This window comes from Denticeps clupeoides, chromosome 6, assembly GCF_900700375.1.
Source record: "Denticeps clupeoides chromosome 6, fDenClu1.1, whole genome shotgun sequence".
NCBI lineage: Eukaryota > Metazoa > Chordata > Actinopteri > Clupeiformes > Denticipitidae > Denticeps > Denticeps clupeoides.
Window position 1 is genome coordinate 1,348,031 of NC_041712.1, and position 61,666 is coordinate 1,409,696.

Consider the following 61,666-nt stretch of genomic DNA (forward strand, 5'->3'; position numbering starts at 1 on the left):
GAGACTGTCCCTGTAACTACTGATTGTAAGTCGCTCTGGATAAGGGCGTCTGATAAATGCTGTAAATGTAAATTTTATTTTATTTTATTATTATTTTTTTTTTTTTTCTAACTTTTTGTGACTGATGCTTGAACACATAATTTCATTCTGAATCCCTCCTTCCCACAGTTTGGTATAATATAGATTTTGGTATAATATAGAGAACAATATTACATATTAAGTTGTCAGGTAGTTGGAATAGAGGGTAGAGAGCACTTGTGGCTAGTACCTGTCAGGAATTATTATATTTATAAGCCCAGCATTATGCTGGGCTAGGGGTACCACAAGCTACTGGACTAAAGTGACCGTTACACTCAAAAATATCACAATCAAGGTCAGTTTTTCTAACATCATATTGTTCTGTCAGGCATATTCATATCAACAAAAATTTATGTCATTTTAGGGTCACAATCTGGAGGAGCTTGACCTGGTCTCCCTACAACTAAAATGTTATTACCTTGTATTAACATGAACCTTATATGTCACTGTCAGGTGTGCTACAGTTAATGGAAACTGGTGATCTTCAAAGAAAAGATCTCATCGAGCATCCAGAAAGCTATGTCTTACTTTCCACTTTGGATGAGGGTAGGTTTGTTTTGTTTTTGGGGTTTTTTTTTTTCAGAAAAAGTCAGTGTATGTAAACCTAAAAAAGGTATATTGCAGCCAACGATTGTGCAAGTTGTTCCACTGAAAAAGTCTCAAATTTTCGTCATAGGTAGCCACTGTGCATAGACACATTGATACAATTTCTTTTTCAGGTCATCTTTGCACGTCTGCTGTTAATCCTCTAAAGGTGCAGACTGTGACCCCATGTGATGATTTGTTGTCTTCCAAACATCCAGAATTTACTAGGGGTGTTGAAATTAATCGTATAATCAATACATTGCAATGCATATTTGGAAGATATTACATTGATGCAGTGCAGAACAAAATCGACTACATCATAATGATGTTGCTTTGTGATTTTCTTGTACCGGTATAAACATTTTCGTAAAAAAAAGTGGGGCAAGTAAGGACTGTGGCGATCTGATTGGAGTACAGCGGTGCTCCGGGTCCGACACCTGGTAGCCTTGTTCTCACATCGCGGTCAAGGTTGAAATTTGTTGCACGTCGTAACATATTTTCGCACAACTGATAGAATCAAAGTAGGCAAGTGTTCTTTCTGTCACTTCGAAACACACACTCGAAGCTGGAGTGAAGAAAAAGCTGTGAAAAAGTGTGTCCAGAGATCTACAACACAACATTATTGTCTTACTGGGAGTAACACTGAGCCTCGTAGCACGCTGCGGCGTTTTGTCTGAAAGTGGCTTTAGATTTTCTACAATGAGCAGAAAAACGGTACCTGCTGGCCAATCAGGCGAAGCCCCACCCACACGACTGAGAAGCCAGCAGTGAAACTGTAAAAACAAGTAGCATAACTGAAAGTCTCATAACAACAACAACAACATTTATTTCTTATATAGCCCAAAATCACATACAGTATGTCTCAATGGGCTTTGACAAGCCCTACAGTAGATACCCCCCACACTTGACCCTTCTGCACACAAGGAAAAACTCCACACAAAAAAAACTCTAGGAGAGAGACAAAAAGAAAGGAAGAAACCTTGGGATGGAGTGATACAGAGAAGATCCCTGAAGCTGTAGTTGTTACGGTGGTGGTGGCTGTGGTGACCCTCTGGTTCGTTTCATGCTTAGTCCTCGTTTAGCAGTTGTCAGGAACCAGGATTTATCTGCTGTCTCTTCACTGGAGTCTGCCGGTGGTCTGTATGCTTGATTCCGTGCCACGAGGCTCAGTGCAAAAAGTATGTGTTTTTCCAAACTCCCAGTAAGACGATAATGTTGTGTTGTAGATCTCTGGACACTCTTTTTCACAGCTTTTTCTTCATTCCAGCTTCGAGTGTGTGTTTCGAAGTGACAGAAAGAACACTTGCCTGCTTTGATTCTATCAGTTGTGTGAAAATACGTTACGACGCACAACAAATTTCAACCTTGACCGCGATGCGAGAACAAGGCTGCCAGGTGTCGGACCCGGAGCATCGCTGTACTCCGATCAGGTCGCCACAGTCCTTACTTGCCCTACTATTTTTTACGAAAATGTTTATACCGGCACAAGAAAATTATTAATTCCATCCACCAACAATATACAATATTGTCACAGCCAACATACCACGTCCAGCCCCCCAGAGGGAGCAACCAGGGAGACAGCAACCCGGAAGCGGAGCAGGGTCTGCATTCAGAATAAAAGCCACTGCCCACTCTTTGGTGAATTTAGTTCTCAGAGACGCTAGCCTTATCCAACAATGATTGAGAAACATTGATCACACTCACTCATGGAGTACATAACTCCACATGTGTTCATTCATAGTTTTGCCTTCAGTGAGAATCTACCAATGTAAATGATCATGAAAATAAAGAAAACACATTGAATGAGAAGGTGTGTCCAAACTTTTGGCCTGTACTGTATGTAGGAACAGCTTCAATCAAAATAAAGGCTTCATTATGTGACAGTTTACAGTAGAAAAACAAGCCACTGTTATATTGAAAAGCATATTGTGTGGTCAGAGAGAACATAGACATAGAGAGAAAGTTGTAGTCTTTCTCTCTCACTCAGTATCATGTCATCTCACACTGCCAATAGATCAGTGGTGGTGGCAGTGGAGGCACTGCTCCAACCTGACATGGCTGCCCACTGCTCACCAAGGGTGATGGGTTAAATGCAGAGGACCAATTTCACTGTGTGCACCATGTGCTGTGCTGCTGTGTATCACAATGAAAATCACTTCACTTTCAATAGATCAACACTTACCATCCCAAGGCAATGGGAATTTCCATCTTCCATCTGTCACTGCATATGCACCACATAAAGTTTAATTTAGAAATTATCAAATGGCAGATTTTAACAGATTAGTTCAGCATTAGAAGATAAATAAAAAATATGAAATTATGTAAATAAATCAATTTGGGGTGCATTGGTATTACATTAATTATTATTGAGGTGCACTTTTGGTATTGATCAAATACTTATTTTCTGCCCCATTAAACAAATAATTAAAAAAAAAAAGATTTCCTGGACTTTTCTATCTCACACAGTTGAATGTACCTATGAGAAAAATTACAGATTCTCTCTCATTTTGTAAGTGGGATAAACCCCACTGTAGTGGTAGATGACAGCATGGGCTATTTAGCACTTTCAGTCACCTCTGTGTCATAAAAAAATATTTCCCTTATAGAAGGCAAAACGTAAAATGTTGTAGTGTTCTAAATTTGTGTTTCTGTGTTTTTTAAAGAGACTTGGAAAAAATTCAAAGATGATGAGGACAAACAAAAGGACTCACCCAAGAGCTGTGACAATGGTATAAAAGAGGTAGTGAAATACTTAAGTCCCGAGCAGCTGGACAACATGTGTGCATTGTAGCGCTTGTCTTACTGTTCCTCTCATCCTCCACATAGAAGTATGACTTTCTGGTACACCGACCTATTTTGTTGGACATTTGGACAAATTGCCTCTATTTGTTCAGTAGCAGAGGTCTGACCTTTGTAGCCTAGGGCAAAAATGCATTTATATCTGTAAAACAGCTTAATTAATAGTCAGAACAGAATAGATGACTTGTTGGCCAGGACAATTAAGTAATTGAATATAGACCATGTATTATTTTTCACATGACAGAAATTAGTGTTTAAAATTATATTCTTTGTACCATGCATCACACAATATTGATAAGATGACTTTTTGCATTGATGAGTATGTAAAATACAATATGTACATTCATGAACATGTACCATAATAATGCGAATATAGTATTCTGAATGTAAATGCAGTTCTTTCTGAATGTGGGGACATGGATGCATTCTGTTTCCTCTCAGTAGCTACAGCATTTATCTGTACACTTGATTGATTGTGCCTACTGGACTAATGCAGATGACTGAAGACTTTGGCTGATGGTAATGATTCTTTATTCTATGTAGAGTATAATGTCTATTATATAAAAAAAGTCAAATAAAGCAGCTGTCCCACAGTCACATTTGTGTCTCAAGACAGCAGGCCTGTGAAAGGCCATCAGCAGTGAGGCCTGGACAACAGGCAGGGAATAATTGTCTTTTATTCCCTTGCCATGTTCATCAGGGTGAAGTGAGACTGCGATGGAACAGTTCAGAGGGTTGCGACTAATATCCCTTTTCTGTGAAGCTCAAAGGGTCATTCTCACTCTCTCTCTCCACAGCTACAATGAGCCATTGTATTGTCCTCACATATAGTGCCAGGCCGTGCTGCCCATCTTACACTGCAGGCCTGACAAAATATTTTGAAACAGAAGCCAATCAATTGTAGACCCTAACAGTCACACTATGAAGCTGTGAATTATTTCAGCTTGACTCTGAATTGTTATCAGAGTCTTAGACAGTTTTTTTATTTAGTACTCCCAAGTGTGTGTAAGAGGTAATGTTGGACACTTTATAAATAGTACAGTTACAGTGTTACAGTTTGTTACACATTCCCAAGTTTCTGAGAATGTCAAGTTTATGAGCTAAATATCTTCAAGAACTATGTAATGATAAAAACTATTATCATTTGTGGGATGTTTAGTCCTTGTTTAAATTCAGCATTTGACCGCTTCTGCTATGCATGCCTAGTTTGGGCTCCGGCAAGATGAACAGCTGGGGGCAGTCAGTGGGTATTAATCAGAAGTGTACTTCTCACTGAGCACACAGATCCGTTACTGTTGTACATTTCATGGTGAGGTCTCAGAGTTCAAAGGTGTGACGTTCTAGATAGAGGAACATGATAATGTGTTGTGAACTTGCTGAGCATGAGCGTTGAGTTTCTGGATTTGGATCATGTGCTTTTGACTTGTGTTCTTCCCTGTAAAGTGAATGAATCCAAAACATCCGTTCTAGAGCTGTGGCACCATATGGTGCCTCACAGATACAGAATCCTTGAGGAACTGAAGCATTTAAAATCAGTTTGATTCAAAGGGAGCCAAACTGGGTTAAGTTAATTAACTGTGATAGTGATGTGTTCAAGTAATCCCCAAATTAATGGTCAACAAAATGCTTCCTAATTCTATAATGGGCATATTGTGCCTTCTCCTCATCCCCATTAATTAAGTCCGAACTGTTTTGCTGCCCAGCATTGTGCTACAAATACAAACATTACAAAATGCCTCATTATATATTTTTGCTTGGTCCTAAGAATAATAATAAAAAAAAGACAGTAAATCACATGATGTGAAAGCTCACACAGACTCACAGACTCTTAAATGCTGAATACGCCAAAAATCAAAAGAGCTTTGCCATTTGAAATTTTGAGACTCATAGTTTTCCTTCAGTCAAATTGAATTATATAAGTCTGTTAGAACACAGCATATGAAACATGTTTTCAATTGAAAGAAAGTCTAATAATGAATGGTTTTCCTGAAGGTATTCTGTCGTTAATTGCTGATCCTGGAGTTTATTACAAAGATGAAATATTACAAATCTTAAATATATTTACTGTTTTGACTATAAACTGACGCTTGGATTAAACAGAAGTTATATTCACTAGTATCTTCAGAGAATAGCGCTGTGGTATTTCAGTGATATAGCACATATGCCTGCAAACAGTTATTGTCAATAAACACTTCTCATTTAGAATAGAAGCATGTTAAGATAATCTTGCTTTATGTTCTTGATCTTGATCTCTTCTGCACTTCTGTCTCTTTGAGGTCATTTGGAAATGTTATGTTGTTTTCAACTAATGTTGAGACTGCTGGTTCAATTAAGTTGTGAAAATTTCTGACAGCAATGTATTTATGTGAAAAAATGCAGTGTCTCATGGACAACTTCATATTTAATGGATTTCCAGTCTACAAGTCTAAATGTAATAAAATGGATTTACTTGGAAAATGCCTATTGATTTATTCCACCTGGGCTGAAAACAGCATTCCACATCTGTGTGTCTTTGCCAGAGGAATTTAATTGAAATCGTATGGCAGACAAGACCATGAAATCAAGATCAGAAACAAGAACAATAAATGAAGAAAAATAAAGAATGGAATTTTGGGTTTCTGGAATGGAACAAAAATATTATCATTCAAGTCTGCACATTAAATAACCAAAAGCTTGAAGTTCTGAATGTTATCATGGCCAAAGAAAAAATTATTGCTATTAGCATTCTATATTATATTAGCATTCTTATAATAACATTCAAGACTGACTTGGTCCACATTGGGAAAAAAAAAACGGTTGAAATATAATGGATGAAATCCTACAGCATAAAAAATACTTCAATTTATTCCCACTTAACAGTGCCTCTTTAACAGGTGATTCAAAGTGTCTGCAGAGGAGCTGGGGATAGCCTTTATGTGCTTGGGTACTTTTCAAGTGATCAGTGTAGTTTAATTCATCACACTCAGCACTGGAGCACCCCAGGGCTGTGTTTTGAGCCCCCTGCTGTACTCTCTGTACACCCACAACTGTGCAGCCACTACAAACTCCACCACCATCATTTGTTGACGACACTGTCATGGTGGCCCTGATCTCTGACGACGAGACAATCTGGAGAATTGCTGAGACTACCAACTTCAAGAAACATTTGAAAAAGTATTGTTTTATTTGTAAATTATGGTGGAAATTTAGTATTTGGTCACTAACAAAAGTTCATCCCAATACCCTTTGTTGGCAATGATGGAGGTCAAACATTTTCTGTAAGCCTTCAGAAGGTTTTCACACACTGTTGCTGGTATTTTGGCCCATTCTTCCATGCAGATCTCCTCTAGAGCAGTGATGTTTTGGGGCTGTCGCTGGGTAACATGGACTTTCAACTCCCGCCAAAGATTCTCTATTGGGTTGAGATCTGGAGACTGGCTAGGCCACTCCAGAACCTTGAAATGCTTCTTACGAAGCCACTCCTTCATTGGCCGGGCAATGTGTTTGGAATCATTGTCATGCTGAAAGACCCAGCCACATTGAAGAATGCCCTTGCTGATGGAAGGAAGTTTTCACTCAAAATCTCACGATACATGGCCCCATTCATTCTTTCCTTTACACGGATCAGTCGTCCGGGTCCCTTTGCAGAAAAACACCCACAAAGCATGATGTTTCCACCCCCATACTTCACAGTAGGTATGGTGTTCTTTGGATGCAACTCAGCATTCTTTTTCCTCCAAATACAACAAGTAGAGTTTTTACCAAAAAGTTCTAGTTTGGTTTCATCGGACCATATGACATTCTCCCAATCCTCTTCTGGATCATCCAGATGCTCTCAAGCAAACTTCAGACAGACCCGGACATGTACTGGCTTAAGCAGGGGGAACACGTCTGGCACTGCAGGATTTGAGTCCCTGGCGGCGTAGTGTGTTACTGATGGTAGCCTTTGTTTCTTTGGTCCAAGCTCTCTGCAGGTCATTCACTAGGTCCCCTCATGTGGTTCTGGGATTTTTAAATTACCGTTCTTGTAATCATTTTGACCCCACGGGGTGAGATCTTGCGTGGAGCCCCAGATCGAGGGAGATTAACAGTGCTCTTGTATGTCTTCCATTTTCTAATAATTGCTCCCACAGTTGATTTCTTCACACCATTTGCAGATTCAGTCTTCCCAGCCTTGTGCAGATCTACAATTTTGTTTCTTTTGTCAAAGCTCTTTGGTCTTGGCCATAGTGGAGTTTGGAGTGTGACTGGAGGTTGTGGACAGGTGTCTTTTATACTGATAATGAGTTCAAACAGGTGCCATAATACAGGTAATGAGAGCCTTTTACAGAAGAAGTTATAGGTCTGTGAGAGTCAGAAATCTTGCTTGTTTGTTAGTGACCAAATACTAATTTGCAAATAAATTCTTTAAAAATCAGAGGATGTGATTTTCTGGATTGTTTTTCTAATTTTGTCTCTCATAGTTGAGGTATACCTATGATGAAAATTACAGGCCTCTCTCATCTTTTTAAGTGGTAGAACTTGCAAAATTGGGCGCTGACTAAATACTTTTTTTGCCCCACTGTATGTGTGTGTGTGTGTGTGTGTGTGTGTGTGTGTATATATATATATATATATATATATATATATATATTCCCTAGCATGTTCTATTCTTGACAAGTTAGGCCTTACCAGGGCTCTCATTTTTGTAACTAAAATCTATAGAAACCAAATAAGAATGGCTGGTGTCTTCCTCTTGTAATTCACTTTAGATAAAAAAAAAAAAAAAAAGTCCTACGGCATACAAAAATAATTTATTCACACTTAACAGTACTTCTTTTATAGGTCATCCAAAGTGTCTGCAGAGGAGCTTGGGCAAGGCTTTATGTGTTTGGGTACTTTTCAAGTATTATTAACTATTAATTTGTAGAGAAAGATCTGATAGTGCCAGGAAAGCACCATTAAACAAATTGAAACAAGTGGTAGATTTACAGCAAAATGACTACTTTAATATACTGTTTTTTTTTTTACTAAGCATAAACCATACAACCTGTACACTGAAAGGATCTACATCTGATGCAAATTCTTTCTGACATGAGCACTAGTCAGGCAAGCTAAATATGGCCATCTAGAGGCTGACTTTATACATGCAATTTGTTCTACTCACACTGCCTCACTGATCAAATCCTTCATTTCTTCTGAAAGAATCCCATGATCGAGGCCTGTTTTGCTACTTTGTTTGACACAATCATAGCTTTCTTTTGACATTTATGTTGATCTTCCTTCTTCCCAACAGATGGTTTGATTGCAGTTTTCTTTTGGTTGGCCTTTGTGTTATCATCACTTTCAGAGTAAGACTCACTTTGATATCCTTTCTCAGTCACTGCAATAAAAATGCACATTGTGAGACAAGCTGAACATTACAAATATACAACGTCCTAAATACACTCATGAGACAAATTCCATGTAAAATATGTCACTCTGTTTCAGAAGACTGGCCTGCATCAAAAAAAACTACTATGAACAAACAAGAGATGACTAAAAGTGGTTTATCCCTTTTGGCCACTGTTAGTATAAGCCTGTGGTGGCCATGTTATGATCTGAGCTTGCTTCACCTGGTCAGGTGTGGGGTCTGAAGACACAGAACTACCTGAAAAGACTAAGTTATAGTCTTATTCCAAAATTGATTATATACATTTAGTCCTCAGAATTTCACACACAAAACCTCATAACGACAATGTGAAAAACTTTCAAATTTATTATAAATAAAACACTGAGAAACCACATGTACATAATTCTGTCTCGGAGGTCTACAGACAATTCCTTTGACTTCCTGCTTGGTTTGTGCTCTGACATGAACGGTCAACTGTGGGACTTTATATAGACAGGTGCATGCCTTTCCAAATTATGTCCAATTAACAGTTTGGACTCCAGGTGGACTCCAATTAAGCTGCAGAAACATCAAGGATGATCAGGGGAAATAGTTGGCAAATTAGCTTCATGGCAAAGGCTGTAAATACTGTTTATGTGATTTCTCTTTTGCCAAAATCTCACATTGTAATTATGGAGAGTTGTGTGTAGAATTCTGAGGAACACATTAATTCAATCCAATTTGTAAAAAATCTGTAACATAAAAAAATGTGGGAAAAGTAGTAGCTGGGTTCCTGCTACTGTAATTGATTGCAGATTACAGATCTGTGTACAATATTTTATTGCAAATCAATGCATTCTGTTTTTAGCATTTTAAAATTAAATCATTTAAACCCACAACCCTCTGATTAAGGGTCCGCTTCCTTACCCACTAGGTCAAAAAACACATTTGCTGTAAAATACATTTATTTACACAATAAAACAGCATAAATTCCATACGTACAATGCTGTTTGTATGTATAAATAAATAAATCAACTACTACGTCAGGTGTGTAGGAAGAAAATCAACAAGCTATTAATGAAAGATATTTAATATATTTATTATTGTGATTATATTGGCCCCACACCTGCTCTAGATCTCTACACTATCAAAAGCAGACATTATTCATACAGTTGTTACTACAGAGGGAATAAACAGAACATCAGTGACCACAGCGGCACTGTAAGGGCAGTGGTGGCCTAGCAGTTAAGGAAGCGGCCCCCTAATCAGAAGGTTGCCGGTTTGAATCCCAATCTGCCAAGGTGCCACTGGGCAAAGCACCGTTCCCACACACTGCTCCCTGGGCGCCTGTTATGGCTGCCCACTGGGGACACATTGTGTTGTGTGCAGTATATCACAATGACAATCATTTCACTTTCAATTCTTTCACAAATGTCTGATCTAAAAATATCTTAATTATCGTACCCATGCAGCCTTCATCATCTACAAAGGTGTGTGACTTCAAAACCCGTCTTCGTTTCCTCCTCTTGTCTTCTGAAAAGGTCTGAAAGATAAGATGTGAATGGCACATTACCTTCATACAAATGGTGGTAGTAGTAAGGTGGTAGTAGCCTAGTGGGTAACACACTCGCCTGTGAACCAGAAGACCCGGGTTCAAATCCCACTAACCATTGTGTCCCTGAGCAAGGCACTTAACCTTAAGTTGCTCCAGGGAGACGGTCCCTGTAACTACTGATTGTAAGTCGCTCTGGATAAGGGTGTCTGATAAATGCTGTAAATGTAAATGAAAAAACACACACACACACACACACACAACCAGGCACTCTTAAGTGTCATAATTTAAATAAACAAATAAATAAATAAAGTTGTGTGATTTTGCCATTGTTCTGGAATTTTGCCCTTTCTATTAGAATACAAATGGCTTTCAAAAAAAGTCCTTAAGTGTTCAAATTGGGTCTCTGCTAGATTGGGTCCGAAAATGATTTAAGAGAGCCGGACAGATCTCCACAACCAGTCAGGAGTTGCAAGATGACATACAGGCTTAAATCCCATACAGGGAGATATATATACATCATAGCAAAATATTCTCATTTATATGTTATGGTCTTGTATTGTGGACTAAATATGAATAGTGTTACATTTCAAACGCATACAGAGCCTTTAAACATATAGCTGAGAATATCAGATCGATTGACTGATACTTCACTGTACAATAGTTCTTCCATCTAACACTGCTTTTACCATGATTACCAGGGCTTTTTGATTGGAAGTTCTCCACCCCACTAGAACCTGTGCTGCCGGACTGCTTTTCAGGGCTTTTGAGTGATTTTGTTCTTTCCCATAGATCTGTATACACTTTAACTACAGTTAAAACACTTAAACAATATTCTTACTTCTGAGCATGAAAGCAGTTCTGTTTTGACAGGACAGTCAGGCAAAGTAGGAGAGTCTTGCACACCTGCAATGAAAATCAAATAAATGAATCATGTAACCTACACACACACACAAACCTCAGCCAAAAGTTGACACACCTGCTCATCTGGCTCATTCTTTTTCTAAAGACTCAAAAATATGGATAATAAAAAAAATAAAATAATAATTAATAATAAAATCGTGTTTATGCAATAAACAAACTTCTTCAAAGCACCTTTTACAGTGGTGACAGCATTTGACACTTGCTGAAATGGTTATAGTCCAGAAAGAAGTTAATCAAGTTGACTTGTTGGCTGCTTTTTGCACACTTTATCTTGTGAAGTTGGTTAGGATTATGCTGAAGTGAACAGAGGTTACTCTAAAGAATGTGATTAATGAAAATAAACGGCCTACATCATTGATGCTATAGAGTTGGTGAGTCCAAACCATTGACTGCTAATGTCAACACAACACACACCATCATCACCACTGCTGCTGTGTGTCTGTGGCTTTATTCTGCGTCTTCTCTTTTTCTGATTCTCAATTGTCTCATTGTCGCTGTCAGAGTAGTCGTCTCGCTTAGTCTTACTAGACAAAACAAAGCAGAGTATTAATGTAAGTGTTTTACGTTATTAAAAAAGCAGCAAGTTGGATAATATGATTAACCCCCCCCCATAGATAAATAACACATTTTCAAAAGAGCATGCACATACCTCCGCACATCTTTTTTTTTTTCATTGAAGGCCTTTGAATCAGCAGGTTCTTCTTTCTTTATACAGGTTGGAGAATTAGGTGACTTTGAACACTCTACATCCACTGACGTTTGTACTTTATCCGCTCCTTTTTCCTGAATCTCTACACATAAAGACCAAAAATATTTAATGACAAATTATTCAGTGTCAAAGTTAATCATTTGTAATTTTACAAAAGGTTATAATCTTACTTGTGTTCTTCCCAAAGCGGTTAACTATGGTAGTCGTACCATCCTCTTTCTTCTTTGCTGGCTCTATCTATAATATTAGAAAGACATATGGTTTAGACAAGAAATATGGATTAGACTAAATAAATGTAAAGTTTACAGCACGTACTAAAGGAGGAATCAACTTTACCGTAGATGCAGTCTCCTTCTGTTCCAGTTTTATATCTTTGTTTGAGTCCTGATTCTTAGGTGGATTTTTGATTGCAAACATCCCTATGATGCCTTTCTTTACTTTGGTGTTAGGTTTAGAAGCCACTGCATTAGAATAATGTGATGTGGATTTACTGCCTACTTCTTCTGATGCCGTCTCCTGGACATGCTGTGATTCTGCCACAGACAAGGGGACAGCAGCAGCATAGCGAACAGCACTGTACCTGCACACACAGTTCAAATCACTTGCATCGCTCATTCTCTGATATTTTCCACTGTACAAATATCAGAGCCCAAACATTCCTTTAGAATGTTCAGATGAAATCATTTTGAAAGCAGTGTACACAAAAAGTAGCATAGACATACTTGTTACAGTTTTTCAGGTTCTCTTTCACAGCATCATAGTCTGTGCTGTACAGAGGGCTGCTGTCCTTCAGCTCAGCTTTCTGCACACTGTAAACGTGAATGCTAATGGCGGGATCCATCTTAGACTTCACATCTGCAAAATCAACCAATATTCAAAGGTTTCAATACCCACAGAATAAAAACGGGGTAACCAGGGTGATCATCACCACTGAGAGCTCAGTGATCAATGAAACTTGCCTTCCAGTTTGTCTTCACGAACTATAGCCACCTTATGATACTAAAAAGGACAAAGAAGGTATGAAAAAAATAACACACCTACTGAAAGAATTCAGTCTAGGTCTCGACAAAAACACACTTACCGGGCTGCCATTATCTACACGTTTACCAGAAACTAGATAGGTAGCATGGAGAGGAATTGCCGACCTGTCCTGGCGTCTCTGCTCGAGGTAATGGTACAACATCCTACACGTTCATAAAACGGGAAAGAAACAATGAAAAAGCACGAAGAAGCCAGTAACTACCCTAGAGCCATTCGGATTTCGCCGCATAGTAGCCGCCATGAAATAAATAAATACCACTCACTGTTTGGCCACATTAACATGGACTCCCAAGGTAAGACTGAGCCATTTGTAAGTGACCTGTAAGTGACAATCAAATACGTGTTTAATTATGCGTGTTTTCGTATCAATACCCACCATGTCGTATACACATGCATTCGAGATAAAGAGAATATTCGCCCTAAAGAACATTATAAAGCCTAACTTACTATTTTATTGTGATCGTTGACAAACTCGTCTATATTGTCGAGATAGAGCTCATCCATTTCCACCTTCAACTGGTCCGACCAACAGTTGTTCTCGCGCGGGAAGAGAACTCTTTACACACTTCCGGTCACGTGTAAAAACCAAGCAGGGGCGTGTTCACCCTTGTCATGCTAAACCGGCGCCAGATAACGTGTTATTATGAAATGTTATTTATTTTATTCAATGTAAACTGTGACATCGTATTAATTTAATTCATGCTACAATTTTCTTTCAAACTGGTCATTCATAGAGGGACGCACGGTTCTAAACAAATTCATTTCTGTTAACCTTTGCTTAACTCTGCACTGTCCTTTTTCAGGTTAGATGGCAGGTTAGATTAATTATATCATCTTAGCATTACATCCATTAAAATTGTACTATCTGGAAAGCATCCTTTAACGCAGTGTTTCCCAACTCTGGTTCAAGAGGACCATCTTTTTTTCCAGATCCACATATCTGTACATTTACATATATCAGACACCCTTATCCAGAGCGACTTACAATCAGTAATTACAGGGACAGTCCCCCCCTGGAGCAACTTAGGGTTAAGTGTCTTGCTCAGGGACACAATTGTAGTATGTGGGGTTGGAACCTGGGTCTTCTGGTTGATAGGCGAGTGTGTTACCCACTAGGCTACTACCACCCTAAACGACCTGCCCCACTCATTATTATGCCATTGAGTAACACCTGAGCTTAATTAAGGGCGTGAAGACTCTTTTTTTCAGACAGTAGGGCTGTTGTGGAAAAATTACAAAAAGCTTCTGGACATTAGCAAGCTAAAGCTTAGCAAGATTTAATCAACAAAAAACTTAAGGGTCACACACAGATACTAAGGCATGAGAGCACATCCTGAGTTTTTTTTTATCAACAAGTGCATTACTAGATGTTACTAGCTGTTCTCCAAAGGTTGAGGTACATCCACATCCAGATGAGAAGGGCTAGATGTACGATTTAAACCGAAGTGTATTCACACTGCAATGCACACTAAAACTCTCATTTTAGGAGCACACAGAATCTATGCAGTACATTGTGTTCAGATAATCACATATTTTGAAAAAGCACAAACTTCCTTCGCCTGTGACATGAAAGTGCAAGCGGAAGTTTGAGGATATTCACAGATTCCCTGGGTGCAACAGACAGCATGATGGATTCCGTTTAAGTGAGAAAAGAGTAAGGGAATTGCAATAATAAGTGAAGAGCAGTAATAGCATATTAACACAGAAGTGCTGTGTTACTGCAACAGGCAGACCATAATATTCCGCCCTAAATAGTTCAAGAATAACAGAGAGAGGGGAAACTTCTATAATCTCATTCAAAGATGTAAAGATTCTTGCTGCTATTCCTGACAGTAAAACACCCCAAAAATACAGTATTGAAATTATTAAAGTATTTGACATCAGTAGTCTGAAATACATTTTATTTGATTAATTTTTGTATATTCCAACTTACTGATAAGCCATGTTTTCCACATCTTATGAAAGTCATCCATTTCTGTGTCTTTTTTTGTGTGTGTGTCATGCAAAGTTGGTGGATGGATGAGGCACAGAAGCATGACATTATGACATAAGTAATTATTTAATAACTGAAACAGGGCACTATGGTCAGAAACAAACAAAAGAAAGCAAAATAATCAACATAACATAAAGGCAGTGCAGGACACTGGGACGTGGGAAAGATGAACTTTTAAACCTCAGTAAAGTTAGCAGTGAGTTCTGTATTTTCTTTGCTGGATTTATTCATACTTATTAAACAAAAACCTAGAAATCTCCACTTTCATTCATGTCATTCATGTCTGTGAAATTAAACACACACATTGGATTTTCAATTGCTGCAGATGACAAATTGTGAAAATGCAAAATAATTCAGCATTGCCGATAACAACCTGAATTTTACTTGGTATCAGATTGATAAGGAAATCAAATGTATAGCACTGTCAATGCCCAATCCACACTGCCTCTGTTATATTTTATATAAATGCATGTGTGCACCTTAGTTGGACACTAAGCAGCAGAGGCTCTCAATAAACGTTTTTCTCACCGAGTTGGGTTATTGGAATCTTTATCTTCCACGACATCCAACTTTAAACCATCTTTCACAGTATTGGTTTTGGTTGTAAATGTATGGTTCTTTGCACATTAAAAGGGCTTGTGATGGTATGTATCTTAGCTAATAGTCTCTGTTAAACAGCAGTTTTTGGTTTAATTTTATATCTACACGACTACAAAGCACTGATGTAAATTATATCTGCTAAATGCATAAAATGTGCTGTAAATGTACAAATGAATTCTGTAAATGTATAAATGTATACATAACCCCCATACTCCATACTTCAAAAAAGAGGATACTAAAACCCTGGATGTACATAACATGTTGAATATTTTGGGATAACGTTTGGTTTCTATTCATCCTATTTTAGCTTTTCTTATAATTATACATAATTATTTTGTTTAATATCAGAGATCAGCTAAGATTTACATTTTTGTGAAGCAAAAACCCAATTTCAAGTTAAAAAACTATTCCGACATGTACTCGGAAAATGACTGCTCGAGTAAACTCCAGTCAAACAGTAAAAAAAGGAAGGCATCAAAACTATGAATGAACACATGTGGAGTTATGTACTTAACAAAAAAGGTGAAATAACTGAAAACATGTTATATATTCTAGTTTCTTCAAAATAGCCACCCTTTGCTCTGATTATTGCTTTGCACACTCTTTGCATTCTCTCAATGAGCTTCAAGAGGTCGTCACCTGAAATGGTTTTCCAATTTCCAAGGAGATCCCAGAGGTGTTTAGCACTTATTGGCCCCTTTGCCTTAAGTCTGCGGTCCAGCTCACCCCAAACCATCTCGATTGGTTTCAGGTCTGGTGACTGTGGAGGCCAGGTCTCCACTTTTTGTTAAGTACATAACTCCACATGTGTTCATTCATAGTTTTGATGCCTTCAGTGAGAATCTACCAATGGTCATGAAAATAAAGAAAACACATTAAATGAGAAGGTGTGTCCAAACTTTTGTCCTGTACTGTATAATATACTTTATTCCAGACAGTAATATTCTACAGTATTACACATCATTTAATTATTTAATAATGCTTATCAGTTTTGGTTAGAAAGCATATTACAGGTTAGTGCTAAACCAAGCCTGGATAAGGTGTAAAAATGAACAAGTATAAATCACAAACTTTGTTCCCATGCAGGTTACTACATTCACATCATGGCCTTCACTTCCAAGGAAAGCTTTGAGTGAATCATCATGCAGTTTTCAACCATCATAGGAAATGTGAAACACAGCATCTGTCAAAAACAAAGTAAAGCTTGACGTAGGACACAAATTTAAACATTGTCACAAAATGATTCGACTGTTAACATCAACTCACAGGAATCCTTTCCCACAACCTAATGGACCAAAATAAAGTTCGGATGGCAGACACACTCCTTGACGACAAAGTCCGTTGAGGCTGGCACAGCTCCATGGGAATGAAATAGCCTCACCTAGAACCCCCAGAGTAAATATTTACTTTAATTAGCATCTGCATTATTCAAATCCCATGTGCAATTAATACTTAACTTAATACTTAATACATACATTCCATTGCAAATGTATATTATCACTGATAAAGTTTCTGAGCAAATGCACTTACTGTTAAGTAGGAAGACTGCCAGAAGCACAAATAGGACAATGGACAGAGATTTCATGACTACCTCTGCAGATGTGATACACCAAGTGTGTTTCTTCAGTGGTTTGACCATAGTCATGAGTGATGATACTTCAGTAGGTGGAGTCATTTAAAATGAGGTCAGTCCAGTTAAGACATCACGTTCAAAATTCACTTAGTTAGTTTTATGAATAGCTGTATTGTACATAATTGCATTTGGTTAAGTTGGAATGTGGCACACTGCATTGTGCATTCACTGCGATTAACCATGTGACAAACACACACACACACACACGTATATATATACACATACGTCTGCAAGTCATTTGTGTGTGGACAACACTATTGTAATACTAGGGTTGTAGTAGCCTAGTGGGTAACACCTCACCTATGAACCAGAAAATCCAGGTTCAAATCCCACTTGCTACCATTGTGTCCCTGAGCAAGACACTTAATCCTAAATTGCTCCAGTGGGACTGTCCCTGTTACTACTGACTGTAAATTGCTCTGGATAAGGGCATCTGATAAATGCCGTAAATGTAATATGAGAACATTCCGCTCTTGCATTTTCAAGGATTGAGACAGCATATTTGTCCAACAGACATAACATTAGCCTGATATTTAGTTCTTCCTCTGCCACCAACAGCCCTGCCCCATCAAAGCATGAACTCTACTAGACCTCTGAAACTATTTGGTTCAATTAAATCTCTAGGTCTGTATATACACTAATAAAACTCAGTGGGATGTGATGACTAAAAATTCTTGACACATCTGGTCAATGTGGTACTGTGTAAATTTAAATATTTCAATCTGGAGGGTGGTAGCAGCCTAGTGCGTAACAAACTCGCCTATTAACAAGAAGACCACATTTCACTAGTTTAGCACTGACTGTCTCATTGTTGTCTACATGTTTTTGTTAAATGTTACTCTTGCACTGCCTTGTGCCGTTTGCACATTTTGTCTGTGTTGCACATGTGCACTGTAACTTTGTTTAATTGTGCAAATGTTACGTGCAGCACCAGGTTCCGGAGAAATTGTGTTTTGTTTCACTATGTACACGTATATAGCTGAAATGACAATAAAGCTTAACTTCAACTTTGACAGACCCATATAGCTGACACTCCCCAAACGTAGACCCTTAGACCGTGAACACACCAAACAAAAAAATGAACATGGGTAAAATATTACACTATATTGTGGATCAGACATTTTCTAGTGCTGTCCACACCCTCCTTGAAAAATCAAATTCACTACACATGCAGAATCTGCACAATAAATTGCTTGATGTTGACCCTCGTGTACTGCAGTCTGTACAGTGCTGAATGCCCTGTTAAGGATCTGGGAGGAGATCATCCATCATCTCTTAAGTACAGCTGGCCCAACGTGTCGACATCATTGATTTCGTACTCAAAATATGCGTGCCGATGTGTTGGATCCAAAACAAAGATGGCAGTACCGGTGAGTAGGAGCAACACTATTGAGGTGCAATAACTGTTGTGGAATATTACACACTCTACTGTATATATACCCGGTACAACTGTCATCATCTTAACTGCACTTTAACTCACTGCATTATTTATATTGGAAATATTCTAGACCTGTATCTTTAATTAATATCACTTATATTTTCATTTATCTTTGTCAGACGTTGTTTTAATGTGCATCTGCTGGTTTGCTTCAAATGTTATCTCACTGTATTTTTTTATCTATCTTTCGAGCTATCTTAATTGAGGCACACCACACAATCTGAATTATCACTACATATTATTATTTATTACTAATGTTACCTTACTTTGTGTGATGTGCATGTTATCTGTTGTTATCTGTTGTTGATACAGTTGTTATCTGTTATGCCACAGTGGAGTAGGCAAAGAAGTAGATATTATTGGTCATGACTGGATATATGATTTGAATATGGTAATAGTTTGGTTGTTTCCTTTATCTTTATGATAGTCATTTGATCACCCGTTCCACCTGGACAGGGGTTTGTGTTCTACATATGAATGTTTTGTACTTTATTCAGTAAAATAAAGTGCAATTATTATCATTGGAGGAAGTATGGTTTTGACCCTCTGTTGTTCACTCTCCATCCTGGAATGCATTCTGGACAGGGAATCAGCCTTGATATTCTTTGGCCCTGTAAGGTAATAGATAGTGAAATTGAATTGATTACTGATTACTTTATGAGAAATGATCACAGGTTTTACATGTATGACCTGTTATTTTGCATTTTACAATGGCATTAATGTACACAAACACCTACCAAAAAAGAAACAAAAAAACATAAAAATAAAGAATTTCTAACAAAATAAAGAGACCTCTATTCTGTAAACACATATCAGTAACCCTTTCTGATAAAACCTGCATAGTCTCTCTCTCTCAATATAATTAAATAATTCAGCATTTTTCTGTTTGTTCATTCTACCAAAATATTCATAAAAAATAAACAATGAAAATGGTAGCTATCTTTTGAGAGTTATTTCATAATATACATAATATAATAATATATTACATTGAAAATAAAAGAAAGTTGGTGTCTTCTGTCACCTGGTGACCACATAATGCATACAAGAATGTTCAAGGATGTTGAGCACTACCTGCTTCTTTTGGAGCTTGTGTTTTCTGCTTTCAGATTCAAACCCTTACACCTATGTTCATGTTTTCCTTAATTTCTGTGATATGCTCTGCCATGTGGCGTTATATCTCAAGATATAGTGGACATTGTCAATGAAGTGGACTGTAAAGCTTATCAATGGTTCTCCAGCTCCACCAGTGCTGGTCCACAGATCTGTGGTTTCAGCAGCCATTCCTCCACACTTTCCTGGTACATGACAAGAAGCAGTTTTGTGGAGAAGTAGTTGGTTCATCAAACTGAGAAACAGATTGCTGTTTCGTGACATTATGTCAGTATTTTACACCTGCCTGTCACATTAACCTAGAAAGCATGATGTTTACATAGCAGACAGGAGGAGGCAAACAGGTGTAGCATTCAAGTTCATCAGGTAAAAGGACTGAACTAAAGCATTTCACTGTATATCATACCGTGTATGACTGTGTATGTGACAAATAAAATTTGATTTTTAAGAGGAGTAGGCAAATGTGTTTAAAAAGCAATAATGTACAATTTCCATTAAAGCCTGGTGTCTTGCTGCATAACTAGGGAATTAACACAATTACATTTTTTTTTTAACTCAAACTACTTTAGACACCCAAAATGAAATCCATAACACTTCCATAGCTTATTTAGCATTTGGAAGTTCACTTTCTTTTACATTCACTGTAGCTGTATTACTCGTTTTGTCCACACCTTCATTTATTTGCAGGGCTTTTCACAGAGAGGGAAACTCTCATCTTCTTCAGGCAGTTCAAATGAACATGATCACAGAAAGACCAAAGAGCATACTGATAAAAAGAAATATTAACACCAGGTGCACTGCAGGACACTCGCACACGTACCTACTGCCAATCCACCGGCCTGCTGCCTTTACGGACAACATGGCCAGTTTGTGGATTTCAACTGTGGCACTGCAACTTAATCTTTCAGATGAATCTCTTCAAGCATAAAATATTTTCCTAATTGTATGCATTTTTAGAAGCGCGTGGTCAGGTGTATATATACACAATATCCATTTTCTCAAGCAGCAGTAGTTTGTGCTCATCCTGTGTAAAGTCCTGTGTGTCTAAACATGTTGGATGTTTTCTTGAATTATTTCACAATCCCTGGTGTGATTCAGCAGTTTGTGTTGAGTTAAGAGGTGGAGCTTGTGTGCTCGACGTGCTTTTATTACGACTGGACGGTAGGATCATTCATTTAGCCAAGTTCACGAAGAACAATGACTTCAAAAGTGGCCGTGGTTACTGGAGCTAATAAAGGAATCGGTCTGGCCATAGTGAAAGGGCTGAGCAGAGCTGGCTTCCCAGGAGACATTATTCTCTGTGCCCGTAACGAGAAACTTGGCCAGGGCGCCGTGGAGACGCTTAAATCCGAGGGGCTTCACAACGTGAAATTTCAGAGGCTGGACGTGTGCGACCAGAGGAGCGCCGTGGAGCTCAAACTCTTCCTGGAAAAAAATTACGGCGGGCTGGACGTTCTCATCAACAACGCAGGAATCGCTTATACAAGTGTGTGAACATTTTGTTTAAGATTCGATTTGTATCTGGATGTATACCACAAATATTAATAAACCATTTCGAATTTGTTGTAAAGACTGTGGTTTCGGTGAAGGATAACTAGCCTTTCGGTTTTTTTTTGGTGTAGAAGATGCAAGCGAACCGTTTGGAGAGCAGGCTGAGGTGACCATGCGCACCAACTTCTGGGGTATGCTGTGGGTGAGCCACGCCCTGTTTCCTCTGCTGCGCGCCGGCGCTCGAGTGGTTAACGTGTCCAGCTTTGTAAGCAAGCAGGTCCTCAACCAGTGCAGCCCGGAACTGCAGGCCAGGTAGGACTACAGCTTCCCCAAACATCACGTTAGCTATAATGATATAATATTTTAATTGTTTTTTCATATAAAACTTGCAGGCTTCGAAATGCAAATATTTCAGAAGAGGAATTATGTGAATTAATGGGTGAATTTGTAATTGGAGCTCAGCAGGGTGACCAAGAGGCCCAGGGGTGGCCGAACAGTGCATATGGTACAACAAAGGTATGTCCAACCTTTTGAGACCCAGAATAAGTAAAATTCCAATTCTATCAGCGTCCTTTGTTTAATTGCAGTTTAGCAGGGGTTTAGTGGTGACCTAACAGGTAAGGAAACAGACCGTAAGGTTGCTGTTTCAAATCCCAAACCGCCAAAGGTGCACTGAGCAAAGTACCATCCTCACACACTGATTACTGCTCACCAAGGGTGATGGTTAAAAGCAAATTTCATTGTGTGCTGTGCCTTGTTTCACGATGACAATCACTTCACTTTCAGATTGGAGTAACTGTGCTCTCAAGAATCCAGGCACGAATTCTGAGCCAGACTCGACCTTCTGATGGTATCTTGGTGAATGCCTGTTGTCCAGGCTGGGTTAGAACAGATATGGCCGGGCCGAACGCCCCCAAGACCCCGGAACAGGGAGCAGAGACGCCTGTTTATCTTGCAACTTTACCTGTGGGAACCAGAGATCCTCATGGACAGCTGGTGTGGGACAAAACCATACAAGAATGGTGAAATTATTTTACATTCAGCACATACAGCTTTTCTGAAAAACCCACATACAGCCTGATTTTTTTTCATATGTCCCATAATATCTTTGATTATTTAATCTTAAAATGTTTCATAATATAAAGACTTTGGCTGTACTGTAAGTGGCCTGTGTTCACTATGAGTTTCAGTGATGTGATTAAAAAAGTGATCATTTCAATTGGTATTAGTCAATTTTCATATTTTAATAGCTTTTGACAATATCACAAATTTCACCCATCAGCTCACCAAACCAAAATCACAGGAGGAACAAATCTTTATACACACTTTACTTTTTTGTTTTAGAGTTAGTGGCAAAAGTGATCCATGATAGGAAAACTGGCAATTGTGTCATTGTCAACCAAGGCCTACAAATTCATGCGGGTATTGATGGCTGGTCCAAAAGAGGACCTTCTCAATTCACTGAAAAAAGGTGGAAAAAACACTTAGCATAAGATGTTCCATAGCTATTGGCCGGTCAGCATGCCCATGCCCACCTACAAATGTACCTGCAATGGTCATATGAACATGTAGACCACAGAGGTAGAAGGTGGTAATATACATCCTACTGCCTTAAAAGAAGTTTGTGTAAAATATTTAATATATTAATGTATTTAAAAATCAAGACCCAGGTGTATACAAATTAACACATGCAAAGAACATTTATATAGAAGTTCAAAGATGTACATGGAACATGATTAGTGACCAGAATAAGGCAAATGCTATAATGTGGTTCAGTCACACTCCAGATTGTTACAGCAATATCGTAACCAGGTCAATACTGACTTTTACTTCCCATCTACATTTGATGATATATCCTCACCTGAACTGTGGCAGCAGGATCTTGAAGCATTGAAGCACACCATTATATTCAACATCCATACTACGCCGCAGTACATCTATCAAGTTATTTCTTCATTATAAATGACTGAGTTGGAATTCAGTTGCAGGATGCACCTTTTCAACTGAGGTTAATGTTCAACATTAACATTGGAAATAAGGCAGTTTGGTCTTGTGTAATCTTAATGGAAGCTAAGTTCATTGACTAAATTCAGCTGAAAATCTGAGAGAAATCATTCAGCACTCGACACCATGTCGATCAAAATGTCTTAAAATGACAGTGAGTTCCAGCTCAACCATGCCCATTGCTACAGTCTGCAGTCGATAGCGGTCTGCACCGCTGTAAATGAGGTCCGGGGACCGCAGCTGGGGACCACCTCCGACAAAACTCTGCGTCAGCTGCTCCTGCCAGGAGCCCTCAGGACACCACGTCACACACTGCAAACGATGGTGTCCTGCACTGGAAGGGATGTGGCAGTAACCATAACCATAAAGCTGGCAGCGACCAAAGGAATCCTGATGCAACACCTGCAGGTGAAGCTTGGGCCAGCCTCAAATAAGATGAGAGAGCACATTTAGATACATACTGTACTTGTCAATGTACAGAAAAGTTTAATTGGATTCCAGCACTGTATTAGTCCTTTATTAGATCAACAACACATAAAAATGTCACCTTGAAGTCCTTTGGTGGTGTAATGAAGGTCGATGGGGTGACTCCAGTATGCCATTTCTCCTGCCTGGGGTGCGTCTATTTGGGTCTGCCCTTCTCTCGAACCTGACAAAAGTCTCCATGCACCACCTGCAGACAAGATGAAGTGGAGATTAGTCGTTGGCTTTTCAAAACTCTGCCTCCTCTCTCATGCACCAGTACCTGCATGGATTCCCCACTTGCAGAAGACGCTGTTCTGAGGAAAGCCGCGGGCGCCGAGAATCTGGCCGATAATGTGCAACTCTGCCATAATACTTCAACAGAAATACGAAAGGAGCTGAATTAACAACCACGGGCGCTGTTCAGTATTTTTTTATGTTTTTATCAATAAGTAACATGTTAGATTTCAGTTGCAGTCCTGCTTTTATCTTATACAGAGCATTCTCCATAAACGGTACGTTACCGAGAGAATGACAATCCAGTTACCCATATAAACAGTGGATTTATCACCACGAGCAACCAGCTCCTCTACTTGTTTCTTCTTCTTCAGCTAAAAGAGAAGGTGTGTAAAAAAACATTCAGCGCCCCCTACTGAAAAACCCATTCTTTAACATCCCATTTATAGCACCATAATTCCCGGACAAGTTCAGTTCGACTCTAGTCGTTTATGCTGCGCCGTTATATGGGCTGTTGTTAAAGTTGAAGCCTTGTGAATGGATTATAAAGCATACATTGATGCTCGCATAGACATAGATAAACGCCTCGTGATCAGCAGCATCGTAAATTGACGTCACAGCCATATTGCGAGGGACTTTTGTGTGAAAGAGGCACTAGTGCCAGATCGGAAAATGTTATCTTAGTATCTTAACAGGACCATAATTTGCTTTATTATCATAGTCTGGCCGTACTATAGTGTATAATGCAACTTTCACCTACAGAACGGATCGCGTTCAGCAAGGTAACTGAAGCAATGCATTGTGGGATCTGTAGTTATCAATGAATCATATCACCAGGCTATTATAAAAGGTCTAAATTAAATGATCATCGGGCGGGATGAGCCCACGGGTCGCGAGTTTGACGCCTGAGTGTTACATCGTGCTTTGATTGGCTGTATAGGCAAGTGAGACGACTGCGCATAAACAAGCCTAGTATGCCTGCACAGCCAGATGTGGTTAGTCATAAAATGAATGGGTAAAATTATCGTACATTATGGGATTTTTGGAATTATTGATCGTACTGAGTTTAAAATGATTTAATTAATTTACATGTTAACAGCCCTCTGAGATAATAGTAGATGATAATACAGTACATGCTTGTAATCTAAAATATACAGCAATGCAGTGTTATCTTAGATTGCATCTGATGAGAGAATGTTCATTTCAGTCATTTGTGACTTGACATTAGAAACCTGTACACTTTTCTTTTCTATTTACTTTTTAAGGGCATTGTAAAAAAGTGGGAGCACTTTTTAACTATGTGGAGAGTGTTTTAAATGTATTATGTGCTTATGTTATGTTTGTTTTCTGCACTTATACTGAATACACATTGTCGTCGTTAGCTTAGCTTTCCCCAAATAAACAATATACCGTATGTTAGTAGTTTCATAAATGTATTTATTGTTAACTATTTTAGCGAACAGTGAGGTACTCATTGCTTCAGGTCCATTATTCATCCATAGTTTCACACAGTTATGCATACACACCGTTTACGCTTTCACCTTAGTTTTCCTGGTCCGGCAGCATGGAAATTTGCACCCTGGGTGAACGGTTTACATTTAAGGTATTTGGCAGAGAGACTTACAATGTGCTTTCATGTTACCATCAATGAAGAGATCAATTGTGGTTCACTCGGACCCCCAACTATGTATTCATAGTCACTTTCTGTTGTAGTTTCTATACATAAGTCAGACAATAAGCAGGTTACAAGTTAATCTAAATATTCTGACCAGTATAGTTATGACCAGTTCTGACCTCAAATGGAAGTTCATTCCACCACCGAGGGGCCAAGACAGAGAAGAGTCTAGATGAGTGTCTTCCTTTTACCTTCAGAGATGGAGGGACCAAAATGTGGCAGCCCGTCTAATCTTCTACCAGCCGAAACACACCCATGTCACGCCTCTTCTCACCTCTCTCCACTGGCTCCCGTAGCTGCTCACATTGAGTTCAAATCCTTGATGCTTGCCTACAGGGCTGTAAATGGAACTGCACCCTCCTATATCAATACACTACAGCTAGCTACACTCCTGCATGCCCTCTCAGATCTGTAAATGAAATGAGACTGAAAATTCCCTCTTCACAAGGTCAGATTCCAATCAACTCTGTTCTCCTTTGTTGTCCCTGGCTGGTGGAACAACTTGCCCTGCTCCATTCGACTAGCCGAGACTACCACCACCTTTAAGAAGCAGTTGAAAACCCACTTATTCAAAAAGAATTTCAGACAAATCTAACATGCACATACATACACACTGTCTAGCACTTAACAATTTCCGAGCATGTTCTTTTTCTAACAAGTTAGGTCTTATCAGGGCTCTTAGTTTTGTTAACTCAAATCTATAGAAATTGAAAAAGAATTGCTGGTGTCTTCCTGGTGTAGGCCAGCTTGGGATAGGAGAAAAGTGTGTTTGATGTAGGGGGGTAAGTATTTGTCTGCTGTGTTCATTTTGTTAATGTATAAGTGTTCCCTGTATGGTGAATTGTGAGTGAATTGTGAATATGTATGGGTATATATTGAGATCTAGATTTGACCGTATTGATGACCTCCTGCTTTTTCCATTACATTCCATAGATGTGGGGCGGCCACTGCAAAGGCCCTGTCGCCTCTATACTTGTAATGTGACCTAGGAACAGACAATAGTCTCTGGTCTGAAGATCTGAGAGAATGGGATGGAGTGTAAGAACCAAGTAGGTCTGCCAAATAGGCTGAAGCTGAGCCATTCAGTGATTTAAAAACAAATAAAATAATTTTAAAACAGACAGGGAACCAGTATAGTGAGGCTAAGACCGGGGTTATGTGATCTCGCTGTTTGTACCAATGAAAAAACTTGCAGTTGCATTTTGTATTAATTGTAGACGAGCTAGAGATGTCTGGCTGATCCCAAAAAATAATGAATTACAGAAGTCAAAGCGTGAATTACTGTTACCAGATTTCATTTGGAAAGGACTGGCTTGAATTTGGTCAGGTGCCTTAGCTGAAAAAGGCACGATTTTACAATATTGATAACCTGTTCATCCATTTTCAGAGTTGAGTCCATTTTAACACCTAAGTTTGTAATAAATTATTTTTCACAAGGGGCTAGGTAAGTGAGGTCAATATGGGGGTCACCACTACCAAAAAGCAGACATTCAGTCTTACTCTCAGTTAGGTCCAGAACATTTAGCGAAGTAAAAGTGAAAGTAAAGTGATCAGAATCAGAATCGTATTTAGTGGCCAAGTAAGTGCAAGCACATACAAGGAATTTGATTCCGGTAGATGGTGTCTCTCAAGTACAATGTAGGAAAAAACAACATCAACAAAAAACAAAAACAACAATGTGCAAGGATGTTGTAATTGTGGATTTGTTTGTGATTTATAAATAACTATATCTACTTTTTATTAAATAAATAGGCAATAAACGAAATCCTATATACAAGTGTACGTAAAGTGCATTGTGCAATGATGGAGGTGATTTGCAGTATCAGCTCATTGTCATTGTGATACACTGCAGGACAGCACACAGTGCACACAACAAAATGTGTCCTCTGCTTTTAACCCTTTGTAACACCGTCACGGTCATCTGCATAGAAATTAAAAGAAACATTGTGTTTTTCGAAAAATAGCTCCAAGAGGAAGTAAGTTCTGTGGTACCCCCCACAGAAGTGCCTTTGAAGATGAGAAGGAGTCCTTAATAGAGACGTAGAGGCTTCTATCACACAGATATGATTTGAAATAAGTAGAAATAAGAAAAACGTTGCTCTACATATGAGAGAGAGGCCAGCTCAAATTGGTCAAAAACCAATCAACCAATCAGTGGTGCAATCGATGGGTGGCCAAGAGGTGGCATGATCTGGGCCCTAATTCGTTCCACTTTTTCCATAAAAAATGTTTAAAATTTTCACAGGAAAAAGCAGAGGCCTTTAACGGCTCAGGTTCCTGAGAGTTAAGAATGTAAGTTAGTGTGTTAAAAAGGAGTTATTAGATATTAGGTTAGAATAGAATTTATTTCTAGCCAGTTACACCGCCCTCTGATAATGCCAGCAGTGCTGTTAGACCATTTCAAGCAGCACAAATTTTAAGCATCCTGATCATGTACTTAACTTCTTTACTTGAATCTTTACTCAAAACATGTATACACTAGATGTCACCTCAAATAGGGCAGTCCATAGGAGCGAATGCTGGTTGGTGCATGGTGTTGATGATGTCATTTTTCATGATGCTATAGGCCGCTCTCCTCCTCGTCCTGCTGCACACACCGAAACAGCACATCCTGGAGAAATCTTATTGTGGGACTGGCTCAAAGTGCCTGTAATTCTGCAGCAAGACTGAAGATTCAAACTGATGTCCTAATGCAACACCTGCAGGTGAAGCTTGGGCCAGCCTCAAATAAGATGAGAGAGCACATTTAGATCTCACCTTGAAGTCCTGTGGTGGTGGTCAATGGGGTGAGTCCAGGATGCCATTTTTCCTCCCTGGGGTGCGTCTATTTGGGTCTGCCCTTCTCTCAAACCTGACAAAAGTCTCCATGCACCACCTACAGATGAGATGCAGCTTAGGTTAGTTGTTGGCTTTTCAAAACTCGGCCTGGCTTCCTCTCTCAGGCACCAGTACCTGCATGGATTCCCCACTTGCAGAAGGCGCTGTTGTGAGGAAAGCCGCAAGTGGCAAGAATCTGGCCGATAATGTGCAACTCTGCCATAACGCTTCAACAGAAAATAGAAACAAGCTGAAGTAACAACCACTGGCACTGTTCAGTATTTTTTATGCACATGCAACATCTTACATTTCAGTTGGGGTCCAGCTTTTATCTTTGTTCTACAGAAACTTTTAGAGAGAATAACAATGCAAACTGGATGCATCTTAAATGTGCCCTGCTCTGTTTACATCCACCTATCCATATAAACAGTGGATTTATCACCACAAGCAACCAGCTCCTCTTCTTGTTTCTTCTTATTCAGCTACAAGTGAAGGTGTGTTAAAAACCAAACTACACTCCTACTACATGCAGAACAAAGTAAATACAAACCCTACAAAGAAAGGCCAGCAATATTAGCTTAACATTGAGAACATTGATGACAAGCCCTGTAGCCTTTACCATTCAAACATTTATATTTCTGTTTTTATCCAAAGCAAAATGCATTGGTATGTATTTGTAGAGAATGATAGACAATTAATTGTACACAATGCATTTTTCAGACAAAGAAAATACTTTATTTTTTATATTTTATGAAAATCCATTTCCCTGCCTATTTGGAAAATATAACTATGGACATGGCAGGTCCATGGATGCTCTGGTCTGTAACATGAACAACGTTATTGTCGTTATATTTCCTACATAAAATCCTAAAAAAATACTAAATAAAATCTAACTTATGAAATGTTATGCCTTGATCCTTGGTCCTATCCAAATATGGCAGCGTTATTGACGCATTCTTAAATATATTATAATTATAAAGTATATTATTTATTTGTCCTGTCCATTGTGTTTATGTAGCAATATGCAAAATTTAGAATCACTTCTGCGTTGACATACACGAGCACTCTGGGTGGCATTTAAGCATTATGAATGCTTCAGCACACCATTGTGATAAACAAGAAAATGATGGTTACGTACAGAAGAATGTTTTTTTAGCCCTTGGAGGGGGGGGGCTCTGTCAGGATTGGCTCCCGACTCCTTCCCCCGTCAGCTCCTTTTAAAAGTCATGTAAACAGCTGATGATCTATGACAAAACCTGATTGAGCCCAAGTCTGACTTTTTGTCATTTATTTATTATTAACAGAAATTTCAGCCAATGTATGGTCATGAAAAGTTGCCTTACACTATGTAATCAGACAGAGAACTGCAAGCATTATAAAGCAAAGTGGATGAATGCCATCAACATCTGTGAATTAGCAACAGAGGCAGCTAGTAATGCAGGTGTGTGCCTTTCATTTTCCATAAGTGAAACATAAATGTGAATATGCTTTGTACTGATCAGTTTATTAAATAAATGAAAGTGAAATGGATACGTTGTCACAGCGCAGCACCCTGTGCACTCAGTACAATGTGGTCTCTGCATTTAACCCATCCCGCGAGAGAGCAGTGTGTGGGGACAGCACTTTAGTGGTTTAGAATTTGAACCAGCAATCTTCTGATTACAAGTCTATTTCCTTACCCGCTAGGCCACTTGTTCTGCACCTCCTGCATACATGCCAAATATAATTACTTAAGAAAATTGGTTTGTTCTATTTTCAAATCACACATTACTTGTATTTAAATTTAATTAATTATAATTCAGTGTAATTCATATTTGGTTTGGATACATTACATTTGATTTGGCAGATGCTTTTATTGGAAGCAATTTACAGTCAACTACAGCTATTAAAAACAGGTTGATCCGGAGTGCCAGCTCTGTTCTAGGATGTCCTCTGGACTCAGTGGAGGTGGGGAGTGACAGGAGAATCATCCCTGTGGGACAATATCTCCCACCCCATGCAGGAGAACCTGGCAATACTTAGCAGTTACTTCAGTGGCAGAGATTCAGGTTTATGCCAACCGCTGTCAGGCTCTACAACAGCTGACCACACACATCCAATACACCATTTCCATTTTCACTTATGTGCAATATGTGTATATTTACCTGCTCTGTACATATGTAAAATTTCACAAATATATGTTTTATGTTATTACTTGAATTATTTATTTTTTATTTTTACAACTCACATTACAACTCACAACAACTCACTGTTTTTTTTCTAGGACTATCTATTTGCTTGTTTGTACATTGAACTCGTATATTAAACAGTTGTTTGTTTGTTTGTTTTTTGCTGCTCTATATTTTACCATCTTATCTTTTGTTTATATCTTAAAACTTTGTTTAATGTTACAAATAGCACATAGTTCTGGAGAAACGTTTTTTAATTTCACAATGTACTGGTTAACATGTATGTAACTGATATGACAATAAAGCTTACTTCAACGTGAAATATCACGTTGGTGTAGGTCATACTGGTTGTGCCTGTCACCCCTGTTGGTAAAGCTGAAGTGGTAGCCCCCAACTGTGTCTGTAGCGCAGCGATTCTCAAATTCTGGGGCACGACCCTAGGGAACATATTTATGCCTGAGTAAAGTTGGCCATGAGTTCTGTATTTCAGAGACATTAATCGCTGTGTTTTATCTTACTCGTTAAACAAAAACCTAGAAATGTCCGCTTGACATCTCAGTTCCTGTTAAGAAGTACTGCTATATCGTGAGGAGGTGGCGTAACTGTTGGTGTTCAGACTCCCCTGTTGAATGAGCAGCAGTGGTAGCGCCCACCTGTCTGTATATCATGAGATGTAACTGGTGGTGCCCTGACTCCCCTATTTTATGATTAGCAGTGGTATCGCCCACCCGTCTCTATGGAGTTGTTGCTGAGGAGGATTGTTAGTTTGAGGGGACGAAGCATCAGGGCCTTCAGCATGTCCGCACGATATACAAGATGTACGGCGCTGTTTCTGGAAGTGAGCTGCCCGTTTGTGCTCATCATTTTGACCTCAGCCGGTAGGTGGAATTGTGTGTCTGCGTTCAGTTCCAGGGGGCAGAATCTCGCTGCTGGGAGGCTGTAGTTCAGCGGCCGTGTTCTGCTGGAAGAAAGCAGGGAGTCCTAACACTGCAAAAGTTTCACAACTTAAACATGCAACCAAATTAATGGAACGTTGAGCGCGTTCTCATTACTGTGCTGCTCGTTCACAGCTGCCGTAGAAACGACATTTTAGCCGTAAAGAGGCGGACCGTGCTGTGTTCACGTCACGACCAGTTTAAATGAAGGCTGATTGACCCTGTACATCCTTAACTGAGTAAAGTTAGTAGTGGGTCCTGTATTCGACAGACATTCAGAGATCTTTACTGTACAAAAACCTAGAAAACTCATGTATGGCTACACATACACGTTGTTTTTTCAATTGCTGCAGCCGATAAATAGTGAAAACGCCAAATAATACAGCCGCCCTTCCAATTTAAGGCCCTTGCTGCGCTTTTGACTGACTGAAAGCTCCAAATGGAAAGATTGGGTTTTATGTAATATACGTTTAATATTTCATCTTTGGGTCAAACTACATGTGTAAATCCATTTATATCATACATTTGTGAAGGCCTTAGATAATAGGGTTGGGGTTTTATTTTGAAACGTTGCATACCGTCAAAATCGCAGCAAGTGGACAAGCAGCCGTATTTAACCTTTTTCACAATTTATGCAACAGTTGAAAACAAACGTGTGTGTGTAAGTTCAGACATATATGACTTTTTGAAAGTTGAGATTTCTATTTTTTTTTTATTCCAGCAAAGTTCTATGAAGATCTGATTAATACAGAACTCACTGTTAACTTTACTGGTCACACCCTTTCACCTGGGTTTCCCGGCACTTTTTCTGACCTCTGATGTTTTTGCAGTGTTTTTCTCCTGACTTGTTAAGCTTGTTAAATGTCTCTTTGTGTCTGTCCCATACTGAAGTGCTTATAAACATTCACTTAAAGACATGAAGAAGTGGAGTGGAGTGAGAACTTTCTGACAGGTGATATTCCAGTAGCCTGGTCATTCATATTACAGGGCACCATCCAGTAGATCAGTCATTTTGAAGTGGCCTCCTTGTACTACATAACACCAAAATTTGTGCACAGATTCTGTTGATTAAGACAATTATGAATCAAGGTGCGTTTAGTGCTGAAGAGGAACAATAGATGGTAGGTTTGCGATGAATTGATAGTGTAAAATTGTCAAGCATTTCTAAAGCGTCATTCTTAACCCAATTTAGTAGTTTCAGCAATGATCTAAGATGTTCTCTTTGATGCATGCCAATATTTAGACATTTCTGACACACAGATCACATCTTTTCCATGATCACAGAATGTGACTTCTAATATGGTGGTTTAAGAAATGAGAAGCTACACTCTGCATCAGTTTGGGCAAAATAACTTGTTGGCAGCTGAAACATAATCCATGCAGTAATTGTCCCATATCCTCTCACCTGTCTGCTTTGTTATTTTTTTTTGTACAGGGAGTCCATATAACATCTCAGCTTGATTTGGTTTTATATTGTGATTTTGACTGATATGAAATTGTGAACCAATGTTGGTACTAAATTCATTGGAAGTGGGTTTAATTTAGAACTGTTGTCAGATAACAGCTCAGTTGTGTGTTTGATTTGGTGATGGTCCTGATGCCATTCTATATCAGTTTTGACTATGATACTGAAAAAAAATATATATATATTTGTGGTTTCACAATGAGGGCACATTTCAGCTGTCCATAATTGAGCCAATGCAACTGAATAAAAGCATATTTGATTCAACTCACTGTATAACAAAATCTATAATCTAACCAGAATGGCACACAGTAGATACAAATTCAGAGCAGCATAAGGCCCAGGGTTTAGTCCAGGGTTAAGATTAGGTGTGTGTGTGTGTGTGTGTGTGTGTGTGTGTGTGTGTGTGTGTGTGTGTGTGTGTGTGTGTGTGTGTGTGTGTGTGTTGTGTGTGTGTAAATCCTTGTACCCCTCGCATCTCCACATCTCATAAACCTGAAGCTGTATGGCAGTTCCTTGTCTTAAGTTCGTTTTAACAAATGAGCATTTTTATGGGCTGTATTTTTTATTTTTTTTTTGCATGAGATGCACCTTTAAGCCCTTATACATCTCTCACCTGCATAGATTTGAAACATTGTTTGATTAGCAGACAGTCTGCTTTGAGGAGACCACATTTCTGCTCTTTTGATGTTTTCTTTCCCAGCCTGTAATGAATAGAATTGTGAAAAGACAACAGTCTAAGCTTCCCTGTTATAGTCCAAAGAACAAAGGTCTTGCTTGTTTGGTATGTCATACATTTTCATTCTCCTTTTGTGCTCATCCAGCACTCTGGAAGATTTTAATGAATCAGTGACCTGATATCAATTTCATGCTATGTGGGATGTCAGATGTGTAGCGTTTTCACAAAAAACACTTGATCCATTGGTAAGTAAGTACCAAAACAGTACTCCGTACCAGTAATTAGCACAATTTTGACTCCCATTATACACTGAAATATTTGGTGCAATAGTTTTGGCTGAATGCTTTGAGTTCACCAGATGGTTTGCCAGAACCTCTTTGGAGCTGATCCATACTTTTTCTCCATGACCTGATCTGATCCAACTTGCCACCAGGTGGTGATCAGTTGACAGCTCCACTTCTCTCTTCACCCAAGTGTCCAAAACATATGGTCACAGGTCAGATGATACAACTACAAAGTCAATCATTGACCTGTGACCTAGGCTACCCTGGTACCAAGTGTACCAATAGGCATTCTTATGTTCGAACATGGTGTTCGTTATGGCCAAACTTTGCTTTGCACAGAAGCCCTGCCTTGGTCTGCCACCCAATCCACATTGCACCGGACCCTTCATGTTCCTCCTGCGGGTCCACAGTTGGATGAGCCAGTTCGGGCTGGGCCCTGCCAGGCCCCATGAGCCCCAGCCACCAGGCGCTTGCTCATGGTCCCCAACCCCAGGCCTTGCTCCAGGGTGGGACCCCGGTAACCCTCTGGGCCGGGTACTCTGACTCTTTGTTGTTCCTTCCATGAAAGATCTCTGAACCTTTATTTCTCACCCTTTACCTTTACTTTACTTTATTTTGCAGCCGCTTTTATCCAAAGCGACTTACAAGAGGAAGACACCAGCAATTCTTGTTCGATTTCTATAGAATTTTGAGTTTACTAAACTAAGAGCCCTGATAAGGCCTAACTTGTCAGCAAAGAGCATGCTCGGAGATTGCTAGACGAAGATCAAATCAAAGTCTTTTTGTACGAATCCCAGCTGAAGAGATGCACAGAGGTATGCAGGCTTTGGTGCCAGCCTTTCTGCAATCTGTGTTTTTTTCTTATCATTGGAGATAGTTTATGATCCTTGGGTACCTCACACTTGTTTGGGGAAAGTTCTTCCTCTTGTAAGTCGCTTTGGATAAAAGCCTCTGCTAAGTAAAATAAAGTAAAGTTCACCCCTGGTCAGAGTGTCATTGGAGTGAGGTCCTTAATTACTCTGGAACTCCGTTGGAGAGAGGGGAGCTGTGCATGTCCTAAATGGGCCAGGCCATTTTTTTGGTAGGACTGAAAGAGTAAGGACATACTAGACCTCTCTGACTCTGTGAACGACATGTCATGCATTCATGGACTGGCCTGCATAATCAACAACAAAATATTTTTGTATAGCCCAAAATCACAAGCAGTGTGTCTCACTACAGATCACATTAACTTGGACCCTCTCTGGACACTGGGAACAACTCCCTAGAAATTTCATGGAGAAAAATTGGAAGAAACCTGGCAAAGGCGTAATTCAGACTAGACCCCCTTACCTGGGTAGCAAGAGTAGTGTGCCGACAGTGCTTTGCTCAGTTGCACCATGGCGGACCGGGATTCGAACCAGAAACCTTCTGAATACGGGGCCACTTCCTCAACCCGCTAGGCCACTACTGCCCCATATATGTTATGCTAATGAGGAAGTGAGAGGCAGGACGAGGAATAGAGCAGCCTATAGAAGTGCACAGGCATTCGTGGAAATGACGTCATCATCACTCCTGTCAACGCATTTCCAGAAAAATAAAATTAACCAGAGCAACCGAGCAACTGCAATGCTTCACACATTTTCAATCCATGATGGTTGGTGGAGTTGTTTTTTTAGGAGAGGAGTGGTGAATTATCTGGCTGGACAAAGAATGAGAAAGGGGAGACATTCCAGGTACAACCATCTGAAAGGCGAAACAGAATGGCCAATGCTGTATTTATACATATTGCCATTTCTAGCCACTGCAGGACCACAGACAGGCTAAGGGAACTCGTATTAATGGTAAATAATCTCACAGTAAGTTAAATGTTCATAATAGGGAACCTTTTAATACTTTCATCTTAGTACATCAGAGACCCATGCTACTGTTAGTTGGACACTAGGGCTGCACAATTTAAGGGAAAGTCTTAATGTGATTATTAAGGTCAGTGTTCTGATTTGAAAACTAAATGGGGTCATGATTTGTCCTTTCCTGGTTCTCTTGGACAATGTGCACACACATTACTCAACAGCAAGCTATTTTTATTTTGTAAAGTATAATATGAAAAAGCATGTTCACAAACTTTAAATTTTTTTTTTTTAAATCTACTGTTTTAACTGCACAACCACCACACATGCCACTCCCAAATGAGCTTTTTGCAATCTGTATTGACTGCACGAAGTGCTGCAAATGCATGGGGTAACATTTCTGCATGTCAACAAAGCTGGGCATATTTTTATTAGTGCAGTATTCTGCAAAATATTCAAACTGCTCATAGAGAGAATGAATCATCATGTCCATATATGTTTGCCAGCATCACAGCTTTAGACATCCTGACTCAGAAACTACTTGCATGCTTGAAGAGCTTCATGAATTATTACGTTCTTAAAGATTTCCTCATTAATATTTTACAGACTCTGCCAAATGACTTCTGTTTCTTCTAGTCATATTTTCGTAGCTAACTGTATGCTCTTTTACCCACAGGTGTGCTTGGAAATCGAGTATTGACACCACTGAAGATCAGTGCAATCTTAGGGAAAAATGTGACACTTGGCTGCAGAGTGGAAGTAGCTTCTAATTTTACTCTTACTCAGAGTGCATGGGAGCGTCAGATGCCATCTGGCTCTGTGACATTAGCTGTCTATAACCCAGACTATGGCACCTCCATCCATCCGGAATATAAGCATAGACTGGCATTTCTTTCCCCATCTTTCCACGATGCCACCATTGTCTTGGAGGATGTGGGCTACACTGACATGGGTGTCTACACTTGCAAGGTGGCTACCTTTCCTTTGGGAAACACACAGGCCTCCACCACTGTCAGTGTTCTTGGTAAGAAACACACCAGCTTCATAATCTTGAGTGTTATCTTTAGTAACAACTGAATAGAATTTAAACCCTGTAATGTGTTAGAAAGCTGCCCATCTCTTTAGTATTATGGGCTCCCATTATTTAAATGAGCCCAAATCAGGATGAAACTATAGTTTTAATAGTTGTCAAAAAGTACCCTGCTCAGGAAGAGGTTTTTAGCTAATTCTGCAAAAAAAATTGATTCGGTGTTAGGATTCATTTACATTTACAGCATTTATCAGATGCCCTTATCCAGAGCGACTTGCAATCAGTAGTTACAGGGAAAGTCCCCCCTCATGGAACAACCTAGGGTTAAGTGTCTTGCTCAGGGACACAATGGTAGTAAGTGGGATTTGAACCTGGGTCTTCTGGTTCATAGGTGAGTGTGTTACCCACTAGGCTACTACCACCTTACCACAAAATTCAGAGAATTCAGGAAGCGAATTCAGGCAATTGCATGCATCCCTAAAAACCCTCAATTTGCCAAACTACAAACAAATGCACAGTTTATCAAACCCTTCTCCCAGTTGAACACTAGTATTTTTTTTCTTGGGTGATATGTTCAGGTCAGATCAAGTAAATAGTTTCCAAACCCTGGTCCTGGACGAACATACGCAAAATGACTCTGGGTCCTACTAGATATGATGTGTTGCATGCCCAAGTTTGACCATCTGGCTGTTTTGACAATAGCTGGACAGAAAGCAACAAAACACAGCGGGATTTTTTCATAGGGCTGTTGCTTCTTGTTTGAGTATACAGATCCTGTAAATAGGCTAATGCCAGCTTAAGGGATGGTGAGTCATGTCGTTCTATGTTTCATGAATTTGGTGAGTGAACTTAAAGGAACCAGAGAGGTGATAGCCAGAAGGAACAAGAGATGCCAGTCATGCCCATCAAACAGGGACCAAAAACTAGCCCCACCTGCCACATATATAAGACATCCATCTGCAAGGAGCCCAATAAAACAATCACACATATAAAAAAACATCCATACATACATACATACATACATATGAAAAACACACAATATTGTTTTCAATGTACATTGAAAAGTTTATGGAGCAAAAAAAAAATGTATGTATTCATATGGAAACATGTTGTTAGTAATGATGTAAAAACAAAACATTTGACTATAAAGGGGCAACTGATTCATGAGGTTTGTGAGCAGAGTTGTAAATAATGGAACTGAATTTTTTGTAAAAGAATAAGAGAAGGAGAGTGAGACGTAGGGCCCTATGATTTCCGCAATGCGGAAAACGCAAACGGAATCGCATGAATCCAATAAATAAAATGGAATCCGTTGTAAATGGAATATAATTCGCTGCACCCACTACACGTATTTCCTGTTGCGGCGGGACTTTCGCACACAGCAACACAATGTAAATGCGCAGTCAGCGATGGTGAAGAGGCTGTCAGGGTCGAATCTGCACCACTTGCCCGATTGGTTCTGCGTATGCAACGATTAGGCTTGGCTCGCTGGAACAGAGATGTCCTATGTTTAGAGCACAAATTAGTTTGTATTCCAGGTCTTCCCAATGTTCATTTATTTGATATGTTTTTTTTGTTTGTTTATTTTTTTTTCTTCCCCCACATGTGAAGTACTTTTTTTTTTGTTTTGTTTTTTTTTTCTAATTGCCTAAACAGTGGAACCAAAGGTGTACGTGTCAGCTGGCTCATCAGCTCTGATTGATGGGGCAAACAAGACAACAGTGGCAACCTGCATTGCCGAACGTGCACGGCCACCGGCAGTAGTGTCCTGGGAGTCCGATCTGTTTGGAACCTCTGAGGCACACTTGCAGGATGAATCAGATGGAACAACTACCTCACAGGTGCACTACACCTGGCAGCCCAACCGCCATTCCCAAGGTCACACAATCACCTGTGTTGTGCATCACCCTGCCATGCAGTCAGACTTCAGGATCCCCTTCCAGCTGAATGTCCAGTGTGAGTGTCCGCACTAGAGACTAGGTCCAGTCTTAAAGTGAAGAAACTGCAGGGCACTGACTCTTAGTAGTGCTTCATATTGTCTATATGATGTGAAAATGTTAGCGCACAAGGTCTGTAAATATAGCCTGGTTTTGTTATGCTATCCTACCTGGCTAAGCAGTATATTTCTGTTTCTCCCTGTTTATGCTGTGCACATGCACTCACCTTCTGGTAAAAAAAATGCTTGCCTTTTTCTAAGGACAAATAAGGACTCAATCCTTGGAGTGCTTTGATTTCGGTGACTTCTGATTTGGTCCTTTTTTTTTTTTTTTTTTTTTTTGCTCTGTTTTGTCGCAATCCTCAGATGAGGAAAACATGTATGTGCTGCAGTCACTAATGTAGGTGTTCTGCCAAGCTGCAGCTGCTCAGACCCGAGTTTGTGTGTAAAATATTCATAGTCCCCAGCTTTCACAGGAAGCTATGCCTGTTAAGCTGCCAGTCAAGACTGAAGGGGACATGTGCCTCAATATCATCCAAGGGTTTATGAACCCTGTCTTTCACTTGTGACCTGAAATAAATAGTCAAACTGCTGTTCAGGGAAAAGTCAGAACTGAATAAAATGGGTTGTAGCCAGTAAGACAAAAATCACATTGGAGTCCTCTGTTGTTGTGTCTGACATTGTGGCAGGAGTTCTTGTTCAGAGTTCATACTGACTGATCACTTTAAGATGTTAATGCTTTTATTGTTCCATTTTCAACCTTTGGCCCATGTTTTGCTATAGTTGCCCCAGACATCTTAGTTGTGGGTTATGACAGCAACTGGTTTGTGGGCCGTGAGAATGTGGAGCTGAAGTGCAAAGCCAAAGCCAACCCTTCAGCACACCATTTCAGATGGATGAGGTGATCATTTATGCTTTCTCTTCATTGTAATATTTTATAATACTTTCCTGTATAATATTACATTTTTATTCAGTTTGTATGTGTCTTTCTGCATTTTGCCTTCAGGCTAGATGGAGAGATGCCACAAGGGGTAGAGGTCGTCAACAATTCCCTAGTGTTTGCAAGACCATTACAGCGTAATGATTCTGGAGTTTACCGCTGCGAGGTTGGCAATGATATTGGACTTCGTAGTCGAGACTTGCGTATCCGCGTTCATGGTGAGTTTCTGAGCGAAGCACCTACCAGCCCTTGATTGAGTGGAATTATGCCCCTCCTGATGTCTGTGTCGTTCATTGTTTTTCATTTTGGCTGCTTCCGTTAGGGGTCATCACAGTGGATCAACCAGTATTGTCCGCATAATTAATTTGCCATAAGAAATACACTGTTACACACGGTCAAAGAGCCTTTCCAATTGGATTTGAATTTATTGCAATATGAGAATACTTTGGTCAAAGATATTAAAGACTGATTTAAAAAAAAAAATAATAATATTGGAATATTTTTAAATTGGTAGAGAAATTTTGAAGACACAATCACTTTGACTGACTAGATTGGTGCATCCTATTAATGATATTGGTTACGGAAGTGGACTGCTTTTTCTTGTCCCATTTGCAAGAGCAAAATATTCAGACTGAAAACCATTAGCTGTTACTGCTGCAATGGGGCATGAGTAAAGCAGTCTAGCACAGTCAATGAACTGGTCACCAAAGCCAAAGTGAAGAATGGATATTCCCACTCATCTCAGTCAATTTGAAAAAGTGGCAGCCTCAAATAAATCCAATTTGGTCCAGTGAAATAATATCAGGTACCACAATCTCCAAATCTATCTTAAAACTCTGATAGTATTTTAAAATCTACATATAATAATAATAATAATAATAATATTATTATTATTATTATTAACAACAACATGTATTTCTTATATGGCCCATAATTCCATACAGTATGTCTAAGTGGACATTGACAACCCCACCCCTCAGAGAAGGAGACCCCTTCCAGGGTAGAGTGAGCGTGCAATAGGTGTCAGTGCAGGGTTCCTACCACTACAACAGTAGGAAAGTGCAGAGTAGGTTTTAGTCCAGTGGCTACCCTGCATGTCTGCTATAATGTTAATAGTACAATATTATGTAACTAGGTGTGTATCCATCAACAGTGGAAATGGGGTCAAAGGGTAAAAAATACCAGTTGAGAGTGCTTCTTTGAACATAGTTCAAACATAGAATTTGCAGTAATTGAGGGGAAAATCTCTTCTAAAACTAATTTGTGAAACTATCAGGACCAGGTGACTTATTATTTCTCATGGAAGGCCAATGGAAATTATGTACAATGTATCTCCATATTCAGAAGTTTAAACATCAGAATGATCTATGATCATTCTGATGTTTATGATCTGCCAATATGTGACCGAATCTTTGTAATTAAACCGACTGTAGTTGCTTGATGAGCTGATAGCCTGTTTGTCTTATGTCTCAGATCAGACATTGCATCTGGATTTCAACATTTTAATGCATTGCATTGTCAGTAGATAACTGATTGTATTCCTTTTGTAGTCTCACATGTTTATAGATACAATTTGAGCATGTTTAGAACAAATGTTTTTTTAGTTTGTTTTAGTTTTTTTTGAGTCCCAAAGTCTGGCATATGAGAAGTAATCTATTGTTGATCTAATGTGAGTGTTATGTGCACTGGAGGTAAAAAAAGAATGTTGTAGCTTCAGGGAACAGAAATTAAACATCTAAAAGAGCACATTAATTCATAAGGTAATTTACAGTTCCTGCTGGAACCATAAATGTCAATAACAAAGTTAGTCCCCTCCATATCAAAGTATAAAAGATATTGCTCATTAATATAACTAAATACCTCTTTACAATGGAAAGAAATGTTTGTGTTTATCAATATAGCTGTGCTAGTGGCTTTCATGTTCGATTAAAAATGGAATATCTGTCGGTGCCACTTTCGTTTTAGAACTACTATGTTGCCGTTCATTTCCTTTCATCTGTTACAAGCAAGACAAAACTCTTTCTATTGACCGCGTTATTGAGTCCTTTCACATTCCAAGATATGAATGAAACAATTTTCAACAACCTTCTTAGAGTAAATTCTAATGGGAGCAAAGTAGTAGAACAGGATTGTAAAGTAAAAAGAAATATTGCAATGTAAAAACAATTTCAGCTGAGAGCAAGAAAAATTCTAGTGTTGACCAGCAAACCATTCCCCTTATATCACAAGTCAACTGATATCTAGGTCTAATCTCAATTTAAACTACCACTGTGTAAAATAAAAGAGAACATTGGGGAGGATCATCTTCAGGCATTGCGTACTTGATTTGAAGAGTTATACAAAATATGTGCCTAAAAATAGAACAGGACTCCATGGGAGCAAATCTAAGGCAACGGTGGCAAAGAAAACCTCTCTGAAAAAAGGAACCTTGAGGTGAAAGTGAAGTGAGAGGAACCAAGGCTCAGCAAGGGGAACCCAGCACTGGATTACAATGGAGTGTTCAATTACATTTATCCAGAAAATATGGCGTATAGAGGTTATTGAAGTCCAGTTGTGTAGCGTTCAGGAGGGATCAGCAAATGGCTTTAAGGGGCAGTACAAGCCAAGCAGGGAAATCCACAAGGGTCAGCAATGCCGCGTGATCATGTCGCACCAGGATGCTCTTCAGAAGAGACTGGCGTAAAGCACTATTGCTATTACTACTGGGGAACAATGTGAGCAGCAGGTTAAAATAACTGCTGGACTGAGAACTGCCTGTACAGGTTGGTTTTAATGAAGATTTATTTATAAATTATGCCTGTTTGTACACTGCAGTCCTCTGATGTTCCATGCAGTGGCATCTACAAGTGCAGAAGACCCGATATAATACCATCTTTGTTTTTACTTAAATCTTATTAAAACCCTTTTTCAGTCACAGTGTTTAACTTAATAAAAATGTTCATTAACTCTGACTTTTTGCGTTTTTGGAATAACACAATCACAAAGCCTTCCCTTTCCCCCAATATGTTTAGGACATTTTTTAATCATAAACAAACACCTCCGCAGTGCCTGGTCAGCACCATTTCGGTCCACGTTGTCCTACTAAAATCTTCTCTAGTCTGTACATCACATGTTCAGGGCTGTCACAGTGTCCATCTTCTCTTTTCCTCCTCTCTCTCCCTCTGTTGCCTGTACTTGTACTCAAATGTGATCTCTGATTTTTGGACCACGACTGCCAAGACATAATTTTGATAAACAGAATTGCATATATATATTATATATATGTGCATGAACTATTAGTGTAAAATATTCTGTTTATTTAGCTGCTCACCCAAAGATGACCCTACAGATCTTCAAATTTATGTCCCTCATCTCTTCAGAAATGTGTCTGAAATGTCCACTCATTCACTCTCTAGTTCACTGTGTAATTGATCATCTATTTTGTACATTAACAGCATTTATTAGACTCCCTTATTCCAGCACTGCTTACAGTCATTAGTTACAGGGATAGTCACCCTGGAGACCCTCAGGGTTAAGAGGATATAATGGAAGAAAGTGGGGTTTGAACCTGGGTCTTTAGTTCTTGTGTGTTACCTAGCAGGACTATCAAATTCAGACCTTCAAATAAAGTTGACAATATGGTATAGTAGTGCACTACTGCAATAGTATGCACCCATTAAAGTAATGTACAGAAGCTGTAGACTGTACCGGTTGGATTAGTGAACCCTAGATACTGAATGAGTGAATATTTTGGATATTTTCAGTCCCAACTGTTGTACCCTGCTTTAGCTTAGCACTAACATGTTAGAAGTTTTCAGTGCTGTTCTGTCTCTGGCATTGACATTCTGTGCTTTGTCTGCCCATCTCTTTTTATATTCTCTCTTTATACTTTATATCTCTTTAAACTCCCCCCCCCCCCCCCCCCCTTTTTTTTTTTTTTTTTTTTTTTTTTTTTCTTCCTTCATTAGAACCACCTACCACAACCCTACTTCCCACCACCGCTGTGCCTGTTCAAATATTGGGAAAGGTTGTGACCTCTCCTGGCAATAAACAGCAGGCACTTTTCACCTTCCCAACATTGGCACCCTTCCCTGTGAGTACCTCTGGCGCGGTCATTGGTGGTGCAGTTGGAGGAGCCCTGTTCCTTTTGCTGCTTCTGGTGCTGGGTGGGATCTATTTCCAGCGACAGCAGCATACCTTCCTTGGCAACTACTATACAAAGCAGTGTGTGGAACCCGTAAACATGCAGAAAACTCCAGCACCCCAGGAGCTCCAGCAGGTCTGCAGAACTGCTTCATGCAATCGCAGCACTGACAAGGACCTGGAGGAGTGGGGTGACTGCGAGCGGGGACATGCTATCAGCAGTCGTAGCAGAGCCCTGAGAGAGGGGGACCACAAACACAACCACTACCAGAGCACCTACGACAGGCCCGGTACCGGCAGGTATCCTGCCCAATCACCTCTGCGCAATGGATTGGAGGAACTTTTCCACAGCGACTATGTCTCCCACACAGATGGCTCCATGATTTCACGCAGGGAGTGGTATGTCTGACCTTTTTTTTTTTTTTTTTTTTGTGTCTGAAAGGTGGTTAGCTGGTTGAACATGATCCTGTGCCAGAAAATTCATAAATTGTGTGGAGAAATAGTGTTGAACAATGTGAAACCGTAATTGACCAATCCACTTTGGCTACTATCCCAAGTAATTTATTGGCTTGGTTGTACTTGGTTTCTGTGAACACTGTGAAGCTGGAAAACAGCAGCATTTGTTGGGATGACAAACTACTAGTGCAGCAAAGGCTGTAATGTTTTGTTAATGCCTTACAAAATAATGGAACACTTATTGTGTGTATATTTGGTGGTGTACAATTTAAACACTATTTTGGTTACATTTAGACCATTTTTGTTACAATTCTTGTGCGGATTATATCTTTTCTGTATGGGAGCTGATCTGCCCATTAGCTGCTTGCACATTTCCATCAAAGATCCATTATGCAATAATTCTATTCTCCCTATACTTGTCTGAAATGAGTACTTAGATTGGTTTACAGACAAATTATGTAACTAGCTTCTGCCACCAAACATTGTGTGTATGACTCCGCTTGGTATCTGCAACATTGGTGCTAACCTCTGTGGTGTTATTGATATTTTATTGATCTGCTGAACCAGTGCAATAGTCCAAATTTCCAAAATCTGAAACTGTGGTTGTGAGGTCACCATCAGATTGGTTCCTTTTTTTAGTGTGTGTTTTTATTTGTTGTGCTCAATATTAATGTCTGTGGACAATAAGACTGATATTTGGACAGCTACACACACATGGAGTCCTTTTCTTTCTATATTTTGTATTATGCCAGCTAAAATACAAGCTTTATGTTTTGCTCACAAAATGATGTTTGTGACAAATGAGAAACAAGAGAAGATTTGTGGGTGGCGTTTAATTGGCACAATAAAACCGCCTCACTTGTTCATGAAGAAACTGCTTGTTCACGTCAGTTTATTCTGATTAAAATACTGTATTGATGTGAAAACACTATTTTGTAAAGATTTTGTTTGAATAAAGCACCTTTTTGGAACGTATTCTTATTTGTCTGAAGCGATGCTTTGACTGCAGTTAAGTGCTATTGCAAATTTTAATCTACACCTTACATTATACTGCATCCATACTGAATGCTCCATATAAAATGCATTACGCACTTTCTGTTTTCTGTACCTCAGCACAGAACCCTATCTTAATCTCTCAACTCCTCCAAGTAACATAGTACTCTTTACTATTCAATGTTCTGCTAATTATTCACTACCACTGCAGTGTAAACAGCACGAGTTACACACAAGTTAATTAATGCTTTTTTTTTTTTTTTTTTTTTTTAAATCAGATTGAGTGGTACAAATCTATGGATTTGCAGATTCTAATACGGCATGATCCTTCGGGGGGGGAATTGTGATAATTGGTAATTTTATATATCCTCTCAAAAAGGGTAAATGGGCTTAAGTTGTTGTAGCAACCCCCTCTGACCCTCACCATTTTAAACTCACCCTGGCATCCTTTGTTGCTTACTAACTCTTTCATAGGCGAATTCAGAGGCGGCGAAAGCAGCTCTGATTGGGTGTATTTTTGGAACGTCCTGCACAGTATGCAGTGTTATGCGACAATGCACTCATTAGTAGGTGTGTGAGTAGCAGAGTGACCATGATACAGTTATTTTATCAGGCAAACAAAACAAAATGGCACAAAACTGATTAAAGATGCATCTTCTTGCAAACTATCCATGAATAGTCTTTTTGAATTTTCATGCTGTTCCACCACAGGACCTTTGTTTTTGTTTGACCTGTTTGACAAGGGATTCCGCCAGTGCAAGGGATTTCAGTGCCTGCTTTCAACCCCCACTTATCTCCTAGCAATTGACTGTGTCCCCATGGCAACAGATTCCTCTCAGGCTGATGACAAGAGTCCCCAGAGGCTCTCATAACTATATGTGCACACACACATTTTCTCCTTTCTTCTTCTTTACAGAACAAAAGGACAAATGCTTTAATAAGACAGTAGGATAAGTGTCCGGGCAGGATGCACATTTCAAGTGAAATTAGGGGATGGAGCATTGATTTCATGAACATCTGTGTGGAAAATAGACAAGATTATTCACATGAATATTGCGTTTTCGTATCAGACTGATGTAATTGTGTACTCATTAGGAATGTCAGATGTGGAGGGGACATCTGCTTGGAAGAAGGGGGACTGTTTTGTGTGTAAATTTGTGCCTGGTTGTCATTGTTCATCTGCCAGTGTCAGTAGTGGCATGCAAGTCGTCATCTACGTGGTGGGAAACATTGGAACGGGATCAAACTCCACCAGTGAGTGTCTATCCAATTTGTTAATGTGAATGAAAGTGATTCATTACTGATGTTTAGCTGCAACATTGTACATCATTTCATGAACTTTTTAAACAGACGTTCTAATATAGTTATACTGGACCTGGTATCAGATCAGTGTTTACCTGATGTTGCTTCTTGAATTGTTGTGTTGTGAATTTTTCCTTAGAGACCAGGAGACATTTTTGGATATCTTGAAGCAGAAGTTTCTCTTTATCCAGATACTTGCTGATACTAACTAAGACGGGATACATTGTACTTTATATACATTTAGGGTGCGGTGCTTAGATCTAGAGATCAAGCACCTGGGTGACGACCCCAAACACAGCATGCAAATAGTATTCAGGTACAGCAACCTGCACCATTCAGACCAGTCCGTATCCAATTATCAATCCAATCAATCATTTGTCTAATGTTATCACATTTACCTTAAATGCAAAATACAATGCTGCTATGTCAGCACATAAGATATTTTAAACAGGTTCTTAAATTTGTAATCATACAGTTCTGGCTTCCCATTTATGTTTATTACACGTGAAGTAGCAGAATGAAGGGGAGACCTGTTTTAATAGAAGAATGTTAATCTCTGAACACAATACTCACAAATCACCCTCATAATCAATGTTTTTATGAATGTTGCTCATGACCTTCAGTCTTGTAGCAGATAAGTTAGTAGGAAAAGCTTAACAGGCTTATTAGCAGCCTCAGGAATGTGACACTGACTAGACACTGTCATTTGTAAACTTTCAAGTAGGACAGGGAATAATGATCCATGATGTGCTGATTGACAAAGGATCAGAGACATCATAACCTGATCCACAACACTTCTACCAGCTGATCAAATTTAGCTGCATATGCAGCAGCATTCACATCTACCGCATTTATTAGACGCCCATATCCAGAACGACTTACAATCAGTAGTTACAGGGACAATCCCCTGGGAAAGGTTACCTCCCATTTCTCAAGCTTTGTCCACCCAGAAAATCTCCCCCCTCCACCAACCATCATGGCCTGAAAACATGCAAAGCATTGCATTTGCTCAGTGATTGAAAGTTAAGTGATTGTCATTGTGAAGAGCAGCACACGGTGCACACAACGAAATGTGTCCTCTGCTTTTAACCCATCACCCTTGGTGAGCAGAGGGCAGCAATGACAGGCACCAGGGGAGCAGTGTGTGGGGACGGCACTTTGTTCAGTGGTCCCTTATGTCATATCTGCAAATGCCCCCTCAACGTCTAAAGGCTGCTCTCCTCCTCATTTGCATTTAAAGTTACACATAATTAGATGAGGCCATACATGCTGCTTCTCCGGAAGAGGGTCAGTTTTAGCTCTGTGTTATCTGCAGATTTAAAAGTAGTAATATGAAACTTATCTGAAGGCCCATTTGGAATCTTTCCCTTGCTCTCTTTCTCTCTGTCCCCTCCCAGAGATGTCACAGGAGCAGAGGACATCCACCATGGCCATGGCAGGAGCGATAATGGGAGCCATCCTGGCTCTGTTCCTCATCAGTGTTGTCACTATTGTCCTCCTCTCTGCCCGGAAGGTTCCTCCACTTGCCTATCCAGACAAAGTGTATGTCCCACACCATTCCATATCATTTGCTCCTTTTTGTTCATTATAATAATTATAATTGTTATGTTCAGAACAATCATCATCATAATCATTATAGGGCTGCAACAACGCATTAAATCGATTACTTAAAATGTCGGCAACGAATTTCATAATCGATTCGTTGTGTCGCGCGATGCGGAGACATTTGATTATTAAAAAAACTTTAGTTGAGCGTGGAGCGCAGCGAACACACTACTCTGTATAGACAGGATGGAGCAAAAATAAAAAATCAAGCAGAGGTAGAGGAAAGATACAAGGCCATATGGTCCTTATTTCACCTGCATTTTAAAGCGCCGATTTGAACATTGTTTCTAATGCCTGTTGCCTGATGCTGCCAGTGGAAGCAAGCAGTGGCCTATGCATGTGATCAACACTACCATGCGTTATGTGTGCTTTTTTGCAGATCTGTTTTAGCAGACGTCTTGTCTGACCCGTCTTGTCTGATGTCTGACCACCCAAAATTAGCATATTTCATCCAACCAATAAAAAAAATTGTGTTTTTAATACAAAAAAAGTCAACCTTTAAATAATCATGTTCAGTTATGCTCTCAATACTTGGTCGGTAATTCTTTTGCAGAAATGACTGCTTCAATGCGGCGTATAATAATCATCTGTCCAAAGCGCCAAATATTTTTTAATATGTGACACAAAGCCATTAAATGTGTAGGGTCAAAGAATACATGTATAGTAAAATTTACAGTGACTTGATGGCATACTGTCTGTCATTGACCGTTTTATAAATTCAATTTGCTGCAGAATTGATCTTCCTCCAACTCACAAACCTCCACCTCCATACTCCGAGGGACCCACCACCAGCCCTCCAGCTGCACTGCCCCCACTGATACATCCATTTCAACAGGTCACTAAACTAGTCAAATAATGTGTCCTTGGTTTTGGAACACTCTATATGAATTATGTCCTGGTCTTTGTGTTCTAGGCTCACAGACCAGAGGAGGGTTATGAGCTGACAGCGAGAGAAGAGCCAAGTACCAAGTTCCTGTACCATGGGGCCCGGAAACCAGCACAACAGCCTTTGTTCTATCAGGAGTGGATCTGTCATCAAAATGGGGCTGATAAAGTTTACATCAACCACAGGGAACACTACGTCTGACAGACACCCCAGTTTCAGTGGTGCTCTGCAGATACACAGCCCTATATGCAGCAAGCTATGTTTCACCATGTGTACAGACACTTTTTTTTTTTTTTTTCCCCCAGAACCATTGTTTTTTCAGCAGTTTGAGATACAGTTGCTCCTCTTTGTCACATCATAACAGACCACCTACTGCCAGGTGCCATTGTAACATTTCACTTGTCATTGGCTTAAATGTTGTGACTGGCTGATGTACAGGGGTTCTCAATTTCATGCCCTTGCAGGTTTTTTTTCTTTGTTCCTTTTATGGCACAGAATGATTGTACAACACTACAGTACTGTGCAGACATTTTTTAGTCATGTTGGGGATGGAGGGGCTTTGTTTATTTCCATCCTTTAACAAGATGCAGTGAATGAACCGGAGATAAATCTAAAATCAGAATCAATAATTGGTGTGAGCACCTTTGCCTTCAAAACAGCACCAACTCTTCTGGGTACTTTCACTAAGTTTTAGAAGTAACATCCTGGAGAACTAACCACATATCTTTTGCGCTTGTAGGCCTCCTCAAATCCTTTGTGGAAACCCAGACAAACATCATGATAATGTTATAAGAGTTGTTGTGATCTGAGTGATAATGTATCAGGGAGAATCACTCTCATTTCTAGAACTAAATGATTTTATGTTTGTTTATATGATTGTGCAGTGTGAATGTGAATTATTTTCTGGGGTAGGTTACTTTTTGCACCATTTTTTAAAAGTGTACTAGCAGTTGGCAGTAGAGTCCTTATTACCTTTTTTTTCCTTTTATAAATGTGTTCCCTTTTAGTGAATATGTTACTTAAGCAATAGTTTTATAACTTTGTTCAAATAAAGTCAATTTATATTTTACTTTTCTCCGGTCAGTATTTTCCCTGGTTGAAATAGTATTTAGAGAGGTGTCTCAGCAACTGTCCTGGTGCATGAAAGTCACCTGTGAAAGACTGGAATACACTTAAAAAAAAAAAAAGTAAAAAAGCAATAAAATTTTGAAACAAGATCTTTTTGTTTATTTGCGTATATGTATGAAAAATACTACTTACTAATTTGGCACATTTTTTTCAGATTTTTCTTAAGAACAAGAAAAGAGGAACCCTGGTTCTAATACAATCTGGTCTGTGCCTGCCAGTATGAAACTCATCAGGGCCATGTGGGGTGTGTGAGTGTGAGACCGACAGAGAGATAGAGAGAGAGATAGCTGCAATTATCAGTTCAGCATAATTTTTTGACTTTTGGGGAGACTGAAAGAACCTTTTGCTTCTTAATTACATCTCTTCTGCTCTGATTTCCTGGTCTTGGTTATGTATATAAAGATGTTTACAGTTACAACTACTGCTGAACTAGATCAGAAATGAACTTCATTCAGCATCAATTCATCATTCAGTACTCCGTTCAGACCACTTTCTCGGCCTGTCACACCCTCTTTACTTACTTATGGTAAGATCCTTGTCGCAGTCTGTTTTGCCCATTTACATGGTATTTCGCTGCCATCATTTCTGTTCTCTTTGTGTTGTAGGTATAGAATTTCAGCTAAATGACATTTTATTTTTCCCTTGTCCTCACTTCCTTTTGTTAACCTTCTAGCTTAGTGATTTATTTCTTTGTCATTTTTTTGTACCTTCAGGGGGCTGGATGTCCTATTATTCATGTAATTTATTAACATGTTTTTGATGATCCATTTCAAGCACTACTTTTTGACTACCAATCAAGCAGCATAGCCATTCCTTTAAAAACACACTCACACTCACACACACACAGAGACACACACACTGTCCAGATTTCATTCAGTCCAAAAATATGGAAAAATGTGAAATGACACAATGTGCCCTCTGTGTTCCTGGTAACAATAAACTCCCCTGTAGGCTTAAATCCGCCTGTGGCCTAAATCGGCCAGCAACACTCTTTTAATCGAAGCTGTTCAAAAATTTGCACATGATTTATATATATTATTTTGCTGTATGCTGATTCCATTACATCAAACTGACATTTTACTTTTTACACAACAGTTCAGTCTAGAGATTAAGGAAATCGGTCCATTTATCCATCCTCAGCCCTACCAAACAACTTCTGCAAGTGTGTTGTTATGATAGGTCAGCAAAGAAATGGCAGCGGGGACCCCAGACCAGCTGTCGTCTTATCATGCCGTTCTAGCCCATAGTGTGAGACAGGGGCTTTAGCAAAGCTGCAGCTGATCCCTCCCTTCCATCCACCAGACTGCAAATCTTTTACAAGCAGTAAACTAATAACCATATGTTCACATGGCTCATGCAGATTTGAAAATTTTCATCTGAACTGTCTTGAATGAAATTAATTTCTCCTGCATGTCTGTGTGTCATGGTTCTTATTCCTGTAGGACCATATGCATTCTGGTGTGTTGCGTATTGTGAAGTATCTGTCAGTGGGGCAGTGGTGGCCTAGCGGGTAAGGAAGCGGACCGTAAATCAGAAGGTTGCCCACTGCTCACTAAGGGTGATGGGTTAAAAGCAGAGGACACGTTTCATTGTGTGCTGTGCTGCATTTTATTCACAATGACAATCGCTTCAGTGTTATTGTTACTGTAAAGAACTTTTTTGGCACTGTTGCTATGGCGCCCCATGGTGGAAATGAGAGGAACAGTTGGCATTATGACATCATTGTGAGAAATGGCAAATCAGACTTTATCATCCATTTATCTATCCACATACCCACCCACCATTTGTCATTTATTTCAAATGGATCAACAAGCCCTTTCACAGAAGATCTCACACACTGACAAAAAATAAGGTCTGTTCTATCAGGGTTTAACAATTATTCTCCATAGATTACATCATTGTCCGTCTAATGTTTAAAGAAAATGTTATTTAAAAACGATCCAATTAGAACGAAGAATTTGATTCAGCAGACACACTGCACCTGAATGTGGAAACATTTTCCCAGTTAATGACCTGGATCATGGTAGCAACAGTACACTTTAAGACATTTTTGGGCCCCACCCTCTGGCCTCTTTTTTTTTCATCGCACTCCCTCATTTGTTCTTGAGTTTAGATTTTGGTCCAGGAGCTGGAGCAGATGAAGATGATGATTGCACCGCATCATGAACAATCTGAAATCTAATATCCAGATATCAAGAATGGAAAGGAGCAGTAAATATAATTTAATAATAATAAAATGCAATAAAATGCAGAATAGTATGTGTCAGGTTAGAATGTCTTGAGATTACTTACAAATCTGTTATTTTCTTCTGGAGAGAAGTGACTGCATTCATAATCTTATTGATCCGTCCCTAGGAACAATGAGACCCCATGATCAGATTTGGACTGGTCAGACCTGTAGCCATGGCTACGGCAGGATGAAGAAGACTTACCTGGTGCAGTCTGTAGAACAGCGGCAGAGAAAAGGCACAAATGACCCCTGGAGCAGGAAACGCAGTCAAACTGCAGTACTGTCATGTAAATCCTGGTCTAGGTCTAATTAGTACATTAGTCAAGTTTATAACTTTTTATACATTATAATGGGTTAGTTAGAGAGGAATTTTGGTTAAAAGATTCTTACCAACAATAACAAGAGTAAGACCATTGGCCTGGACTCCCACGTAGGTCAGAAGATACATGAGCATGACAAACTAATAAAACAAAAACAGGTTTCATTTGAAAACTGCAGCTCTTCCCCGACTTCTCCTAAAACATGTGAGAGAAGTGAAGCCATTACTCACTTTAACCGAGTCCACAAGGCTCTCAACAAAAACAAGTCGCTTGATTGTGGCAAAGGCTGTGGCAGACAGAAGAACAATATCCTCGGCCGCTCGAACCGTGTCTTCATCAGTTAGAGAGTTGTCCTCATCCAGGTATGACCTGTTCAGCAGATGGAGACCCGCCTTGGTTATGCACATGCAGGCGGATGAGGGAGTGATAATTGACTGGACTCACTGGAAGGGATGCTCTCCGGCACTCAGGTGGACCAAGTGCAGGGTCTTGTAGAGAAGACACACCGGCAGGGTGATGGTCATGGTGGTCAGGAACAGGTTGGACACCACAGTAATTACTGTTAGCTGGAAGAGGGATGCCAAGCCAACCACCAGGCCAGTAAACACTACGCCAGTCTTCAGCACATCCCGCCAGTATAGTAAGTCGACCACTACAGATGACAGACACCAGAAAGACTTTTAGAAGCCTGAAATTTTCTTATTTCTAAACGCTGATTTTTACCAACCTTTAAATATATAAATGTATTTATTGTAAAATAATATTTAGACTGTCAAATATAGTAAAATGGATATTACACCAAATATCTCACATTAAAAAATGAATTGTGCCCACTGTCATCCCTCATTGCTGCGTCATGGTGGAGTTCTGCATGCCTCACCTTTACTGGCCATTTCAGCTGCTTTCTCCCCAAATGCTCTGCTTTTCTGTCCTCCTCACACCTCTTCACTCTGCACACTCAGCCAGTTTAGCCAGGTCAGCAGTAAAGTGCCAGGCTGACCTAATAATATCTTTACACACACACAGACACACATTTTCTCACTGCCATGCAGTGTGTGCCTCTGGAACCTGAGAAGTGTGCATATGGCACCCAGCAGACAGGAGAGCACAGCCTGTCCAACAGCTTACAGTAGAAACATTTAAAAAAACATTTCATTCAATATTATTAGTTTTAAATATATACTTTTTATTCCATTTTTATTTATGCCCTGTCATGCTTCTCCTAAAATTCTTCCAATCAACAGTAATGTAGAAGTAGACTTCATCTGATCAATGACAGTGGTCATTTACATTTACAGCATTTATCACACGCTCTTATCCAGAGCGACTTACAATCAGTAGTTACAGGGACAGTCGCCCTGGAGCAACTTAGGGTTAAGTGTCTTGCCAAGGGACACAATGGTATTAAGTGGGGTTTGAACCTGTGACTCTGTAAATTTCTCTGTGTTTTCTTTAGTCTTCTGGTTCATAGGCAAGTGTGTTACCCACTAGGCTACTACCACCCCATGTTACATAATCTGTCTGAATTAGTCCCAGTTTGGGGTGTGTGGGTCTAGATTCCCTCCATGTGTTTCTGCAAGATGTTCTGGGTCCATGTCCTCCTCAGGCAAGCTTTACTTTATTGAGGTGGGTGCTGGGTAATTCAGATTAAGCCATTGAAGTTGTGACTGTGATAGCGAGCGAGAGACGATGAGAGAGATGCAGCGTGAGAGCGTGTGGTGGGGGATTACTGCAGGGACTGGTGGACAGAAATAGACTGTCCAATCACAGAGGACGCAGGCAAGAAAAAAAAACAGATCAGGGAGAGAAGGGAAGAAGGAAATGTACAGAGAGAGAGAGCAAAGGAAGAGCACATAATCAGACCATAAAAATGGAAATGAAGACACATTGGATAAAATCTTAAGAGGACAAGCATAGATGGAGCATCTGATGATCTGAATTGCCAAGAGCAAATCAGGGACAAAGAAAGGACGGATACCATCCTCTCAGGAGTCGATACAATATCAGCCTAAAGATCCTAGTAAACACAAGTCTTCAGCAACAGGGTGAGGAGGTGGGGAGCCTGAAACAGAAGGCAAAGCAGCATGAGGACTGCAAGGAAAGGCAGCATGGAAATGCCAGCCTTTGTCCGTCACTTGGTGAAGGAGACGGAAAAAAGAGTGACCTCCTTCATTAAAGGGGGCAGAGGGGACAGTGGTGGCAACGTCGCTGAGGACCAACCTGAGGAAGAGGGGACAGTCCCCAGTCCTTACCTGGACCGACCTGTTATGGAGAAACACATGGAGACAGGTTGCGCAACCTGGGGCATCTGTTATGCCGTGGCCAGCATGCAAGGCTGGAGGGCACATATGGAAGACTTCCATAACTGCTTCCCCCATCTTGGGCCTGAGTGGCCTGGTTGGGGCTTCTTCGCAATCTATGATGGGCATGCTGGGAGCGTGGTAGCGGAGCACTGCTCAACAAACCTGCTGGATCACATTATGGCAACTGGTAACAGAGTCAAAGAGAAATTATTTGACATATTTTTGCAATTTTGTGACTGATGTCTGTGTAGATATGCTCTGAAGTCATCACAATGAATGACAAACACATTTCATTACAGCAGTTTCAGTGAATAAGTTTGCGGTGCAGCGCTAATGACAAGTTTCTTCCACAGGTGCTTTAGGACCCGAGGAAGACACGAGACATGTGACTGAGGGGATTAAGGGTGGTTTCCTTAACATGGACAAGCATCTGTATGCCATGACATGTCGCGAAGGCTGGGAACGAGGTGGAACAACAGTTGTGGCCACAGCCATCACACCCCAGAACATCTACTTTATCAACTGCGGGGATTCCCGGGCTTTGCTAAGCCGCGGCGGGAGGGTGGCCTTCTCCACTGAAGACCACAAGCCCTACAATCCTGATGAGAAGGAGCGCATCGAAAGTGCTGGCGGCTCAGTAAGTCTGCAGCGCATCAACGGTTCACTGGCTGTATCACGGGCCCTGGGTGACTTTGGCTACAAGACAGCAGAACGGCTGCCGGCAAGTGAGCAGATGGTTTCTCCAGAGCCAGATGTGACTGTGGTGGAGCGGTCAGCCACAGACGAGTTCCTGGTGTTGGCGTGTGATGGAGTGTGGGATACAGTCAGCAATGAGGAACTCTGCGCTTTTGTCCACAGCCGTCTGTGTGTTTGCAGTGACCTGAGAGAGGTCTGCTCTCAGGTCATTGACCTTTGCCTCTATAAGGTCAGTGTTTTGTAATAAGATAGTTACATTAATTACATTTGAGTGGTTTTACACTTTATATATTAAACATTCTAATAAATAACAAATTGGGAGCAGAATATATCAAAATGACATATAATTATCCCTGCAAAGTGCACATGGCTGTGAGCTGCTAGAGAGTTATGAAACACAGAGGCTGGTTCTAAAACGAGGCTGAGGATAGACGTATAGCTGCTAGGCCATTCTGCCGCCATGCTGTCTCATTGCATGCCCATGCCCTACAACTGAACTTGATATCTTTTCTACTCTCTCAATAAGTGTGCACTCAGGTCATTGGACATCATGAATGTTTCAGCAGAATGTCTCAGTGGTAGTAAAAATATTGTAAGTCCCTGTATGGCCCAGAGAAATGTTTCTGAGATAACAAGTGGGACAGTTCACTACTGAACCTTCTTCACTCATCTTGAAAACCTTCTTCTTCAAACCTTCTTCTGTACAGATAATTGTTTTGTGTCTAAATTACACACCTTGCTCGTCTTGTTGGTCTTTGATAATTCAAATTTCAGAAATGAATTCTCTGTTCAATGTTTTCTGATACACACACACACACACACACATATTTTCTTTATCTTCAATTGCAGGGAAGCCTGGATAATATAAGTGTCATTCTGATATGCTTCCCTGGTGCACCCCAGCTGTCACCTGAGGCATTGCACCAGGAAGCGGCATTAGAGGATCTACTGGAGTCCAAAGTGGCTGGTGTGTTTTAGCTGGTCTTCTGGCATACCTTAATCTCTGACCATGACTCTGAAAAAGAGCTCTCATCTGTCATATCAACACATCCCAGTTACACCAGTTGCACATAAAATATAAATTATATGAAATATCAAATCACACAACCCAAAAATCATCTTATTGGTGTCAAAAATTGCACAGCAGTTATGGCTTTTGTATGTAAAGGAAAATAAGTTAGATACTGTCAACAGAGCAACTGTCCATCAACTATACAATTATTCCCTGAATTTGCCAAATACAGCAACAAATGACAAACCTTTTCCAGATATGAACAAATTAGTCCCAGTGACAGGTCTGATATCAGAGGTACGAATTCAGAATTAAATCACTTTTAAATCCAAGGACAAATTTGTGCCATGGAAACCTGTATGGTGTTTTGGTCATTTGGTTATTTGGTTTTTAGTTGTGCTATTGCATAACAGCAGTGTCTCATATAGCTATTAATTAGCCAGACCTTGTATAGATTAAAATGTTTTACCAGACTAAAACACAGCAAAAATGACATGCAGTCACACACACACATATGTGCATATGTCTTTAATGAAATGATTAAATATCCAGAAATACAGATGTGGATGTTTTAGCTACTCTGTCTCATTTCTCCTTTCTCCAGATATTATTGATGAATTGAGTGGAAAAGGAGAAGAGCCTGATCTGTTGTCTGTACTCACAGTCTTGGCTTCAGAGGTAATCCCAGGTTTACCCCCAGGGGGTGGTCTTCAAAGCAAGTAAGATTCAGTATACTGCATTAGCCAAGATGCATATGTTTGTTCATTCAGTACATTGCTAAATGTGTGTCATTTGTTGTTTTTTTAGGCGTAACTGTATAATATCAGCTTATTACCAGCAGAGAGAGGCTCAGAAACAAAGACTCAAAGGCTCACTGCAAGTGAGCTCTGGTTCATCATATTTACGTACTGACCAGACATGAGGTCAGTGTAGATCTAATCTGCTCTTTCTGTCCTGTTTCCAGGCAGCTGGGGGTACAGCCAACACCTTGTAGGGACTCTCCTCAATTCTATACTCCTGTATTAAATTAATGGAACAGAATTTCAGGAACAGCCACGATGATCAAGCTGGTTGAAGTTATTCTTGTCAAAGGGAAATAAACTGTAAGTTCTATGCGTTATTTACTAAGGTCTAAGACATCCTCATAATTTAGGTAAGAACAGAAGCACATGTCAGTCATCAGTCTCCTATTATTTTAAACTTTGTTTATGAGAACACAACTAAAGATTGTGTTCTGGGTGAAAGAAATAATAATACACCAACAAAAAAAGTAGTTTGTTTGCCTTCTTCAAGATACATAGAGCTACAAAGTGGCTCTTTCTTGGCAGTTTTATCTATTCAGCCCTGACCTAATTATGTAAATACTGATAATGAGGACACTACACTAGCCATTTTCACATTTGTTGGAAAACAAAAATTGTAAATTGTCAGGGCTGCTTCATTTTCATCTTTATTGTGATCTGTAGTCAACATCTTTATGATCTGTATTCAACATCTAGGAAATTATGATTTTGTGTTCAGAATCAGATCAAAGCATTCTGAGATTAATCAAAATAATGAAGATCATTTATGTGACACGTGATTATATTAATGTTTATCTTTATTAAAGTTTATTTATGCGAAACTTAATTAAAAACAAATTAAATTCAACATAAACATTGCTGGTTTTCTTAAACACTGTAAAATTGGGAACAAAGTCTAATGTGTACACATCACATTCAAAAATAAAAAACACATTAAAAAATTATCAACTTTTTATATGAAACTTTATACTTTTGTTCTCAAATCTGAAAACATAAATAATTCATATAATATATTCCAAGTCAAAGTGTCAGAACTGTCCATGGTCATCTACACTCATCATGGACAAATGCTAAGGGTCTGTGGGTGTTTGGGGTTCCATCTGTAAGCCTCTTTTAAATCAGTCTGCTCTGCTCCTAAGTGCTCCACAAGGATCTGTTTGAATGCACATTGTGATTGCACACCTCACCAGCCAATCACTTCAGGGTCACTTCAAAAAGCCTTTCATGATCATGTTTTTGTAGAGAAGACCCTGGGCAAACATTCAAAAGAATTTAAGTTCTTCCAAACTCAAATGAACTTTAATCACATAATAAACACAAGCAGGTTTTGTTTACTTCCTGGGCAAAATGCAAAATTCTTCCTAGTCTGACACATATAACAATGGAGTCTTACAGTGAAGCAGTTCAAATATTTGATTCAAATATTTATGTTGTTTTCCAATCACAAAAGCAATGTGTCGAGAGAGTGTTTCTGGTTTTATCATCTGAATCAGCCCTATAATTATAACACCAGAAATGTACAAATTTTATTTACTGTCAGAGTCGATATTTTATACTCATTTAACTTTTGGCTTTTGGCTCTTTACCTGTCAATACTGGTCTCTTGAAGTCTGTTGTTCATGATAGCAAAAGCTCCCACCCCCCCTGAGAAACCGTTCTGCCTGACATGGCACTGTCGAGGGTTGCCATGTGCTGTCTCAGACAACTGTTTCTGCAGAATAGCAAGAGACACCTTGTTGGAAGCCGAGAAATCGTTGACAGAGATCATTTCCCCAGAAAGTCGGCGTCCGGCCATGTAGGCACCTTCTGGGCACAAGGGACCATCTGTCTCACTGTCACAGACTGTCTCTACAGAGGCATTGGTATACCGATGCATGCCTGTTACTTGATTGGTTGAAACGGGATGAACCATGTTCCGTCTAAGGAACTGTAACTTGGAGGTTCTGGCTGGGGGCTGCCGGGAAAGAAGTTCAGTGCACCAGCAGGGGCAACCGTGGCAAGCGTCACCTTGCCTCTGATAAGCCCTGCCAAAGCATGGACAGGATTCCTGGCGGCAATCTAGCTTTGCCAAAATCCAGTTCAGAGTCTGTTTGATGATGATGGAGATGACGTTGAAGAGTGAATATATGCAGCAGACACCCATAAGAATGAAAAGGCAGTTGCCCAGTCGATATGCCTCCTGAGCTGGGTAGCTTTCTCTCTGGCTGCTCACAAGGTCCCCAAAGCCAATAGTGCTGAAAGCTACAAAGCAGAAGTAAAGGGACTCAAAGTAGTCCCAGTCCTCCATGGTCGAATAGAGCGCAGAGGCGCTGCAGGCAATGAGCACAGCAGCAACACCCAGGATGAGCATCACATAATAGACAGAAGGTTTCCAGCCCTCCAGGCTGTCATCCTCACTCCTCGAATTATCTCTTCCAATCCCAGAGTGCCGCAGCTGTCTCTCATGGCACCAACGCATGATGTAAGCAAGCATTGTAATTATGCGCTCTAGAAAGAGATTGAAGAATAAGATAGTAGCCGCACAGCCAATCAGTCCATAAAATATTAAGAACATCTTGCCAGCAATGGTGGCTGGAGTTGTCATCCCAAACCCTGTAACAGAAAAAGCACATTAGGGACAAATAGGTGCAAATAGGTGAAATGAAGTTGTCATGATAAAACTCACCGATGGTAGAAACCACAGTGCCAACAAAGTAGAAAGCTCCAGAAAAATCCCACCGTGGCCTGAACCCATGCAAACGAATTCCTGCCACATTTGCTTCCTCATACTGCCGAAGCAGGACCCGCAAGGCATCCATTTGGATGTGGTGCTGGCGGGTGAAGTTGTCCAGCTGCTCAGCCCAGCGGTGGCGAGCCTGCAGTTCAGACGGACGCTCCAGGGCAGAAAAAACTGCTGCCCCACACAGCAGGTACAGCAAAATCAGAGCAGCCAGCAGGCCAAAACGGGCATTGTCCTGGTTCATGTCCCTCAGGAGATAACAGCTGCTGCTGGCAACCTCCTTATGTATCATAAGATTTCCATTTAAAAGGGGTTGTTAAGGTGAAGCAACATTCTTCCACTTCCATTGGGACTTCTACAAAAACTGTAAAATCCCTAATAAGGAGCATGTTTCCAAAAGCATTCCAAAATTCTACCAATACTGTTTGTGATGCACTCCAGCTGTTAACTCATCCTCATTCCACAGGTAGACCAATGGTTCAGGGCATGTCTGCACACTGAAAGATGTTCATTTAAACATGTTACTAAACACTAGGCTTAACTTATAATCAATACATATTCACTTTCAAAGTGAAAGTCCAACGTGATTTTAATATAGAAATTTAAAGAAATACTCTTTAATAAATATACAAAACATTGAGGGAAACATACCCACAGCCAGTACCACACTGTCCAGAGTGTAATCCAGTAGTGAATGGCTGCAGCATCTTCATCTGTGAAGCAGCTGAAGTTTCTGTGATGTGATACTGTGTGGAGCAGACAAAGAAAAGCATGCTGATGAGAGAGAGAGAGAGAGAGAGAGAGAGACAGAGAGAATGGGGGTTTCAGCTAATGTTCTGCCTCAGTCATCCACGAACACTCACTTCATTAATGATGTTAACAAATATACAATACTTTATTAATGCCAATTTAAGCAAGTCCCAGAAAGTGAACTTGTGGGTTTTTAACAAAACAATATTACTCTGTGAAATGTAGTTCACAGGGATCAGGTGTGGAATTAACTGGGAGAACATACATGACTTTGTTCCTGACAGTCGGGGTTTTGCCTTTCATCTTAGAGAAAGCACACAAGCTGGCCTGGTCTCTGTCATTAGGTCAGGGGTCACCAAAGTGCCCAGGTGCATCAAAGACCACGACATGTCTGATGATGTTCCACCTGCGAGCCAACATTTAAAGAGCTGAATACCACAAACCATATTCACTGCAGCAACTCACTAACATTAGCATAGCCACTAGACACTGCTTGAAACATTTTTTTCTGGCCATCATTTTCAATAATATATTTTTTCAGTAGACTGAAATCAATAAACACTAGAAATGCATATACTATACAATGAAAATGCAAATGTAT

General features: G+C 39.8%; 8 protein-coding genes across 16 annotated transcripts in view; 4 read left to right on the forward strand and 4 right to left on the reverse strand.

Annotated features, from left to right (window-relative positions):
* Positions 1-5,919, forward strand: part of chrdl2 (chordin-like 2) — a 12,198-nt gene extending 6,279 nt beyond the window's left edge. Inside the window, exons 10-13 of one of the 5 annotated variants that reach the window (XR_003750132.1) lie at positions 532-624; positions 3,327-3,403; positions 3,904-3,981; positions 4,163-5,919. Coding sequence is in view for 4 of the 5 variants with exons in the window: in XM_028983762.1 (XP_028839595.1) it covers positions 532-624; positions 3,327-3,403; positions 3,907-3,966 (230 nt within the window). In the remaining variant the exon portion in view is untranslated. The other 4 variants (XM_028983762.1, XM_028983764.1, XM_028983761.1 and 1 more) reach the window with 4 other exon arrangements.
* Positions 5,920-8,219: 2,300 nt separating this feature from the next.
* pold3 (polymerase (DNA-directed), delta 3, accessory subunit) lies at positions 8,220-13,589 on the reverse strand. The gene is made up of 12 exons (XM_028983980.1): positions 13,465-13,589; positions 13,281-13,336; positions 13,058-13,160; positions 12,936-12,975; positions 12,699-12,831; positions 12,313-12,556; positions 12,147-12,213; positions 11,917-12,058; positions 11,682-11,791; positions 11,185-11,249; positions 10,256-10,334; positions 8,220-8,803 (listed from the first exon to the last, which is right to left on the reverse strand). The coding sequence occupies exons 1-12, from the start codon at positions 13,519-13,521 to the stop codon at positions 8,610-8,612; spliced, it is 1,290 nt and encodes a 429-aa protein (XP_028839813.1). The 5' UTR covers positions 13,522-13,589; the 3' UTR covers positions 8,220-8,609.
* A 7,319-nt stretch (positions 13,590-20,908) lies between these two features.
* Positions 20,909-22,501, forward strand: cbr1l (carbonyl reductase 1-like). The gene is made up of 4 exons (XM_028983291.1): positions 20,909-21,277; positions 21,414-21,594; positions 21,675-21,798; positions 22,069-22,501. The coding sequence occupies exons 1-4, from the start codon at positions 20,989-20,991 to the stop codon at positions 22,306-22,308; spliced, it is 834 nt and encodes a 277-aa protein (XP_028839124.1). The 5' UTR covers positions 20,909-20,988; the 3' UTR covers positions 22,309-22,501.
* Positions 22,502-22,505: 4 nt separating this feature from the next.
* On the reverse strand, positions 22,506-24,385 carry b9d2 (B9 domain containing 2). 2 transcript variants are annotated; one of them, XM_028983292.1, is made up of 4 exons: positions 24,296-24,385; positions 24,032-24,123; positions 23,834-23,959; positions 22,506-23,711 (listed from the first exon to the last, which is right to left on the reverse strand). In XM_028983292.1, the coding sequence occupies exons 2-4, from the start codon at positions 24,117-24,119 to the stop codon at positions 23,398-23,400; spliced, it is 528 nt and encodes a 175-aa protein (XP_028839125.1). In that variant the 5' UTR covers positions 24,120-24,123; positions 24,296-24,385; the 3' UTR covers positions 22,506-23,397. The 2 variants fall into 2 exon arrangements, with proteins under 2 accessions (XP_028839125.1, XP_028839126.1); XM_028983293.1 differs by having other exon boundaries at positions 24,273-24,368.
* Positions 24,386-31,390: 7,005 nt separating this feature from the next.
* Positions 31,391-50,173, forward strand: nectin3b (nectin cell adhesion molecule 3b). 3 transcript variants are annotated; one of them, XM_028984652.1, is made up of 8 exons: positions 31,391-31,523; positions 36,511-36,858; positions 38,521-38,820; positions 39,584-39,701; positions 39,807-39,958; positions 48,011-48,155; positions 48,951-49,053; positions 49,132-50,173. In XM_028984652.1, the coding sequence occupies exons 1-8, from the start codon at positions 31,442-31,444 to the stop codon at positions 49,303-49,305; spliced, it is 1,422 nt and encodes a 473-aa protein (XP_028840485.1). In that variant the 5' UTR covers positions 31,391-31,441; the 3' UTR covers positions 49,306-50,173. The 3 variants fall into 3 exon arrangements, with proteins under 3 accessions (XP_028840485.1, XP_028840484.1, XP_028840483.1); XM_028984651.1 differs by lacking the exons at positions 48,951-49,053; positions 49,132-50,173 and adding an exon at positions 43,688-44,261 and having other exon boundaries at positions 48,011-48,071; XM_028984650.1 differs by lacking the exons at positions 48,011-48,155; positions 48,951-49,053; positions 49,132-50,173 and adding an exon at positions 43,688-44,271.
* A 1,653-nt stretch (positions 50,174-51,826) lies between these two features.
* Positions 51,827-53,758, reverse strand: rtn2b (reticulon 2b). 2 transcript variants are annotated; one of them, XM_028984398.1, is made up of 7 exons: positions 53,663-53,758; positions 53,227-53,434; positions 53,013-53,151; positions 52,853-52,922; positions 52,665-52,674; positions 52,525-52,583; positions 51,827-52,410 (listed from the first exon to the last, which is right to left on the reverse strand). In XM_028984398.1, exons 1-6 carry the CDS (start codon positions 53,673-53,675, stop codon positions 52,562-52,564), a joined length of 462 nt encoding a protein of 153 aa, XP_028840231.1. In that variant the 5' UTR covers positions 53,676-53,758; the 3' UTR covers positions 51,827-52,410; positions 52,525-52,561. The 2 variants fall into 2 exon arrangements, with proteins under 2 accessions (XP_028840231.1, XP_028840230.1); XM_028984397.1 differs by having other exon boundaries at positions 52,665-52,711.
* Positions 53,759-54,588: 830 nt separating this feature from the next.
* On the forward strand, positions 54,589-58,443 carry ppm1nb (protein phosphatase, Mg2+/Mn2+ dependent, 1Nb (putative)). The gene is made up of 6 exons (XM_028984001.1): positions 54,589-55,272; positions 55,439-56,010; positions 56,631-56,748; positions 57,398-57,512; positions 57,601-57,673; positions 57,758-58,443. The coding sequence occupies exons 1-6, from the start codon at positions 54,867-54,869 to the stop codon at positions 57,785-57,787; spliced, it is 1,314 nt and encodes a 437-aa protein (XP_028839834.1). The 5' UTR covers positions 54,589-54,866; the 3' UTR covers positions 57,788-58,443.
* Positions 58,444-59,076: 633 nt separating this feature from the next.
* kcnk12l (potassium channel, subfamily K, member 12 like) lies at positions 59,077-60,741 on the reverse strand. The gene is made up of 2 exons (XM_028984000.1): positions 60,262-60,741; positions 59,077-60,188 (listed from the first exon to the last, which is right to left on the reverse strand). Exons 1-2 carry the CDS (start codon positions 60,605-60,607, stop codon positions 59,179-59,181), a joined length of 1,356 nt encoding a protein of 451 aa, XP_028839833.1. The 5' UTR covers positions 60,608-60,741; the 3' UTR covers positions 59,077-59,178.
* Between the last annotated feature and the right edge of the window lie 925 nt (positions 60,742-61,666).

Bases quoted from the DNA above. Each gene is read 5' to 3' on its own strand.
- pold3 (XM_028983980.1), bottom strand. From the start codon at position 13,521: ATGGATGAGCTCTATCTCGACAATATAGACGAGTTTGTCAACGATCAC. The intron at 13,161-13,280 runs GTGAGTGGTATT...ATGAACGTGTAG, and splicing joins CATGTTAATGTGGCCAAACA to GATGTTGTACCATTACCTCG. The intron at 11,250-11,681 runs GTGTGTGTTGTG...TTTTCATTGCAG, and splicing joins CAGCAGCAGTGGTGATGATG to GTGTGCAAGACTCTCCTACT.
- cbr1l (XM_028983291.1), top strand. From the start codon at position 20,989: ATGACTTCAAAAGTGGCCGTGGTTACTGGAGCTAATAAAGGAATCGGT. The intron at 21,595-21,674 runs GTAGGACTACAG...TAAAACTTGCAG, and splicing joins AGCCCGGAACTGCAGGCCAG to GCTTCGAAATGCAAATATTT. The intron at 21,799-22,068 runs GTATGTCCAACC...CTTCACTTTCAG, and splicing joins GTGCATATGGTACAACAAAG to ATTGGAGTAACTGTGCTCTC.
- b9d2 (XM_028983292.1), bottom strand. From the start codon at position 24,119: ATGGCAGAGTTGCACATTATCGGCCAGATTCTCGGCGCCCGCGGCTTT. The intron at 23,960-24,031 runs GTACTGGTGCAT...TCTTGTCTGCAG, and splicing joins CAAGTGGGGAATCCATGCAG to GTGGTGCATGGAGACTTTTG. The intron at 23,712-23,833 runs GTGACATTTTTA...ATCTTATTTGAG, and splicing joins CACCACCAAAGGACTTCAAG to GCTGGCCCAAGCTTCACCTG.
- nectin3b (XM_028984650.1), top strand. From the start codon at position 31,442: ATGTCCGCACGATATACAAGATGTACGGCGCTGTTTCTGGAAGTGAGC. The intron at 36,859-38,520 runs GTAAGAAACACA...TTGCCTAAACAG, and splicing joins CACCACTGTCAGTGTTCTTG to TGGAACCAAAGGTGTACGTG. The intron at 39,702-39,806 runs GTGATCATTTAT...TTTTGCCTTCAG, and splicing joins CACCATTTCAGATGGATGAG to GCTAGATGGAGAGATGCCAC.
- rtn2b (XM_028984397.1), bottom strand. The intron at 52,923-53,012 runs GTGAGTAATGGC...TTGTTTTATTAG, and splicing joins GCCTTGTGGACTCGGTTAAA to TTTGTCATGCTCATGTATCT. The intron at 52,584-52,664 runs GTAAGTCTTCTT...CATTGTTCCTAG, and splicing joins TGTTCTACAGACTGCACCAG to GGACGGATCAATAAGATTAT.
- ppm1nb (XM_028984001.1), top strand. From the start codon at position 54,867: ATGAGGACTGCAAGGAAAGGCAGCATGGAAATGCCAGCCTTTGTCCGT. The intron at 55,273-55,438 runs GTAACAGAGTCA...TTTCTTCCACAG, and splicing joins GGATCACATTATGGCAACTG to GTGCTTTAGGACCCGAGGAA. The intron at 56,011-56,630 runs GTCAGTGTTTTG...CTTCAATTGCAG, and splicing joins TTGACCTTTGCCTCTATAAG to GGAAGCCTGGATAATATAAG.
- kcnk12l (XM_028984000.1), bottom strand. From the start codon at position 60,607: ATGATACATAAGGAGGTTGCCAGCAGCAGCTGTTATCTCCTGAGGGAC. The intron at 60,189-60,261 runs GTGAGTTTTATC...TTTCTGTTACAG, and splicing joins CACTGTGGTTTCTACCATCG to GGTTTGGGATGACAACTCCA.